General features: G+C 37.8%; 4 protein-coding genes across 6 annotated transcripts in view; 1 reads left to right on the forward strand and 3 right to left on the reverse strand.

The window, feature by feature from the left end:
* Positions 1-2565: 2565 nt before the first annotated feature.
* Positions 2566-31883, forward strand: stra6 (signaling receptor and transporter of retinol STRA6). 2 transcript variants are annotated; one of them, XM_082159459.1, is made up of 18 exons: positions 2566-2737; positions 8056-8144; positions 9607-9673; positions 11656-11738; positions 11825-11958; positions 15505-15671; positions 16177-16302; positions 18246-18316; positions 20947-21023; positions 21156-21217; positions 21359-21521; positions 23249-23324; positions 24317-24450; positions 25388-25505; positions 25709-25810; positions 26539-26702; positions 27599-27736; positions 30934-31883. In XM_082159459.1, the coding sequence occupies exons 2-18, from the start codon at positions 8065-8067 to the stop codon at positions 31203-31205; spliced, it is 2034 nt and encodes a 677-aa protein (XP_082015585.1). In that variant the 5' UTR covers positions 2566-2737; positions 8056-8064; the 3' UTR covers positions 31206-31883. The 2 variants fall into 2 exon arrangements, with proteins under 2 accessions (XP_082015585.1, XP_082015586.1); XM_082159460.1 differs by having other exon boundaries at positions 2566-2736; positions 8052-8144.
* A 758-nt stretch (positions 31884-32641) lies between these two features.
* islr2 (immunoglobulin superfamily containing leucine-rich repeat 2) lies at positions 32642-36867 on the reverse strand. The gene is made up of 2 exons (XM_082159589.1): positions 36598-36867; positions 32642-35903 (listed from the first exon to the last, which is right to left on the reverse strand). Exon 2 carries the CDS (start codon positions 35892-35894, stop codon positions 33762-33764), a length of 2133 nt encoding a protein of 710 aa, XP_082015715.1. The 5' UTR covers positions 35895-35903; positions 36598-36867; the 3' UTR covers positions 32642-33761.
* Positions 36868-45943: 9076 nt separating this feature from the next.
* Positions 45944-59888, reverse strand: LOC309490162 (immunoglobulin superfamily containing leucine-rich repeat protein 2-like). Of its 2 annotated transcripts, XR_014202612.1 has the most exons (3): positions 59788-59888; positions 46855-48096; positions 45944-46606 (listed from the first exon to the last, which is right to left on the reverse strand). XR_014202612.1 is itself a non-coding variant. In XM_082159177.1 (2 exons), exon 2 carries the CDS (start codon positions 48085-48087, stop codon positions 47029-47031), a length of 1059 nt encoding a protein of 352 aa, XP_082015303.1. In that variant the 5' UTR covers positions 48088-48096; positions 59788-59888; the 3' UTR covers positions 45944-47028. The 2 variants fall into 2 exon arrangements, 1 of the variants encoding a protein (XP_082015303.1); XM_082159177.1 differs by having other exon boundaries at positions 45944-48096.
* Positions 59889-67416: 7528 nt separating this feature from the next.
* Positions 67417-72089, reverse strand: part of lamb1a (laminin, beta 1a) — a 42473-nt gene continuing 37800 nt past the window's right edge. The window contains exons 27-33 of the mRNA XM_082159984.1: positions 71547-71753; positions 70855-70999; positions 70556-70763; positions 69210-69351; positions 68926-69102; positions 68677-68836; positions 67417-67944 (exon numbers count right to left, since the gene is read on the reverse strand). Of these exons, the coding sequence (XP_082016110.1) occupies positions 67805-67944; positions 68677-68836; positions 68926-69102; positions 69210-69351; positions 70556-70763; positions 70855-70999; positions 71547-71753 (1179 nt within the window). The 3' untranslated portion in view covers positions 67417-67804. The remainder of the gene's footprint in view (positions 67945-68676; positions 68837-68925; positions 69103-69209; positions 69352-70555; positions 70764-70854; positions 71000-71546; positions 71754-72089) is intronic.

Genomic DNA, 72089 nt, shown 5'->3' on the forward strand with positions numbered 1-72089 from the left:
CTGACTAAAATTGATGTTATGTCTAGTGACCATTTAAAAAAATCTAATCAGCCTTGGCTGTCAAGGCAGGTATATCATGTCTGAAAATCTCTCTATGCGCTGCTAACAGCGTGCGGTTTTACTGACACAAGCTTGAACATTAAGCTGTTTTATATATTCTCTGATGCATTTATCGGTCATATTTAAAAACAAAAAAGTAATATTACCACAGGTAAAGATTGTGGTAATACATAATGCAAAGTGGAGTGCTTAAAACTCCTTAAAACATTCTGCTTTTAATTGAATGGCATCAGCCATATCATAAAAGACACTAATTTACAATAAATGATTACACTTATTAATAATAATCACCCAAAATAATACTAAAACTATAAAAATAAAAAAAAATCATTACTTCTAATAAAATAAAGGTATAAAATATCTACATTTCTAATTTCATTTAGTTTAACTTAAATACAAAAAAAATCTAAAACTAAAAAAAAAAAAAAAAAAAAAACTATATACACGTGACAAAAACAAAATGACAAAAAACTAAATTACTAAATTAATGTAATACATTTTTAATACTACTACACTTTATAAATAGTATATTAATAGTCTACAGTTTGTGGTAGCTAATACTATATTCTATATTATTATATTATATTATATTAGTTAAGGTTATAAAACTAAAACTATTTTAAAAAAACCAATTTAATTACTTAAAATAAAATAAACTAACTGAAAAAAATAATAATAATTTCATTAATGCTTTATCATGGGCATTGTAATGTTTGAAGCAGATGTAGGTAGACCGGGAAAACGAGCGGTTCATTCATAAATCCGTCAGATTCATGTTTCATGCTGGAAATACAACCAGAAGACAGAACACAAGGAGCGCAGCATGAAAAGGGGCGGGGCTACAGAAGGTCTGTAAATAGTATATTAATGATACAAAAATAACATTGATATATTCTGTAAAATACCTAATCTGCAGATTTTGTACAGAAATAAATATTGTTGAATGTCTGTTATAAAAATAAAGATGTCTCTTATTACTCAAAACAGATTCCGAGAGGGGTGTATAAAACCTACAGCAGCTGCTTCAAGCTCTGTGTGTTACGCTTGTCGACAGTAATAATCTGCTCGGTCTCCTCCACTGAACAAGCGACTGACAATTTCACCAGCAACACGCTTCAATCCAATTAAGCCCTAATTGAGTGTTGCAAGGTCCATTGATTACAACTGCTGCAGAGTAATAGAATGAGCAAGCCTCAGGAATTAGGCACCCGACCCTGGAGGTTTCAGGGTGTCAGGTCGTAATGTTGGGGCCAATGAGGGTGAATCTGCTTTGGAAGCCCTGAGTGCAAGACTCCACAATCATTCAATGTCACATAGTGGCGTACCTTCAGAAACTAGATGTTCTGAAACTATATATTTATGCATTTATGAAAGAGGACAGAATGATACTTACATGTGAGTGTAAATGTGGCGGTGTGTCTTCAATTGGAAAGATTGGCTTGCCACTCAAAAAGGGGTCGGGAATGATCCCGGGTTGTTTTGTAGGCGAAAGAATTGCACTTTGAGGAGAAAGACGAAGGACTGTCATCGGATGTGTGCGATTCAACCTCAAGATCTTGATCTGGATTATCTGCGTTCACACAGTCCATATGGTCTGAATCCGGATTAACCAAGTCCACATTGTCCTTAAAAGACATAAAATAAATACTACAGTATATTATAAAATGGTTTATTGTATTTATTGAATCATTGAAAGTATAGTGACTTCCCTGAGACCTGGTCTGAAGGACTTATCATGCTTATATATAAAATATTGGACCCCAATAATTACCGTGGCGAAGCTTTTTTGCAATATAATAAATAGCCGATAGAGCCAAATTCCGTACAAAACACAAAATGACGTCATCTTCATAAATATTACGTGTTCGATCTACAGGCTCGTAGTGTTTAAACCTGATTAACCTTCACATTCACTCGCTCAAAAACTAAATCCAGCTCCTGGTATTCAATCTTGATCCATTCTCGCTGCATAATCAGAGAAGATAAAGAAAAACAATTGTGAAAAAAAAAGTTCACATTAATTAGAATACAATTATAGTGTTTTAGCTGGTTTACACTGCATATAGAACATGCAGTGCATATATAAGTTTTGTTCTGTTGCTATAGCTGAAGTCAGAAGGCCACTCTGCTTGATGTAAAGAAAGAGTAAACAGATGTTGCAAGGTTACTTGTTCCCTGATACAAAAGGGACTATAAAGCTTCATCCAATGGTCTTTACAATGTGTATGTGTTCAAATGCAATAAGATACAAATGTTTTGTATGGTTTGTAGTCCTGCACAAAAAAAACTTTGATCCAACTATCCAATACTATGCGAATGCAGAGCAAAGCATGTATCAATTTCCCTTGGTGATGTTTCGTATCAGTGATCAAAGGCCACTGCTTTGAACTTCAGCCAAGAGGTGTCCTATCTTACAACAGCACTTTCCTTGTGTCTTTTTTCTTCCCGAAGTTCGTTACCAAGATATTGTGGCCACTGCAAAAAAAGGGTCAAAGTCTGCAGAGAGGCATGCAGTGTTCAGACAAATCCTTATCCACTTTCAAAACATTGAACATAATGGTTATTGCAAAAGTTAAAGCAGGTAGGCCTACCCCAAGTGTGTGATACGCTTTGCTGAAGAAACTTACGGAATATACTGCATTCGGAGGAATTTTGCATTGCATCTCTTTGATTCAAGGTAAGAAGTGATTTTTTTTTATGTTTTAAAATGGAGTCAGTTTGATGGTTAAATTGTTTCTGTTTTTTAATAAAAAAAAATAAAAAAATTGTGTGTATTGTATTTAATTTTTTTACGAATTTGAGAAAGGAAAAGATTGGGAATTGGGAAACTATTGGAAAATGTAAATAAAAAAATTTACTTTCTCACAACAAAAAATTATAAATAAATGGATCTGTATATATTTAAAAATATATATGCGCAAAGTAAATATAAACATATTAGACACAAAGCACGGGAAAAAAATATATAAATGTTATTGAAACTGTTGCATAAATTATCGATTGTTTTGAGTATGAATGCACGTGGGCCAATATTGACCAAAGATGCACAATGTGATGATGGATCAGGTGTGCGTCTTCATCTGATGTCAAGAGATGGTAAATTATTAAAACAACTTGCTTTTCACACGCGCCATTGAAAAACACCCTAGTAAAAAACACTTTACTGCGTCATTCATTCATTCATAAAAAATCCGTTACTTATCTTTCGATGTTAATTAGCCTAACATTAAGCTAACCAATGCAATGCATGTAACATCCTCAAACACTCGTTAATAAACAAAAGCAATTGCATCATTTGGGCGTGTAACAAACCACTTGCACCTTGCATGCGCCTCAAGAAGAACCAACGTTAGTTTGTCGCGTTTAACTATTTCCAACATGCTGAACTTTGGCGTCGCACCGTGCTATAAACTTGAATGATGATTGAGATATTACACTTACTATTTTCGACGATGAAACGTTGAGAAAATCCCATGCATGGTGAAGGTGAGACGCCATTTCTCTCAATTTGAGGGTGGGCTTTTTTTTTTTTTTTTTTTTCTTGGGCCAGCTAACTTGAAAGAACACCTTAGCAACTGAGTAGCAACTTGCTAAAAGCCTCTCAGAACACCTTAGCAACACCCTGGTATTGTGGCAACAGGTAGATTAGCATTGGACAATTGCATTTTCACAAGAGACGAGTCCATAACAATACTATGATAGTTTGTAATTTATAACACACATATTTTGCACAGAAAATGGATTTTTTTTACATGCTATTTGAATGAAAAATGTAATGTGATTTGTCAGTTAAAGTCGTCAGTTTTATTTGTAGCCTATAGCTTTTCTCAATACACATTATGTTTCAGCTTTACAGAAAATTGTGCTGGTAAATAAAATCTTCATGCCTTATGGTCACGTTTAGCAGATAAGAGCTTAGGGATAGATAGTTTACATTTTGGAATGATATAAAGAATCAAGTAGTCAAGATTTGCTATATACTTGCTAAATATCCTTTAATCGCCTTAGGATGGGTTTGTTATTCCATTTCTAATGCACTGACTTTAAAATGACATTTTTCTTATTTTTTCATTTCATTGTATTTGATACATTTCCAAATAACAGAGTAATGATAGCAATTCATTTTTGATGCGCTTGATGTAAGCTAAAGCCTATTGGCTATTTTTAAAGGGGGAGGGGCATTCCTGTATTTACCACGCCCATATTTTCTGTTTAAGATAGCAAAAAAGGGTTCAAGTCCTCCTGGGAAGTTTGTATTTTTTATATTCCGATGTGCAATCGGAAATTTCCTAGTTCCCACTTTTGAAGTCGTGATCACGCGCTCATTGCATTCAAGTTCTTTGTTGTCAGGAAGAGCAGGAACCATATGAGGACACCAGGTTTAGTCTTGCCTATTTATTGGGAAAATCTTATTAAAGCCAAATTGATATTTATTTAGCGTCTCATTCATTGACAACCATATAAACATTCACTGCGCTATGTAGATACTCATCTTGCTGACAATTCTGGAATTTCGGTCAAATGCAGGCTATTTTCGCCATGTATAAAACATACAGTACGCCTCAAATGATTATTCATATATGTAAATATGCACTGCTTTAATGACAAGACAAGGCGATGTACAGTAGCTGTTGTGGGAAAAACTAGTAAAAAATAGCAGCAACAGTTCTCCCCTTCGCCATGTTTAAAGTTAATGGCCTGCCCAACTCAGGAACTTGTGTATTAAAATTATCCCGAGCTACCTAGTGGTAAATACGACTTGAGTTTTTTTAAATATGATCTTTCCAACATGACTTGAATGCACCATAAGTCAACACAGAAAGTCACTTCAAATAGGCCTATTGGTTGGTGAAAGCTATGTGGCCCCGTTTTATGATTTTGTTAAGAAAAACACTTAACAAATGTGAGGAATGATTGTGTTTAGATGTGCCATTTTCAGTTCTCATCATTCACGTTTCTTATACTTTTATCTTCATCAGCTCCAACAACAACTCTAATAGTTAGAAATGCGCTGTCAGCTAATGCAATGGCAGTCTCGGTTGTCGCCTGACCTTCATTATCCTCTAAAAGCTTTACTGTCAATGGCGCGGTCATGTTAGCACCATGGAGACAGTTTTCTCTGTAGGTTTTCCCCAGAGCCCTTGAGTGATGGTGGCTGATATGAAGTCATTACACGCAGCATCCATCTTGTGTTGTGTGCTCCGTGGTGTTGCCTTCTTAATCAGTTTCACCCTTGTTAAGAGCTCCTGTGGACACTGACAGGATCCCATTTAGGTTTAACCATGCCAGAATGAATCCTCTAAGCACACTACACCATTTCAAAGGCCACCCACAATGGCGGTCCATGATATTGTCGGGCTTTGCCGTGTAATACTGTCGGGGTCATTTGTTACAATAGCACTGGTCCAGTATGTAATATGGTGTGAATGGTGCAGTAGGAGAGATATTACACAGATCAAGCTTCTACATGTGTCAGCCTGACTCACTATGAAAATAAATATAGCTGTGAGATAACTTCATGTCTCCAGTGAATGGTGCACTATATCTTTTTTTGGAATAGCTATTGGGTTCTTTGAAATAGGAGAGGAAAGATAGGAAGTCTAGGAAAGGAATTAGCCTCATATCTCTAGGTAGATCAGGTAGGTTTCGGAATCCATTGTCAATGTTATTTGGAAACTACTGTAGATGCGTCAGAACCTTCCACACAAAGGTGTTTAATGGAAAATACTGTTGACCTTCTCCCAACAAGATATTTAAGCAAACTTTCAGGCACATTTCCATGATGTAATCAGAGCTCTTTAAAGCATTCTTTGTTCTGCAACTGTTATTAGTCAATCCTGCTTTGTTTTTCCTGATGGACGAATGTTGTTTGAGAAGTTCTCAGCATTGTTAGAAATGGATTTGTAAATTGCGTTTGACTGTAATCCCTGTATAATCAGTTTAATGTTCAGCTGAAGGGTCCCTCATGCTTGTGAAGGGGGCGTGGTCAGTTGGTGGGTGGGGCAATGGGCGTGGCTACACATCTTACATCATAGCAGAGCATTCATTCATAGAAGAGCTTAACTGTCTTGAAACAATTGCACAGTGAACTCTCTTTGTTGTGCTTTAATGGAAACATTTTATGATATAATTAAAAATGAAATGTGGATAATGTATCTAATCTGATGTTCAGTTTCATTTATATGGCTGGAGATCTTTGTATTGGATATAGGAGGAAACTAAATATTATATAATACATTTTGTGTGCTTGTTTAAATCTGACAAAGTGATCGGAGTTAGTACACTCAAAAAATATATTTTTGCCTCTTGTTCAGTTTAGGCTAATTAATTAAAATAAGCTAAAGTAACACGATTTTTTTAAAACATTTTTTCACAACTTAATTTAACTGTGTTCAATCAACCTAATATATTTAAAACTGACTTTCACTGTAAAAAAGGATTGCTGTGATTATTTATCACAACTTAAAATTCAGCATTAGAATAAGAAATAATGTGTTGTTTCTACTTAAAGTATGTGTATGTATGTGCTTGACTTAAAATATTAAGTTTAGTTAACTTTAATTTAATTAAGTTACCAAAGTTAATTAAGTTAACACATTTTAAGTTGGTATAACCAATTACAGCAACATTGTTTTTTATACAATGTTCATTTGTTTTAAAACTGCATGAATCATTTTTGTTGACAACTATCTGGGCAGTGGATCTGTAGTTCCCAGCATGCTTTGCAAGGGACTGCTTTAAAAGTAAATTTGGCGATTAAAGTATTATTTAATGTTTTTTTCTGTAAAGGGAAATATGTTGTTAGTTAATAAAAGTGTTAAATGTTCAGTTATGTTGTACATTTAGAGGAGTTTCTAAATTCAATTATACCTAGTTCGTCTAATGAGTTATTTTTATGATCTAAAAAATGACAACAGTGGATTTATCCATCTTAAAGAGTTAATTCACCTAAAAATAAAAGTCCCACTCTGACTTTCATTTATGTTCGAGATGCAAATTAAGACATTCTTAATGAAACTTGACCGATTTCTGACGCTCCATGCAACCAAAACATTGACGCTTCAACCAAAAGACTTTAGTAGAGTTAGTGCTTTAGTAGAATGGAAAATTAACGTTATATCATTTAAGAAAAAAAAACAATTATTTTCTTTTTTTTCAGTCCAGTAAAACCTAAAATGTTTCTAGCTTATTTTTTACAGTGAAGTTCTGGCAACCACAGCTGCTGTTATTTTACCGTAAATTTCACAGTTTTTTCAGAATGTGTAACGTTCTGCACCTGACTCGATTCTTCACGTGCCTGTCAATTCATCATGTGTGTGGTTAATGGAAATGATTTCCTTATACCTCCCACTTTGAGTCACCTCTGGGAATCTCCACAGCCTGATAACTGAAGCTCACACACATGAATTTCCCTGTTATCACTCTGGAATATGTCAGCATTCGGCCCCCACACACTTCCAGCCAGCTTTGGCTGAGTTTTATAAGTCCAGCGCTCATTCAACCTCTCAATACCAGCCACAGGACGGCCCTTGGAAGTCCTCCTAATCGCTCTGAACTACAGGTGGCAGGAGAGATCGGCCGCCCCATCTGGAAATCAGGAAAACTTCTCTCTGGATTGCTTTCACCCCCTCTCTCTCTCTTTCTCTCTCTCCACTGCTTTCCTCTCTCTCCTGGTTTCCAGTGAGGTGGTAATCCCCAATCTGAAAAGGAGATCCAAGCTGAAGTAAAGACGTTTTGGGTTGGCATGCTCCAGAAAGGAACCCGTCACATTGCTCCTCACAGCTCTCGGTCGCAGTGCACCTGAACAAGGGGGCTAAATTAGACTTTAGGAACAGAACACAAACCAGCAGTTTCCAGCTGCCAAACTTTGGAGGAAACTTTCTTTTTTTTCTTCCCCAAACCTGAGCGAATTTGTGTCCCGCAGGAGTGTGAAAAAGTGATTTCGGCTGCTCTCTAAGTTATTGGAGCTCTCTGAAACTTCTGTTTCATCTGTAGGTTGGCACCATGAGTGCTGAAACTGGGAAAGACTACTACGATTACTCAGAATGGTACGAAAATGCAGTGCCAACCAAACCTCCTGTCGAGTAAGTACTCTTAATTTGGTGTTTTATAGATGTTTCAATTTTAAATTCATTCATTCGAAGTGTTGTGATTCATTATATGTGAGAAAATTACAATTTGAATGTATTTCACTTACGTTTGTAATACATTTTTGCATCTTTATAACTGAACATGTAAAATGTATAATCTTTCAAAAAAAGAAATTCATACTTCTGTTCATCAAGGATGCATTAAATTGATCAAAAGTGACAGTAAAGACATCTATAATGTTACAAAAGATTTCTATTTCAAATAAATGCTGCTCTTTTGAACTTTGTAGTCATCAAAGAATCAAGTTTTTCGTGTTTCCACAAAAATATTAAGTAGCACAACTGTTTGCATCATTCATAATGATAATCAGAAATGTTTCTTGAGCAGCAAATCATCATATTAGAATGATTTCTGAAGGATCATGTGACACTGAAGACTGGAGTTATGATGCTGAAAATTTAGCTTTGACATCACGGGAATAAATTACATTTTAAAACATTCAAATAGAAAACAGATATTTCAAATTGTAATAATAATAATAAAAATGTACTGTATTTTTGATCAAATAAATGCAGCCTTGGAGAGCAGAAGAGACTTCTTTCAAAAACATTAAAGAAAATCTCACTGACCCTTTTCTTTTGTACGGTAGTGTATATGTAGTTATTCATTTTAAATATGATATATATTATTTTTATAATTTATACTAAATTACACATACATGTATTTTATGTTATTATAATTTCCATTTCTAAAATATATATTTGCATATATATATAAGGTGCATTCATAGGTCCGCTGGGTTTAGACATTAACTTAGTTTTGTGATTTTAGCTTGATAACATGGGTAACGTAATCAGATATTCATTAGATATTATCTTTATTGCTGCTTGTCATATAGTCTTGTTGCCATCCCATAATGCACTACCCAGAACATTTTTATGGTTCCAAGTCTACAGGTGTGCAAACACATCTGATTATATTTCTGCTGAAAGTGATATACACATCCATCACTGCGATTCATGCCGAGATTTTCTTTTTGATCTTTTCTTTTTGATTCTTTTCACATATGCAAGAGACTTTTCGGCAACAAGACACCAAACTGTGAAGATAGGGTTACTTCAATGCGTCACATATTAGCTTCGTCCAAGACTTCCTCTGTTGGTGAAATCAAATGAAATAAGGGCCTTTTCATTCATCTAGAGGTTTCCTAATTCCATCCCAGCATTCCAGTTTACTTGGAAGTGTGATCGGATCCGTGTGCTGGCGTTCCACGTCAAGTCACATTACCTACGACAATCGGTTTAAATGAATAATCTTCACTTGAAGAGGTTCAGCAAAAGTGCTCTTGTTAGTAATGGTCTGTTGCTTAGGAAAGGAGGGAGCGTGTGCAGGTTGAGTAATCGGCCTGGATCTCACCAGCTTATGATAAATACTCTGTGTTTGTGAAATTTTCAGAGTTATCCCACCATGTGACCCCACAGCTGAAGAAGGCCTCTTCCACATATGCATTGCTGCAATATCTGTGAGTTCCCTTCTGATGAGATGTACTTCTTTCTGCATATTCTCAATTTTCTCTTTTGGTTTTTTCCTTCTATTCTTTCTCTGTATTGGTCTGTCCAAAATTCAGTATCTTTGAGTACTTGGAATATTGCAATCAGTCAGTACCATGGTAAATATCAAAGTACTAGTGATAGACCAATATATATATTGGCCAGAATGATTAAACTGACAATATTTGGATAATCTGAGATGCACTTTTGTGTCAAAATCTAGCAATATCCTTGGAGGGGGTGCTTAGGTGTATGTGGGTTTCTTGAGTAAATAATTTGTAAAAGAATTATAGATCATTACATTTACCAATAAATGTTTTATAAATGTTTATTTATTTATTATTATATTAATATTTTATTTATTAATATCATAGAAATTTTGGGGTGGGCTCTTTTGAATTATGCTAATAAATAACCACCCAGAACACCCCAGCAACGTCTTAGCAACCATCCAGAACACTCTAGAAATGACTTAGCAACCACTCAGAACACCCCAGCAACGTCTTAGCAACTACTCAGAACACCCTAGAAACATCTTAGCAACCATCCAGAACACTCTAGAAACGTCTTAGCATCCACTCAAAACACCCTAGAAACGTCTTAGCAACCATCCAGAACACTCTAGAAAAACGTCTTAGCAACCACTCAGAACACCCTAGAAACGTCTTAGCAACCATCCAGAACACCCTAGAAACGTCTTAGCAACCATCCAGAACACTCTAGAAACGTCTTAGCATCCACTCAGAACACCCTAGAAACGTCTTAGCAACCATCCAGAACACTCTAGAAACAACATATTGACATTATATCGGCCATCCTAATCTTCACTGTTATTTTAGTATTATGTTTTTATTCTTATATTTTCTGTTTTTATTTTTGTTTTTGCGTTTTAGTTAAAATTTTATTAATTTACATAATTGTATTGTTTTCTTTTAAACATGAATAAATAGTTTTTATTAGTGCTGTCTAATCGATTAATCTCATCTGACATAAGTTTGTAAATATATAATATTAATGTGTGTGTGTGACTATCTATATATACAATGTGTGTGTATATATATGTGTGTGTGTGTGTGTGTGTGTGTGTGTGTGTGTGTGTGTGTGTGTGTGTGTGTGTGTGTGTGTGTGTGTGTGTGTGTGTGTGTGTGTGTGTGTGTGTGTGTGTGTGTGTGTGTGTGTGTGTGTGTGTGTGTGTGTGTGTGTGTGTGTGTGTGTCGCAATTAATCAATTTGAGAGTATTAGTTTTTATAAATTTTCCTTTCAGTTTTAGTACATCATTAAACTAAATGAAAATGAGAAATTTGCATTGGCTACTAGCTGAAATAAAATGAGTGTACCTTTTTTTGTTATTTCAGTTAAAGTTTATCTTATTTTAAGTAAGGAAAAGTATTTTATGCTTTTAGTTTTAGATATCTATAATAGCCCTGCTAATCCCTATATTTTGGTATGAGCATTTGCCATTGAATAGTCCATGTAAGTTGACCAATGGCAAAGTACCGTAGTATTTCCACCTGATACCATAGTACTGTCGTAGCACTTGTGTAAAGAAACCATTTAAAAGGAATGCAATGCATTTGTTGTCATTCATTTTGTAACTGCCAGACTTCCCACTGAGTTGCTAGCCTTTTGCTTTCTTTGATATGATACAAAAAGCCACATGCTAATTGACTATGATGAACCCATGTGGACTCAGACGTCACCTTAGGCCGTGACGCTTCCTAAAAGTGTTACAGGTCACTTCAGGTCACTGACCCCAGGCACTTACTCACACCAGAAACAGAGGCCGCTCCGCCCTTGTTTCATGGGGGTCTGGGCTTTCATTTGAACCAAGAAGCTGTGATGCAGAAGAGGTTAAGAAGAGGTGGACGGCACAGCAGCTCCAGTCTCTGGTGGGCCATTAGAGAAAGTCAGGGGGGTGTAAGACTGACAGATTGTCCTCTCTTTGTGTCCAAAGCTGGTGGTCATGCTGGTTCTTGCCATCCTGGCCAGACGACAGAAGTTGGGTGTCAATCAGAGGGGACTCACAGGTTTACTCAGGTCAGTTTGACATCTGCCATGGAAACAAACACCCTAGCAACACCCTGGCAACCACCAACATCATTTTTTTTCTGTTTTTATTTCAGCCCAGTAAACTTTTTAGACCACACACAACACAAGGGTCTTGCCGTAGCTGTGTATGGAGTTCTCTTCTGCAAGCTGGTCGGAATGGTCCTCAGTCACCAACCACTTCCTTTCACTAAAGACACCGTGTACAAAGGTACGACGGCCAGATCTCTTGCTTCATGAAGTGGTGAAATGCATTTAGTGTGAATATTTCATGAGTGTATATTGACTGTAGTGGCCAAAAGTGATTTCCGGTCTAGGAAAACTGACATCTTCACTCTTAATTCAAATATTTTTGACATGTGTTAAAGATTTTTGTAAAGCATATTGTAGTTGTGAATGTGAAAAATGAAACATGGCAAATTGCGTGGACATGATTTTTTTTGGTCATACAAAGAGATTATGAACATGCGAAAGCAAGAGAGAACCAATTAAATATTAATAACTGGTTATGTTGTAGTGAATGCATGCTTTTTCCTGTGAGCTTTTTGCATTTTTCATAGTAAAATAAAACCTGTAATTTTAATTTACCTTTTTTTTTGCCAAACAATTTTGTCAGATAAATACCTTAACCAAGTTTAGTGTTTAGTTCTCATATTACATTTTCCTCATATTTGGGAACTCTTTCCCCACCAGTTTTTTATTTTTTTAATTTTTTTAAATTGCCAGCCACCGCCTGGACTTTTGATCATTTTCACAAACATTTCATGGCCTCCAGAATATTTTGTTTTATGAATATCTGAATATGCAATACATCAAAAGAAAGAACAGAGCCTCTGCTTTAAAAAAACAAAAAAAAAACAACCCTGTTTTATTCTAGCTTCATGCATCCTTTTTTATCAACACTTGAATGTGTGTAAGTTTCTTTAAAAAAAAGCAACCTTTTTGTCAAAGACTACGTCTAGATCAGATTCAGAACGATGATCAAAACACAGATGGAGTAAATCGTGCCCCCAAAGCCTTACAGTCCTGTAGCTCGTCCTGGGTCGACATTTCATTCAGTAACATTAGGCAGTTTTGATTTAAATGCCGTTTAATGTTGATTATCGCGTTATTTTACATGTTTCTGCTTCTTTTTCGTCTGTGTTTTGATCAGGAGATTCGGTACTCTTTCAGAAGATGTCACAGCACCCCCGGCTACTGTTTAAAGCAGGGCTCAGTAGTTTCGGGATTTCTTCGCTGTATTCTCGCTTTTTGCTCGCAGGTTTCTCTCTAGAGCTCCCCCCACAGCTTCGGAATAGATATTTGACAACATTGTTGTAAAAACTCGTTGGCGATTCTCAGACACCAGAGGCTATAGATCAACGACATCAAAGCAGATGGGACATTCTTTAAAACGTCTTCTTCATTCGGGTTCGGACAGCGTGAGGGAGCGCAATAATGACAGCATTTTAGCAGATTTCTTTTGGCCGTAAAGCAATTGTTTACATCGCGAGACCTGATATCACGCGATACTTCCTGACGCAGCGGCCGGCGGCCCGCCGGCTCAAAGTTGCAAGTGCGGATTTTCCGCTCACGGGCACCAGGGGGGTGCGAAACGACCACCATTCAACCCGAAATAAGTAATATAACCATTCCAATGACTCCGAAGCTGTTCAGTTAAGGTAAAAAAAAAGTTACTTAGAGCACCTTTAACAGTGAAAACACAAAAAGCCGTACATTTACGTCAATGGTGGGGAAAGAGTTAAAGGCAAAATCACTACTACTGTGTATTATTTTATCATGTGGCCTAGTGGTTAAGGCTCACGACTGCCAAACTGAAGGTTGCTGGGTCGATTCCCACAAGGAGCTAACCTTGATCCGCCAACATTTAGGACTCAACTGTACTTTTTTAAAGATTCAAAAAGAAGAGATTCTTTTTTATCATAATGTAAATCAATGCTGTTAGAAAGATTTCAGGCCACCAAAGTGTTTGGGAAATTCACCGGTTAGCAGGGATATCTCATGGGGAATAGTGGCTCACCCTGCACCAGTGCTATCGAATTTACATTGAACACTCTCTCTATTCACAAGATGGCACCTATCCAAAGTAGGCTCAGTTCACACAAGAGGATGAAAAGTAGCACCCTACCTGATCTTTTTTCCCCCCTCTGTACTGCTAGTCCTTCTTAGTTGTGTTTTGTAATTGGATTATCGCCTGCATTTTTTGTTTCTTAATACTGCATTTGCATTATGTAACTATTTGGTGCTTTAATAGGTACATTTTGAGACATAAGTCTGTTAGTGTGGATGGGACACTATTGTTATTCTCCTCATTCTCAATCATATGACATGTTTTGCTGTTTCCGAAGTAAAAAAAATCATATGATCAAGCAAGTCATTTTACTCAAAGTAACTTGCAGTACACAATCCTCCTGGAGCAATCTGAGGTTAAAAGAATGATTCTGCCATCATTTACTCCATCCTCCCATTGTTCCTAATCTGAGTTTCCTTCTTGCGTTGAACACAAAAGAAGAAATGCCAAAGAATAATGAATGTAAATGTGGACTCAGAGCATCGTGCTCAAAAAAATTTGATAAAAGTACTGTAACAGTTGAACACTTAAAAAAAGACAGATATTGGTAGTTTTGACCAATATTTTATTGATATTCAGACTTTTAACAGTTCTTGGTTCTTTGAAAATGAGATGTTAAATGACTGGTACCATTTGGTATATGGTAAAAGAAAAGAAAAAAAAAGTTGCTGCCTTAAACATCCAAGTTGATTTTACTTAAAAATTTAAGTAATTTCAACTTAAGACATTAAACTGACTTTAAAAAATGAGTTGAATGTTGTATAACTTATAAAAAAGTTATACTTTTTTTTAAAACTTATTTTGATGAGTAAAAGCAATTTAAAAACATGTTATCATAACTTATTGATCATATCATTTTTTACAGTGTCGAACATCTAGATCACAATAAATAGCATAAATAACAAAAACAGTAATAATTTCTAATACGACTGTAACACAGTATTCAAAGTATCCTGAAGCAATGCAATAGTTTTGTATGAGGAACAGGACCCAAATTCAAGTCAATTGACACTAAAAATAAGTTTATATAACTCTCTTGCTCCAAGACACATTGGTGATCTCTCATAGATCGCACAGTAGTGGGTTTGAACTTACAACCTTTCAATATTAAATGACTTACATTTCGACATATTGCCTGTTTTGCTCTATTTCGCCAATGAAAATAGTTCCAAACAAAGCCACAGCAGAACTGTCTAGCATCTCTCAGCATCAAGCGATGTTTCATTACTGAATAAATCCATCTGTTTGAACGAATCGGCTGAATGAATGATTCAATGACTACTCAAAGTCGAATGTTTCATTCCTGAAATGATCAGCCGTTTGAACGAATCGGTTGAGATAATGACTCAATTATTCGCTCATTAACAGTGATTTGTCACTGCCTACTGGATGTTTAAGTTTCACATTTAAAGTATATTTTGAGTTTTAAAATCATTTCATATATCAACGTTTTATTTATAAATATCGTCTGATCATCGTTATCGACAAAATCCCATTTTACACCCATGGATGTGTATCATTATATTGGATCTGTGCATTCGGTCTTAAAGTGACAGCAGCCTATAAATACCTGCTGTTAAGTCATTAATGTTAATCAAACAACAAAACAATAGTGTTATTTTACATTTAGGTCTAATTATTACATGTCTGTACCTGAATCCACCATTTTGTTGTTTATTTCTGTAGAGTTCTGGATGATCCTGGCTCTTTTGTACTATCCCGCTTTATACTACCCTCTTCTGGCCTGTGGTACGCTGCATAACAAGGTTGGTTACGTTCTGGGAAGCCTGCTGTCGTGGACACACTTCGGAGTTCTGGTCTGGCAGAAGGTGGACTGTCCCAAAACGCCACAGGTACAAGTTATTATATGTATCTAAAACTTTGCCTATAGAGTATTTTCAGCACAGTTCTTAGTTTAGTTTGCCACTGTGTTTTTAGAGGATGTTGAATAAGACTCTCAGATAAGTTTATTAAGCTCAACCGGTTTTGTTCCCATTGTCCTCGTGTCTCCTAAATGAATGGTCAAACATCAAAACAATTTGTTCTGCTTCTTGGGATCTCACCACGGAGCTTTCCTTCAGTTAATCACTTTAGTTTCTGTCAGAACTAAAGAAAAAGTACCAGTAGCAAGAAAACAAAGGAAATACTGGCTGTCTGGGTTCATGCTGAAAGCCATTTAATTATTCACAATAAATAAAGACAGCCTTGTCTGAGTTGTAATATACATTTTCAGTACAATTTCATGATTGGTTTGCACAGAATATGTGTGGAAGATATTGTAGTATAGCCAAAGAAATGGCCCGTGAACATTTGATGTTATTTGAAATTGATTTGTCTGTTCTTTCTCCATGTCTGCAGTTCTATAAGTACTTTGCGCTGTTCAGCAGTCTTCCTCAGATTGCCTGTCTGGCCTTTCTTAGTTTCCAGTACCCACTACTTCTGTTCAAGGGCTTACAGAATACAGAGAAGTCCAATGCCTCTGAGGTAAGACTTTGTTGTTGCGAAGGGAAATGTCTGAAATGTCAGGATGATACAACTGTTCTCATATCATAATAAAGAAGAAAAAGCTATATTAAAAGGATACAATTTTATAGTAAAACATTACTTTATGAAGGCATAATCTTTTATTATTGTTTCATTTATATTTTTCATTATTGTACATTGTTTCTATAATACATATACATTTACAATATACAATTTTGTAAAATGCTATGTTGTCCAATTCACCCAAAATTAATGATTAATAATTAATAAGCATTATACATCTATTCTTATATCATAATAAAGAATAAACTATATATTAAAAGGATGAAATTCTTAATAAAACTTATTACGTTATGAAGGCATAATCTTTTATTATTGTTTCATATATATTTTTATTTTTATTTTATTATTGTACATTGTTTCTTAAGACATAATTTGACATAATGAAATTTTTAACATTACTCTAATTTAATTTAAACTGTAATATTTAAAATATTTTTAATAAAGCTGCTTAATATTTGAAAAATAAGGTTAGTTCATGTTGTAAAATCATAATAAAGAAGATAGATAGATAGATAGAGATAGATAGATAGATAGATAGATAGATAGATAGATAGATAGATAGATAGATAGATAGATAGATAGATAGATAGATAGATAGATAGATAGATAGATAGATAGATAGATAGATGGATGATGAAATTTAAAAAAAAACTTAAAATTAAGGCATAATCTTTTATTAATGTTTTCTTTAATTGCTTACAAGGTTAGTTCAGGTTGTAAAATGTTGTTGTTCAACTCCCTCATTTGATATGTGATATTTGAAATATGTGAAAATGTGATATTTATGAATTAATAATTTGATGATGTTTTTTTTTTTTTAAATATATACTTTTTACCTTTAAAAATATATTGAAACATTTTTTTAAATTACAATATGTGTACACTCACATGTACCCAAGATGTAAGGAAATATATACTCATTTTTTTGGTTACATCACATGACATTTTTAGAGTCATTAAATTGAAACTTATCTTGAACATGGTATGAGAACATGGAACAAAAAGTTTTCAAAACCACATGAAACCATTATGAAAACAAAGAATACATTTCTAAAAAAAAACTTGCCTCGTGTTTTGCCTCTAGGTTTTTAAAATACTTTCCTTTTCTTTATCATGGACACTCTTATTTGTCCTGGATCTATTTGTCACTGATCCATCATTTTTCCATGCTGTACTGCATGTGACCCTGTCAGAACAAACCTGTGACCCATTTTTGGGTCATGACCCGCCAGTTAAGCACCACTGCGTTAATTCATAATGAGGGACTTAGCAACATGGAAAGGCAAGAGGGGAGTTTGTAAACTCGGCACCTGCATTCCAGAGGTCTAATCATTGTAAGCAGCTCAATGGGATTGGGTTATGTTTGACTCACAGAGGACATTACACAAACAGCGTGCTGTTTTCCCACAGGAAACGCACAATGCCAGTGTTATTCAGCTATAATCGCAATGACGAATAAGTTTGGATGGAATAAGAGGAACAATTCCTTCGCAAAGTGTCTAAACTGGGAGTAAATGATTTGACAAATCTAAAACAATTTTCAGAATTACCAATTTGTCGGCAGCACTTTATTTTACAGTCCTGCTCCCCATGTAAATACTATGTACTTATTATAGTAATTCAAATAACTAGGTACTAACCCTGAACCTAACCTTAACCCATGTACTTACCTTGTATTACCCAGTACTTTCTTAGGTATACACTGTAAGTACACATACTATAATTTTTTTTTTTTACAGATGAAAAATTTTATAGAGACCATCATTCTGTATGAAATCTATCAAATCTAAAACAGTGTCTATCATACAGTTTGACGTGACCAATACTTTGCTTGCATTATGGACTAATCGGTTGCTCTTTTATTTGTTTTTGTTTTGCAGGACCTCAGTAGCAGTTATTACCGAGATTATGTAAAGAAGATTTTCAAGAAGAAAAAGCTCACCAAAATCAGGTGAGGCCCACATATGTGGACACCTTTATTTATTAACCCAAAGGTTCGAGAAGCTTAAAACAGCAGAAATGATACTAGTAACTCATGACAAGACTTTTACAGTGAGCTGAAGCTTTCCTTGAATATTGTCCCACATCATTATGAGGTTAACGTTTTCTGATGGTTCGACAACTTCTTGGACAGACCATTTGCTGAAGAAAAAAAATGACATTTTGACCTCAAGAAAAGTTTCTTAAGTATTCCAGGCCTTGTTCTGTTGCTTATTAATTGAAAGTGGCAGTTATAATACTGATGGCAGGTAAATTCATCGTGTGAATCTGTTTTGGGAATGGAATGGATTACAATTACAGGAAAGGAAAGGAAAGGAAAGGAAAGGAAAGGAAAGGAAAGGAAAGGAAAGGAAAGGAAAGGAAAGGAAAGGAAAGGAAAGGAAAGGAATTCGGAAAGGAAAGGAAAGGAAAGGAAAGGAAAGGAAAGGAAAGGAAAGGAATTCGGAAAGGAAAGGAAAGGAAAGGAAAGGAAAGGAAAGGAAAGGAAAGGAAAGGAAAGGAAAGGAAAGGAATTCGGAAAGGAAAGGAAAGGAAAGGAATTCGGAAAGGAAAGGAAAGGAATTCGGAAAGGTGAGTTTTTTTTCCCTATTATAGCAAGCAGCACTCTGTACAATAGCCATGCAGATGGGATATTGTACATGGACTACTTCCTCATTTCCATTGACAGATGTTGAATCACATCTATTGTATATTGACTTATGCAAAGAGTGGTAGATTGTGATCAGCCACTGTCTTGCAGTCTTTAGAGTCTGAATCGTGAGCTAAAGCCATTGAGTCTGTCTGTACGGCACAGATGCTGATCTTCTTCATGCAAAAACATTGAAAATTGTCCTGTGAGCCACGTGATCAAATGTTTCCTGTTCCATGGAAACTCCGGAGAGCATACGCTGCTTTGGGTGCCGCAGGATTCCCAATTTCGTTGGTTATGCCATTCCATGCTTGGCAGGCAATGGCAATATTCTTGGCGGTTGAGCCGCATATTCCTCGGATCTTCCTCAATGTGTTTGTTCCACGTCTTATTCGGTGTGGATCTTTGCACTGACCAGACAGCCAGTCGTTGCCACCAATGGAGCCGAAATCGTAGCCTGTGTGCATTCGACAGTAGAGATCGACCGATTGATCGGTTTTCCCGATTAATCGCCACAGATAACCGATTGCTGGAACAATCAGTTATCAGCAAAAATCCATACCGGTAGTTTTTCTGGATTGTGTCCATTGCTGGACCGGATGAGAAGGGTCCGCTGTCATTATACAGTACGAGAGCGGCCTCTAGAGGCAAAATAAAAACTATCACTGATGCCTCGTGGAGTTTGTTTTGACACGTGAGGCTGCGCGAGCGGGACACTTCAGATACGGATTTAAAACAGACAATGAAACTGTATGTTATACAGTACACTAACGTACATGTTTTCATTTCATTATAAAGTAATTTATTTGTTGACTAGATGCAGTTAGTGGAGAAAAAACAGTAGTATGTTTGCTTTCAAGGCTGAGAGGATGCTAACATTAGTAGTACCTCAAGTGGTTAAAACAATGTGACAAAAACACACACCCAAATGTTTAATGTCACGACTGTTACCATCTATTAGCATTAGTTTATATCCAGCTGTTTGCTTTTATGCAGTCATTATGCAGCAAAGTTGCATATATAAATATCGGTTGACTAATCGGTAAACGTGGGCCAACCTAGTTATTGTTATTGGTAAAATCCACTATCTTGGATTTTGGATAGACATGGCCAAACCACCCAAAGCAGATCTGTTCATAGAAGAACACCGATAGGTTCAGCCGCAAGCCTCACATTTAGAAAACCTCAAGTTTGTTCAGCTCTGGCTTGAACAAAGTCTACGTTTCTGATCCATATAGAAGAGGATGGGGAGGATCACCTTCCACATATTTTGGTTCTAATAGCGATATTGACCATAGGAAAGCAAATTGCATATAGTGAAGAGATCATTTCTTTTGATAAATATGGCAATTATGTGGAGGAAGGTATAGACTTTATGCACCAGAGAAACCTGTGTGCAGCCATCTTTAGAATATTGTTTTTGAACTTCCGTTTTTGCGGTAGCTCTTTACATTTCTATAGCATTGCTGGTGAAGAGTAATTAGCTGGTGAAGTGGATTTACTTATTGTAGAATTAACAAAAGTTATCATGGGCATTGTAATGGAGCGGATGTCATAACAAATGTCAGTTGACTGGGAAGATTTTAAAACATAAATCTGTAAGATCTTACCTTCCTGTTGTGGAAATACAAACCGGAAGACAGAACACAATGAGTGCAGTGTTGAAAGGGGCGGAGCTACATAAGATCTATAAGGTATATATCAACAAATTTCAGATATGCCTTAAATACCAAGAAGCCATGAGTTTGAAGATCAGGACTGGTTGTTCAAAGGTTGTAGGTTTGAATCCCATTAAAAGCCATTGTGCAAAGTAATACGTGTACTGTAAGTCACTTTAGATAAAAGCATTTACTAAATGTGCATTCGAAAGAATATGATGGGGTATTATTATAGAATTCTATTGAATTAAGTTTTGTTGTTGTTGTTTATGAACATTATCTCTTGTTTTTCAGTTCCAGCGCAACAAAACCAAAACTATTAGAAAGACTCCGAGATGCTGCCAAGTCTTACATCTACACTCCCGAGGATGGTAATTATTACATTTGAATGTTTTTAATAAACCTAATGTTGAAACCACATTTTTTGTCCAAAAAATATACACTATTATTCAAAAGTTTGGAGTCAGTAAGAGGGTTTTTTTTTTGTCTTTCTTTTCCATCAGTTTTTAGGTTCCCCTTGAAACTAGCGATCTCTTTGGTTGTGGCATTCATTGCACTTTATCAGGTAAACACTTTAAGAAACGAGCCCATTTTTGAGTTATTTCTGTCTAAAAGGAATAATTAATGCGCTTTTCTTTCATTTAACTTGGCAAAAGTAGCTTATTCCAACGCATTTTCCATTCTTTCGAATCTCCGAATCTCTTAGATGGCGCTCTTGCTGGTCTCAGGAGTGCTGCCCACCCTACACATCGTCCGTAGAGGAGTGGATGAAAACATTGCCTTCCTGTTGGCTGGTTTCAATATCATCTTGTCAGAGGACCGTCAGGAGGTGGTCAGGATTGTAGTGTACTATTTGTGGTGTGTTGAAAGTGAGTCAGTCCTTTTTATACTTCTTATACTTAGGCCTACACAGAATCTGTGCCCACAAATTCAAACAGAATTCAAACATCCGTTATTTATTAAATTCTACATAACTCCATCCCCTTGTATTAGCAAACTGGTTTATAAATGTATTACAATAATACAAACAAGTGTGCAGATTTCATGTTGTCCTAGCTATTACACTTTTTTCAATGTGGTATTCGTTTAAAGTGCCACTATTATGATTTTTCAGATATGACCTTTTCATGTAGTGTATAAAAGGTCTGCAATGTTTCAAACATCAAAGTGCTGATAAATGGAGTTATTGTCTCCCAAAAGAAAGAACCACTTCTGAACTGCCTGAAACGAGTGTTCAGTAATTCCAGTCTTAATTCCTCATCGAACCTGTGTAGGTTTGAAACAAATTTTCATAATGCCAGTCTATGGTCTCCAATGGCTGCCCGCGAACAACATGTACTTTGACCCTCAAACACTGGAGTTGTAGCTGAGACTTGAAGAGTTTGGTTCATGATGTTGTCATGTCGAGAAGATTCTGTTTCCATGCACTTCCAAAAGATGAGGACTTGAGCTCAAATTGATACGACAAAACCGACGCCTTCATTAATGTTTGTATCACTGTGTATCAAACGCTGAGGAAGATCCAGAGCCGAAATTCAGATATGATAATGGGTGTTTGGTTTCTAACATGCGCCCATCTGACCAATCAGAGCAGAGTAGACCAATCACAACAGACTGGGCCATCTGTCCAATCAGAGCAGAGTAGACCAATCATAACAGACTGGGCCATCTGTCCAATCAAAGCAGAGTAGACCAATCACAACATACCGGGCCATCTGACCAACCAGAGCAGAGTAGACCAATCACAACAGACTGGGCCATCTGACCAATCAGAGCAGGGTAGACCAATCACAACATACCGGGCCATCTGACCAATCAGAGCAGAGTAGACCAATCACAACAGACTGGGCCATCTGTCCAATCAGAGCAGAGTAGACAATCACAACAGACTGGGCCATCTGTCCAATCAGAGCACAGCAGACAATCACAACAGACTGGGCCATCTGACCAATCAGAGCAGAGTAGACCAATCACAACATACCGGGCCATCTGACCAATCAGAGCAGAGTAGACCAATTAGAGAGACAGAATCCTTTATCAAACTATTTCAGGCACTGTGAGAAAAGAGGTGATGCTGCAATGTAAATTATGAGAAATTAAATGTTTTTCACCTTGGGTGCATGTAAACCTAGTGTAGGAGTCCAAAACAAAATGAGGAACCTTCAAAATAGCATAATATTGGCACTTTAACAATTTAGATATACTAGAGGAATTGCAAAGCTGGAGTATTTTGGATCAGTGCAGTTGTCTAGAATGGGTTTAATGAGGATCTCTGATAAGCAAATATATGCCAACACAGTCATGCAAATGTGAGCTTTCTGATGAAGCGCTTGCATTGATCCAGACTGTTAGAGGTCTGCATGCATCAGTGCATTTAGTACATGCAGTCCGCTTGCATTCACTTTCACTCAGCTTTAAATACCTATATAAATCAACAGATGAATAATGAAGCAGTCAGCAAAGCCGACCGCTGAACTGTAGCACGACCCGTTTTCCCATCAGTCAGTGGGGAAAAAGTGCTGAGGTCGTGAGTGCGTACTTGTGCATCTGACATTGACTCTCCGGCTCATGTGATTCTGGTTTTGTTTTTTTCCAGTTTGCTATTTGTCAGCGGTGACCCTGGCCTGCCTGGTCAACCTGTTCATGCTCATGAGGTCCATGGTCTTGCACAGGTGATACTAAAAAATCTCACATCCTAATCTATCCCAGTTAACTATGCAGAAACAAATATATGCAAGTAAGCCAACTTCAGAAGTTTCTGTCGTCAAAATTAAGTTTATGATTGCTAATTGATTTACAGTATAAATCTTTTTATTTTTATATATATCATCAAACTACTCAATTCCAACTTTTTTACTTCAGCAACAAATTATCTAATTAAAATAGAATAAAATATTTGTTCAAAACTTCCTTTTAAATATATTAAATCAAATGTATTTTAGCAATAAAATACAAAACAATTGTAACTTATTTTTTATTTAATATTATAAATATTAATATAAATATATAAATATGAATGTGTGTGTGTATATATATATATATATATGTATATATATATATATATATATATATATATATATATATATATATATATATATATATATTAAATATTTAGTCATAAATATTTGTTTAATATTACATATTTGTGTATTTAACAATAAATATTTATGCATTTAATATGACATTTATGTATTAAACATTAAATATTTTTAAATGTTTTTTTTTTTACAATATTAGTTAATTTAATATGTGTATATATAAATGTATAACTCTAATATGAGTGCACCAGTTTACCCAATTTGACGCATTTCCTCTTCTTTATTTTTTTTTTATTGGTCATCATACACACATGTGAATGCACTGCTAATAATTTTCTCTTTATCATAACTGACTGCTTCTGTTATGAATAAGAGCTAGCTGGAGGTGAAACGGGGAGAAATCATTTACTAGGCTAATGAGAAAGAGGTAATTACAGTCAGGAATGCCAGATTAAAAATAATGACTTTTCAAATTGAGTTTCTAAATGTCATTAATGGCAGTTTGACTCCCTGACATGCAATTCCATCTCAGTTCCTTCTTGATGAAGAGACGTCCCCATTACATGCATTTCCACAGATCCTGCGTGTCTATTAAAGCTCTGAATGGTGTCTCTGTGTTGACTCAGGTCTAACCTGAAGGGCCTGTACAGAGGAGACATCTTTACTGTGTATAACTGCCACAGGAGTATCAGACCGTCTCGCCCCGCGCTGGTGTGCTGGATGGGCTTCACCAGTTACCAGGCTGCCTTCATTTGTCTCGGTGAGAACACATTTCTCCACTGTACTGAATGTGAGACGCGTCTGTTTGAGAAACTCCCTCATTCTTAAGGTATCAAAGTCTGAGAATAAATAGATTTGTAAGACAATATTTAATATCTTTTTTTTTAAGACTGGCAATAAAGCCTTTATTTACTTTATTATTATAAACTTAGTTTTTACCTGCTAAATTGAGCCTAAATTAGCAAACAAAACTTGGATTGGCAAATAAATTACCTTTTTCTGCATGTATGCATAATCAATATCCCATTATTGATTGCTTTTTTGTTGTATTTTTTATTAATTAATTTAAATTAATTTATTGGTATTTTTATATATTTTTTTTTTACTTTTCTGTTTATTTGTATTTATTTATTTCATTAATTAATTAATTAATTAATTAATTTGAATTATTTTATTCATGATGATGGAATATGAGATGGGAGGAAAAAATTAATTTAAATGCTTTTGTGTTCTCTCAAAAGAAAAAAATGCATTCCTCGCAGAAACTTTCCATTCCCTTGCAAAAATGTTTGTGGTCCCCAGAGAAACTTTGCATTCGCTCGCAAAGAACTTTGCAGGTGGAGGCAAAGATATTTAGGAAAACGCGAGGCATTTGTGAGGGAACGCAAAAGCATTGAAATATAATTTTTCCTCCCATCTCATATTTGTATCCACCAACATGTCCCTTTAGGGGCTCCATACTTCATTCATCAGGAAACCATAAAAATCCATCATACATGGAGAAAGTTTTGATTCAATCAAACATTCAATCAAAAGACCAGGAATGCTTATTAAGAAAGTAAAGAGAGTGGGTTTCATCTGCTTTTAAATAATCAATAATATACACTGTATAAATATAATATTATAAACATTTCGATTTTGTTTAAGTGCCGTCCGAACTGGTATCCTGTATGTCTGATGTGTGTCTTTGTGTCCAGGCATGGTGATCCAGACTCTGGTGTTCTTCATCTGCATTCTGTTCGGTGTCTTCCTCATCATCATCCCTATTCTCTATGGAACTAATCTCATGCTCTTCCATATCATCGGCCGCATGTGGTGAGTGGCCTTCACTCCGCTCACTTTAGATGATGACGGTGACCTTGAGAAACCTCTGTCCTGCTTGTGACTTCAGGGTCGTGACCCTGTGAGCCACGAATCTCTACTAACGCCTTCCTATCAGTCATCTCTCATCATAAGCTGAGCAATTAGATAAGTGCCTCTTTAAGATGCTTCTCACTTGCGTATTGTCTTTGCTAAAGGCCTTTCTGGTTGACGCTGCTCCTGGCTGCGCTGATCCAGCACGTGACTTCCAGGTTTTTGTTCATCAGGAAGGATGCAGGGACGAGAGATCTGAACAACAGGTGCGAATTCATTACCAACACAGCCAAAACATCTGGCTCTTTCTGGTTATTGCTTTTAATGTCATTGTACCGTCTACACACACCATCTGGCAGGCCATGGCTGACTGGTCAACAATAAAAACATCTACCTTTCTGTACATCGTTGATTATGAAACTTATATTGAGCAGCAGAAATTTCAGATACAAACGTTCAACGCAGTTTTATTTTTGCGACATCGTTGTTACTAATAACATTTAAATAATTACATATTCATGTGTGTATGTGTATTTTTATATATATATATATATATATATATATATATATATATATATATATATATAGTCAGTTGTTTATTACTTCCCTTTATTTTATTGTCTAAAATAAAATGATCAGTTATATATTATTATATATTACATTATATATTATTCATTTTATGACATATAGTATGTTTATTACTTATTTTATTATATAAAATAAAATTATCTGTTATGTTTACCAATTATGTTTATTATATTATGACTGAAAAATAATTAGAAGTAATATATATATATATATATTTAATTATACATAATCGCGATCATTAGATTTTTTTATAATACACAAGAAATAAACATAATTGGTGTGTATTTTATTTTTTTTCATAATTTTTGTATTACTTTATTACTTTATTATATAAAATCAAAAGAACAAATGTATATACAGTATATTTATTTTTATAATAAAAATGATATTTGGTGTTTCTCTGCAGAGGGAGTCTGTTTCTTCTCAGCTACATGTGTTTCCTGGTTAATGTCATGGTTGGTGTGGTAGTGGGCATTTGGAGGATAGTGATCACTGCCCTGTTCAACATAGTCCACTTAGGACGCCTGGACATCAGCCTTCTGAACCGCGGCGTGGAGGCGTTTGACCCAGGTACTGATGCATTCATGTTTGACCCAGGTACTGATGCATTCATTTACAGCTTTAACTATCTATAGAATAAAAGTAACTACATCATAGAAGACACCAATACATAATTATATTTTTAAATATCTTTTTATTTATTTTATAGAATAAAAAAAAATATTTTTTATTTAATTATATAAAGTATACATAATATAACACATATTATATTATATTATATTATATTATATTATATTATATTATATTATATTATATTAGTTTTATTTAAGCCTAACTTTGTCCCGTGTCCCCCAAGACGTAATCAGTGTCCCACATTTCCCTGAAATTGCAATATACCACAATAAGAAATATAATACAAAAAAAATCCGTTTACTGCTTCTAGACACGTACTGGATAACATCCTGATTAAACCTGCCAGATCCAATTAAACATTCAAGTTCAACATGCCCTGAATCCGGTAGAAACGCATTTATTGTTGGTGTAGTCTAATACAAGAAAATAAAGTAGTCGCTTCTTAAGGAAATGCAGTATATTTTAGTATAAAATGTGTTTTTTACCTGTACTAGCCTGTTATTCAGTTCATTATATAGGTCCTGTAGAGTAAATCACATGGTATCACTCGAACCTGGGCAAATTGAGTGCCAGTCACAGAGCCGGTCACAATTAACACAGCTTATTGACGATTTAAAATGTTAACATCCAATATTTACATAGTATAATGTCCCGGAAAATCACATCTACTGTCCTGCAACAGAGCAAGGTGGTCACCCTATTTAAGCCGGATTTGTAGTTATACCATATACTTGTACACTGAATATACACTGAAAGTCCGAGCTAGAACCCCCTCAGATGTTGGCAGTGAGTGTAATCTGGATGTTGATCTCCTCTTGGTGGTCTCTCTGCAGGATACCGCTGTTACGCTCATTACCTGAAGATTGAGGTCAGCCAGTCTCACCCCGTGATGAAGGCCTTCTGTGGACTCCTGCTGCAAACCACGGGCCAGGACAATCTCTCCGCACAGAGGATTCGAGATGCTGAAGAAGGTCTGTGGTTTGATTTCTTTATTACTTCAGTTCATGACTACGATACGATTACATATCATTCGCTTTGAGAGCAATATACCTGTTCCAGAGTCTGCTCTCAAACCAAAAACTTTCAGACTTATTTGTTTAGAACGGAGGATGTGGTTAGTGTTTTAAGGCTGTGCTGTTTTCTTTTAATTTAAGTTTTGACAGTGAACTACATTCCAGGCCACTTTACTTTTATGAGTCTTACTTAAAAAAAAAAAAAAAAAGCTAAGACGCATTGAGGTGATTTCAAATAGGTATGCAGATGTTTTTTGGCATTACATAATAACTCATAGTTATTTCATACTTTAAGTGATACCCAGTTCTATAGACACAATATGGTCAGCAGTTTTATTTTTGCACAACCACCTATTATTTATACTAATAACTACCACAATAATAAATTACATAATTTAATAATAATAATAATAAAAGGGAAATGTGTAACAGTACTTTAATTATCTTTTATATTTATTTAATATATTTAGATAGATAGATAGATAGATAGATAGATAGATAGATAGATAGATAGATAGATAGATAGATAGATAGATAGATAGATAGATAGATAGATAGATAGATAGATAAAATAGTTTTATAAAATAATATAGTTTTATTATATATTTACATACACACCAGTTTTATTTATGCACAACCACCTATTATTTATATTAATGTTTTCCATAAATATAAATGTAATTTATAAATCGATAAAATAAATTACATCAAATAAATAATAAAAAATAAAAATAAAACACTGCATATATATATATATATATATATATATATATATATATATATATATATATATTTATATATGTATAATATATATATATATATTTATATATGTATAATATATATATATATATTTATATATGTATAATATATATATATATATATATATATATATATATGTATTATACATACATACACACACACACACACACATACACACACACACACACACACACACACACACACACACACACACACACACACACACACACACACACACACACACACACACACACACACACACACACATATATATATATATATATATATATATATATATATACAGTATATATGTATGTATGTATGTATGTTTATGTGTTCATAAACTGACTATGCATACAAATTGTTTATTATATATACTATATGTAATCCACAAAAGGGATAATCTACAGCTAATTACCATGATATTTTTTTTTTTTATAAATATAAAATAAAAATAAAACTAATAACTTTTTACACTGTATCTGAAAATAATTTAATCATTAATAATATGTATTTATTTATATATTAAATCAGTTATTAGATCACTGCAACTGATTCTACTGCAGTTGTTGCAGACTATAACAGATTGACCTCCCAGTACCCGGTAGTGTTCAGACTAATACCGTCTTTAAAAGAACAAACTCATTTCATCTTTTCAATGCATTTCAAAACAGAAAGCAGTGAAAAATGATGTTAGATCATCTGTGTCAAATCTCTGACTGAATCCAAGATTTATATTGATCCATGTTTGATTTCTCCTGGGTGATTCATGTCTATATGCACAGACGGCTGGTTGGCCTTGTTTTTAGAATAATTGATTCATCATGTTGCCTCGCACGCAGCAGGCGAGCGTTCCCGCAATGATTAAATTTGTCAGGATAAATTGGGCCCTGATGTGCAATAACTCACCTCGGCCCTGCTACTGCTCAATCAGACCCGTCATAGACATAGAGTACACGCCTCGGTCTGCAGTGTGAACATTTACACTTCCTTTCATATAGCTGAGCGGAGATCCCATTAGAGCTTTATGTGTGTGTTATAAAGTCAAAGCTGTTCGAGCAGGACAGATCTGCCAGCTTTATGTTTCTGCAGGATGATAGGCAGCAGATGGTGGATATTCCACATTATAAACCCTGTCTTTTGTTGATTTTACACCTACAGATGTGATGCTTTTTGCGTACAAAAAACTGGAGGAATAATATTTGCATACAATAATTATTATCTGAGAAAAACTGGTCTGTTACACTGACTGAGCGCTGTAATTGACTGTTTCATGTGTGTGTGGCTCACAGTTCTTACACTCTCCATATGCTAAACGCACCTTGTATTTTCCAACTGTGAATTAGATGTACATTTCAGACCTCTTCGCTTTCATTCAATTTGCCAGCATTAGGGTTTTTTTATTAATTTTTTTTATTTTATTATTTAAATTAATTTATCTGTTATGTTTACCAATTATGTTTATAGTGTCAGGCAGTTTTTTAATATAAAATAATATAATTGTATTATATATTTACATACACACCAATTTTATTTTTGCACAAACACCTATTATTTATATTTATATATTTTACATTAAAATAATAAATTGATCAAATGAATTACATTAAATAAATAATATTAAATAAATGTAAAACACTACGAATATACAGTGTGTGTATGTATGTATATGTATGTATGTATGTATATGTATGTATATATATATGTGTGTATATGTATGTGTGTATATATATATATATATATATATATATATATATATATATATATAATGTATATGTGTATATGTGTGTGTGTTTATTTATTTATTTGTTTATTTATTTATTTGTTTATTTTTTTTGTTTATTATTATTATTATATATTTTTATTATATTATTGTTGTTATAATTTTTTTATTGTGTTATTGCTATTATGACATCTACAATTAAAATATGTAAATATTCATATACATTAAGTGATCGAATAATTGTACCTTTAATGTTGCCTTCTTACAACTATGTAGTGTGGTAAGATGGCCTCTTTAAATAATTTACATTTTGTTCCATAACAACTAAATTAGCAAATGTTTCTATTAATTTCCTATAATAATCATCCAGCACATGCTAAACTTATATCTAAATATATAACAATTTGAAAGTAATTGTAAGCATATTATTCTTAAGGGCAGCATCTATACTGTATACACATATCAACTGATTTGATAATACTGAGTTCTTGTGTGTGTGTGTGTGTGTGTGTGTGTGTGTGTGTGTGTATATATATATATATATATATATATATATATATATATATATATATATATATATATATATACAATAGTATTATCAGTAATCACTTAAAAGGACTTTTCATATGTTGACTTAACCTCTTTCATAATGTTATATATTCAACATTTAAAGGTATTCAACTGGTCCAGCAAGAGAAGAAACAGAACAAGGTGTCCAACGCCAAGCGGGCACGAGCGCACTGGCAGCTCCTCTTCACGCTGGTCAACAACCCGTCCTTGGTGGGCTCCCGAAAGCATTTCCAGTGCCAGAGTTCAGAAAGCTTCATCAACGGAGCGCTCAACCGGACCTCTAAGGAGGGCAGCAAAAAGGAAGGCGGCAGCAAAAAGGAAGGCAGCATCAAGGAGCCGAGCAAGGAGGCCGAAAGCGCCGCCACCAACAACTGAGGACTGGACATCACACTACGGAGAAGGAGATCCCCCACCCCACCCCCCCAGCCTCTCTTAATGGCTGCTGGCCAGATATTGATGATAGTATTATTTGCTTTGGTGTAGCAGAGAAGCACATGTGTTTTAGCTAAGTGCACTTACAGCTCAGTGCCTCAGGAAGAACTTCAAGCTGTTGTAGTTAACAGATTCTTTGCATGTGTGAATGGATGGACGGATGGATGGATTGTGTCTTTTGTTGCATGTCTGAGTGAGACTGTCTTTCCGTCTTGGACTTAGCATATCAGGAAATCTAGTCTGGCACTGAACTCCCATCTAACCGCTTGATGCGAGGTTAGTATGTGTGACTATTTATGAATGTACAGGTTCTGCTCTTTGGCAAAACTGACGAATTATTCATTTCCACTCATTTTTGCACTCATTGGTGTGACTTTTACCAGTGGTGAGAATGTTCTTATATTAAACAAACAGATGAAACCTATAATGTCCATTATGGGTTGAGCTGTATCTGTTCTTTTAAGACCACATCTACTGTAATTGCATTGCAATATTTTTTTCATCTCTGACTAAATATAAACACAACCTGTCTCACTGTTACATTTGACACTTAATTTTGATAGTCCCCTCTATTATGTCTTTTTCTGCTACCTATGGCATATTTGTGATTTATGAAATTAAATAAATATTAAAACTTAAGAAATCTGTTCATTGTGTTGAATTAAGGGAAATGGTGCCCTCTCCTGCGTCGCGTAAAATCAAACGCATGATTTCATGTTCAGTTAAAAAAAGAAAAATGAGAACCATTGGAATTATAATAGACTCTCACGAAATATTGTTATGCTTTATTTATTTTCCTTGCGGCAATTTTAAACATTGTAAAAATATTTTCGTTCGTTATTCAAACGTATGATTTATAGAGTTATTGAATATTTAAAATAAGGCAGAGGTGTGAGCAAAACACCGAAATCACATTATTCCTTTGTTCTGCCCTTCAGTTTTCTCAAGCAAGTGAATTCATTACAATATCCATGACGAAAAAAAGGCTTGTAAAATGGGATAAATTATTTCGTGGATTTAAATGTTTAATAGGATATAATGTCCTATAGGATGCAGGCTCATATATTTATTTTCAAATATTCGTTTCAGAAAAACAAAAAACTAAATGAACCATACTCGGGTACTTTGTTCATTTTGAGAATAAAAACAAAATATATATTTTTAAATCAGTGAGTGTTTTACCTGTTCCCCTTTCGCACGGCGTTTCACAGGACATTTCCTCCTCCAATATCCAGCAAGCACACTTCAAATTATTTATGATTTTACAGTCAGTTGGGTGGTTTGTGTCCACATTATAGGTTTTATATAGGCTATATGTAAAAAATAAATAATAATAAACACTTTTCTATGTTTGCAAATAATTTCCAATACATTTCGTTCGTTCAGTATTTTATTAAGGTCACGTACATAAAATCATATCAAAATCTTTAAAAGGTTTGAGTATTTTTACAACATCATTGGACAGCTGGACAAGAAACAAGCCACTATGCGTCAATTTACTGGACACTCGATGTCGTGTTGACATGGTAAAAACGGACCATTTATATTTATAAAAAAAAGAGAGAACATTTTCTCAGATTACTTGGCTTACATCACAAATCGACATTTAATATCTACAGTCTATAGTACCCTAATAAAACACACTTGAAAATACTTTTGTGTGACATGCCACGAATAAAGGCTATCTCAAATCGAAGAAAGGACACGTTCAGTCAATTCGTAAAGGCGAGAGATATTTTAAAGCACCCGGTCGCAAAGATATTAAAAATCACACATGTTGGGATCCCACATTACACTTAGCAAACTTTTTTTTTTTTTTTCAAGGTGACCTGGTTCGTTTTCCAGACACACACATGCTGTGAAAAGAGTAACAGGGTGACATTTCCCTCAGAAGCGCTCGATGTCTGTCCACTATATCGATGTCTTAAAATGGATGCTACTTGACAATGAAAGTGACAAGACTCACGAAAAGTGAATTGTAGCTATTATAAGGTCTTTTTTTTTTTTTTGAAGATAGATTTGTCTGTTACGTCCAGTCAACTGGATACATCTCAAAACCCTATTTGTAATAATGAACACTCATCGTATGCACTTACTGCTAACTTGCTGAGGTAATAAAAGGAGTGCGAGTCTGTAGGCTATAGACCTTATTCACAGCGGCGCCATCTTCGATTTTTAACGGAAATCCAAGCGAGGCTGTGAGGGATAGACCGATCTCTTCAGTTGGTTGTATATTTCTTTAATGTGTGTTTTATTGTTCTGCAGACGAAAAACTGCAAAGTTCAAATATTTGCAAGAAATTCAAGTAGACAAAAAAACTGAGCTGCTGAAAATTAAAAAAAAAGTGATCTAGGAGCTTTATGCAGCTTTTTACAGCGCGGTAAGTCTATCTCTCACTGCCTGCCATGGCGCTGCTCTGAATAAAGTCTATTACGTGAGATGACAGTCCGTATTCACCTGGTTTGTATTGTGTTTCAGAGCAAATGAAGAATAAACATCTCAACAGGGTTGTTTGTAATTACCGTTGATCTCCGCAGATATGTTTACCGCTTCAGCCCCAAGCGGCAACCGATCGCTGTACTCGGATCCAGCTTCAAAATCCTCCTGCGTTTTGGATTGTGACTCAGGAATGGACTCAGTCACCACGCTGCCCTCGATGTCCTCACCTTCTCCGTCCTCGCCATCAGCCTCGCCTTCAGCCTCCCCCAGCTCACTCGGGTCAAAGTTCTTCTCAGATCCCACAAAAGACGCCCTGGGGTCGAAATCTGTCGCTATGTGCTTTTCCATCTGATCTGGGTTTTGTGTCTTCATAATCAACTTGTAGGTCTTGCCTTGGTACTTGTAGAGCAGATGGCAGCAGGTGGCTCCCAGCAGGGGCACGGTTGCCAAAGCTAGCAAAAAAATGCTAACGACCACTATAATCAGCAAAGATGGGATTTTCTTCCGGGTTGTAAAGACCACTTGGACTTGACAGTCCTGGCCTCCATAGGTGAGGCACAGGGTGTAATTAGTGCCTGGCTTGAGGCCCTGAAAGCGATAGGCATTGACGCCCTCCTCTATCTTGGACCACTGCACCACTGAATGTCCATTACCAGTACTGATGCAAAGGTACAACATGTCCAGGGGTGACTTTTTGGTGGATGTCTGGAAAAGGCTAAAAGGTTCCTTATTTACAGTTTGGAGGTCTTCTTGTTGACTGAGGTGAATGTTTGACTTTGCGTTGGCCATCTGGAAAGGGTTCAGCTGAACTTTGGCCTCAGTCTCTGAAACCTCCAGAGCGATCACCCCAAAATCAAACGTGTACTGTTTGAGTTCGTCCAAGCTGAGGTTGAAAGCATGGTTGGAGATGTACTGTGTACCATCATTTATTCCGCATTTGCCAACAAATGGCAAACTATCGGCTCCTCCTTCCACTCGCTCTCTATCCCTCGCAATGAGAGATGTTCCGGTTGGAAGGCTCTTTGTTTTCTCCTCAGATTTGGACCACATGCTAATAACGCTGTTTTTGGAGCCTTTTGAACCAAGTTTGTCTTCTGGTAAATGGCTAGGTGCTTTTGTGTCGAGCATCGAATTTATGGCATGCTTTTTGGTTCCTGCGACAACAAGTCTCACCGAGCCTTCGGCTTTTCCCATGTCGTTGACAGCAGAGCAGGTGTAGTTGCCTTCTTCTTTCTTGCTCATGCGAGGGATGATCAAGGTGCCATTTTGAAACACAAGGAACCTGGTGTTCGTAGGCGGCCCATTAACCGGAATCTCAATTTTTTCGACAATGGCTGGTAAAGGGAATGTAATTAGCTGGTTTCCAGCGTATATCTCCCATGTGACATCAGGTTTAGGGGTTCCTTTTGTTTCACAGTATAGCATGACCAAATATCCCTCATAGAGTTCGGTTTTTTCGATGTTTGGCTGATATGTGATGGACACGGACGGAGCCTTGCAATCCAGTGTGGGCATGCTAGTGACCTGAGTACCTTTGAGGTGGGAAGGAGCTTCGCAGACAATGTTGTTTTGGTCAGGGATTGAGATTGAGGATTTGGAGATCCAGTCCCTAAGCCACTCTAGGTTGCAGGAGCAGGTGAAGGGGTTGTGATAGATTTGGAGGTGGGACATGGCAGTCAAAGCATCAAATGTTCCCTGCACGATGGTGGTAAACTTGTTATTGTTAATACGAACCGAACGCAGGTCCTTGAGGTTGGAAAAAGCGTTCTTGGGGATGCTGACCATCTCATTATTGTTCATCTTTAACAACTGCAGGGCAGTGAGATTGGCCAAGTCCTCCCATGGAAAATGCACAATTTTGTTGTGGCTAATATCCAAATTTTTCAGCTGAATCATCGGAGCCAAGGTGTCCCTCTCGACGGTGACGATTTCATTGTGAGCCAGCCAAAGAGAGGTCGCCTGGATCACATTTATAAAGCTTTTGGATTTCAGCACTTTAATCTTGTTAGCTGTAAGACTCAGGGTGGTCACATTGGACGGCAAGCCCTCAGGTACTTCCAGAAGTTCTTTGTTGGCACAATCTGTTAACTGGCGGTTATATTTATCAGAGCAGGTACACTGTTCAGGGCAACAGTGCGCACTGCCAATCACTGCAGTCCCCAAGGCAATAAGCATCAGGTATTTGGTTGCCATTTTCAGCTCCTGCCAAGCACACATGAAGGTGCAGATTAGTACAAATTATTTATATATTTTTCACACTCAAAGAACAAATGTGAATGAAATAAGTCATTTAAAGTGAACTACTGCAAACTATTTTGATGTTAATAAAAAGCACTTGATGCTATCATAGTGTCAAACAAATATATTTTGAAAAGTTACCAAAAACCAAATGCTTTTATTATTATTATTGATTACACTTTATTTGTTAACAATTTATTTTTGTGTCATTGTTACATATGTTACATGAACTTACTCTAGTAATAACTATACATTTTGCATAATTACATGTTTAATTCTCTCTTTATTTTATTTCAAGTTCTTTTGGACTAATTGAGAGATGTCTGATGTCTTTTTTTTTTGTTTCTTTTCATTCCTCTCGACATCCTCGAGCGTTTTGCTGTTACCGGACGACTGAGCAGCGAAGGCTTGAGAACGGGACGCTTGGACCGTGTTCGCTGTCCAGCGTGCTGAAAACGCGCTTCAATTTATATAATACAACTTATTTGTGTTGCGAATGTCTTGAAAATCTCGAGATATGTAGCGACTGCTTAACCATAAAAACCTTACAATCTTTCGCTGAAAGTTTAAATAAGAAACACTTCGACAGTTTATTTGCTATTGTTTCTGTCTACATTCTGGAAAATTGTTGCTTAAAAACTTTCTCATAGTGCCTTACCTGTAAGTGATATATTCCTAACGCTCGCGCGGATTTCAGTCACCACGACACTTGATGAGATTTAAAAATAATATTTAATGCTCAGATGTCAAATTATTCCAAAACATGATGTAGCCTTTTATATCCCGCTGGAAATCTCTGCTGTTTTTGTTAGCAGACGGCAGATGATACATTTTAGTGTCCGTGAGATGCTGAGCAGTCCAGAGGCTGTTTTCTCATGATCGCGCTCGAGTTTGGACAGAATTCACTGCGCGCTCCCGCCTCCACGGTGTAAGGGGTGGGATTGTGAACGCGCAGCCTCTCCCTTCAATTCCGCATTAATGCCACAGGGACTTTGCCGTCCAGATGAAGGTTATTCATAATTTAGATACAGTTGATAATTTATATCACATGACCTATGCCCCTTGTCTTTTCGATGTGATTATTACCAATAGCCAGCTAATTATTATTTCATATATAAACTATAAAAAGTAGTTTTAAAAGATTGTACATACAATCACAAACACATTTATATATTTACATTTGCTTGTGTCCGAATGAATTTTACAGGTTAGTAATTTTCTTAGAGATAAAGTCGCCTACCATAAAATACTGTATGGTTGTTAAAATCATAAAATCACCAATTAAGAAAACCGATGAGAAAGACAAAAAGGGGAAGTCCATAGTCTTGTCTAGTGACTATCTGTCAAAGAGGAACAGAAAAACATGCAAAATTATATTTGCAATTATGTTATTTTTTAATGTAGAATATATTTAGTCAATGCCTACAGTTAGAATAAAAGTGCTACATTTTCCCTGAGCTGATTTTTGCAAACACTTTGCTGCTGTTAGCGAACCAGATATTAAAAAACAAGTGAACTGAGCTGCAGAAACAATGACTGCGTCATCAAGCTCATGAAAGGCTGTAAATTCTGTTTGTAATTGCGGTGACTTTCGTGAAAGTTGCTTAATTTGTTGACAAGTCTTCTCAGGGGCGAACTCCTTCTCAAGAAACGACACTAAATACAACAATAATGTGAACGCACTTGGCTTTGAGGGACATATCTTGTTTATGTCTGTTCATTGCCTTTTATTTTGTTGCGGTTTGCGGTGGTGACGCCCGAACCCTTTCACATGCTGACATCTAGTGGTCATTTTATACACACTCGTTGTTGCTGTTGCTCGTTCATTTTAGTAGTCTAGATCTTTTATCAGATTTGTTTGTTTATTTTTAAAACATGGGAAGAAAAAAAACTAATGCATTGTGGGAAATTAAAGGCCAATTTTTTTAATTAATCAAATGTGCAGTTGTTTTTTTATAAACTTGACCTTTGATTTTTTTTCTTTCTACTCTCAAGTCCACAAATTGGTCTATTTTAAACACACTCCGGTATGTGTCTTTTACATCATCGTAACTAAACAACTTTATCTAACAGTTTTCCCCATATTGCAACTCTACTAGAATTATGTATCAGCATCAATGATATTATTATATTTATTTATTTAGAAGTGTTTACTGTGATGAAACGCAACAAGTCATAAAACTACAGCATATGCACTCAGTAAGTTTCTATGTTGTGCTGGCTTATACTGACACCTGCTGGTGTGGGTGCAGCTTCAGACAAAAGCTTAACTTTTCTGTTAATTTCATTGTCAGGTTTAGTTGCAGAACCGCAGCCACAGAACGGATGTGAGGAGCTCATACAGTCTTAATTGAGTTGCGTTATTTTCTTTTATTAGATATAAGCTATTTTCACATGGGTTTTGATTGGATCAATATCTAGAATATTGAACGACAATACTTTTAAATAGGGTCACTTTTCAATTCCTACATGCCTTATGTACAAAGATCATTATTTTAGCCCATTAATCATGTAAAATGAGAGCTTTCTGTCGCTCGATTGACAGCTACACAAATACCACTTTGATGCTTCAAAAAGTTCATAAAGACACAGAGGGCCCTATTGTAACGATCTGAAACGCAAGCATCAAACGCGAAACGCAAGTAACTTTGTGGGCGGGTCTCGGGCGCTGTTGCTATTATACCGGCGGGATAAATGACTCTTGCGCCCGACGCAAATCTAAAATAGGTTGGTCTGAAGTTGCTTCATTACTCATAGGTGTGGTTTGGGCGTAACGTGAAATAAACCAATCAGAGCGTCATCTCACATTCCCTTTAAGAGCAGGCGTGCTTGTTCCATGGCGGATTGCTATTATAATGGCAGATTTGCCAGGCACACGCCAGGAGCGGTTCACAGCCGAGGAGACCGTCATTCTCGTCAGGGCCGTAAAAGACAGAGAAGTGTATGGGGATGGGAGAAACCCACCCAAATTAGCTTCGGTTAAACAGGAGTTTAATAATTTGGGTAAATGTGTAAGCTACATTTATGCCTATTTATGCGTTTTATTGTTGCGTTTGGAATTGTTTTCTGGAACTGCAAAATAGCATCAGGGAACATTTGCGCTGGAACACGCCTCCTCTTTTCACTGAACCGCTCCGGGAGTGCAAGTTCATTCCCTAATTTACTGACTTGCGTCTGTGGAGGGAAAAGTCCGCTGTGCGTCGGGTGCAAAATAGGAATGATACATGCGTCGTGTACAAAGTCAATTGCGTTGTTTGCAAGATAGGGCCCCATAAATCTAATCCAAAAGAATGGAGCAGATTAGTAAATTTTCTGAAGAAACGCGATCGCTTTATATGATGAACTGATTGAATTTAGGCTTTTATATAAACATTCATCAACGCACAAATCAGTTGTGCTTCTGTTTATGTTCGCTGATCAATGTTTATATGTGAATAAAAGCCTAAATTAAATCTGTTCCTCATATAAAGCAATTGAGTCTCTTCAGAAATTTTTGACTAAACCGCTCAATTCATATGGATTAGTTTTACGATCTCTTCATGAACTTTTTGAAGTGTCAAAGTGGTAGTTGTGTAGCTGTCAATTGAGGGACAGAAATCTCTCAGATTTCATTAAAAATATCTTCATTTGTGTTCCGAAGATGAGCGAAAGTCTTACGGGTTTGGAACGACATTAGGGTGAGTAAATGATGACAGAATGTTCAGTTTTGGGAGAACTATCCCTTTAACAAAGACATTTTTATCATCCATAACTTCTGGAGAAGTATACTTTCTTTTTTCTTTGAAGTAGTATACTAATAGCACACGTGGGATGACAGATCAATAACTTCCAGCTTCACCAGCAACAACACAAAAAGATTCAGTTCTTTTGAATTGTTTGTGGTTTTCACACACCCTGTCTAAAGTAAGTTTTTACTCTAAATAACAGGTTCGTTTTTTTTTTTTTAAATAGGACTATAAAGTGTGTGGGTGATTAGAAGGATATTTATATCAGTTTTGGATATATGTATGTGTTTCTTTTTGTAAGCCTACAATTCTCACAATTAGTGAATGGCTTTAGTAACCATTCTATTCGGATTATGTTGATTTTTATTTTTCAAATGAATGTCATTCACAGTGGCGTAGCATCTGGGCATGCACGTGCAAATGGGCCCGAGTCAGTAGGGGGCCCGCCCATGGGGAACTTTTAATTAAAACGAGGGAATTTATTTTTAATTCGTTGCCACAATAAATATGTTTTGTATGCATGTCATGTGTAGTAATTTCTTGTTTCTCCGTAATGTCTGATTTCTCCATCATTTCTTGTGTGCGTTTATTATTTTTTGCACCCCGCGGCCGCCGTAGAACTACGCCGTCATTTTTTATATGAAGCTGCATCTCCGTGCCAAATGAAAAAAAGAAAACACAGTGTGAGAGGTTATCGGCTAGCTAACTGAACATTAAAGGATGGACAAATACAAACATAAAAGTGGGGCCTTAAAGAGAAAAGAGAAGATGGAGAAGTTAGTCTAGACACAAAAACTACCCAAAACAGAACGTTTTTTGTGCCGAGCCGACCTAGTGCGAATGACAACGATGTCGACGGTGAGAGGGAAGTTTTGTCAGCTAATATTAGCAGTTGCACGTCTTTGGATGAGAACAACAATGTAGCTGACAGCTTGATGAGGTGCCAAGAGTCTGGGGGGAGCGAAGAAGCAGTCGCAGACAAGCCAAAAGCTGAATATTCGGTGGGAAATATGTCAGCAGGTTACCCAACAGATAAAGGAAACCATCCAGACACACTAACAGATGGGCAAGTAAAGCATTTTAGGAGCTGCTCAGTCGCCCTGCGGGTTCCGTTAAGTATCTCAGCCCAGAAATCCAAAATGAACTGATTGGTATAATCTCTGAGTCTGTCCAGAAAGAAATTATCAGTAAAATTAAAGGCACACTATGTAGAAATTGTGTTTTTGTCAAACAGCGACCCCTAGAGTCGCTGTGGAATACTTGCACTGTCGTAAATATCGAAAGCTAGCTAGACATATGTGGAAATTATTGGACTTGTCTCATTATCAACAATGGATGAATGAACAGCATCGTAAAAAAATGACATTCTACAAGCAAGCGCAACAACATACAACATAGAACGCAAACAAGTTTACGAATAAGAGATTTATTTACTGGCCACTTCATGCGTTTTCTCAGATCGGATAGCTATCTGATTTATCAAAACGATTCCATTTACACCTGGTCACATAAATGTGCTTTTGCGAAACGGATTTAAATCCGATCTTCAATTCCCGCACTATATGCAGATTTAATGGAGTGCACGTCACCGAAAGCAACAGATATGAACTGCCTTTTATTGATCATCAGCTAAAATTTCAAAATCAAAGACCGCAATAAGAGAGAGCAGTAACAGCCCTGGTAAGATCATTTCATTTCTTTACTTTTAATGATGATGATTGTGTTGTAAGCGTCTGCGACTTACTTTCACTTTGATTTGCACGTTGGCTTGATGAATATGCTCAGCTGCTCATCTGCGGTGATGCGTGTTCCAGTAGCGTCGTCATATCTGGCTAAAACATATAGCCTATAACACGCCAGGCCTGGGGGGACGCCCTTAGAGGGGGGGATTCTGTCACGATTTTGGGTTTGTGCTTGTCATGTTTCTGTGTCATGTCTTGTTTCCTTGTCTGTCATGTGACCCTTGTAAGTCATGTGATCCTGCCATGTGTCCCCTTGTCTGTGTCATGTTGTCATTGGTTCATTGTTTTATTGTTCACAGGTGTCCCTTGTCTAGTCATTAGTCTTGTGTGTATTTAAGCCCTCTTGTTTGCCATGTCTTTGTCAAGTATTGTTTCCTGTTGTCTGCTGTTGTCTGTGTTTTTTGCACAAAGTATAAAGAGGTGGAATGTTGTCACGATTTTGGGTTTGTTCTTGTCATGTTTCTGTGTCATGTCTTGTTTCCTTGTCTGTCATGTGACCCTTGTAAGTCATGTGATCCTGCCATGTGTTCCCTTGTCTGTGTCATCAGAGCCCGTCTACGGAGAGCCTGTCCACTCCCTATTAAGCCCTATTGTACCGAATTTTGGTTGTAGTACCACCAGAGTTCCACTGGGGGCGCTCGCCATGAGTGCAAAATGAATGGGAGTCAATGGGGCTAGACGGCTAAATTTGTCTCTTTCACCCGATTGCCGTTGAGAAATCTCAGATGTGATTGTAGATTTTGCAAGTTCAACATGGGTTTTAGGTCGAAAGTTGAATGAACGAGTACTTATGTCGTTTTGATTTCTTACAGGTTGAGTTGTTGTTGCCCATAACACGCTAGCATTCTGCTAATGACGTCAGCATTCTGACGTCATTGACATTTTTAAAGACTTTTTTAAATCAAATAAGTGACTCTAAAAAATCTAACACCCAGCAATGTGTAATTTCTTTGCATCTCCTTTCGAATACAACATTCAAATTACTAGACAAAAAATTATATCCTGAGAAAAGTGGATTTTGAGGGGTATACCGCCATTGACCTCCATTCATTCTGCACTCGTCCTGTGAGCGCCCTCATATGGAATCAGAGTGGAACTGCAACCAGTTCAGAAGCCGGAAGTGTAGTGAGAGTGAAACTTCTCGCCATATTAGACATTCTCTGGTGTCATGTTGTCTTTGGTTCATTGTTTTATTGTTCACAGGTGTCCCTTGTCTAGTCATTAGTCTTGTGTGTATTTAATCCCTCTTGTTTGCCATGTCTTTGTCAAGTATTGTTTCCTGTAGTCTGCTGTTGTACAAGTTCATGCTTTGGTTTTTGTTTTTTGTTTTCATGACACGCCATGTTTTTGTTTCATGTTTTGTTTTAGTTATAATAAACTGCACTTGGGTTCTCATCTCTCAACTTGCCTCCAGTGGATCCTTATTACAGAATACTTGACCTCCACCAATGAACCCAGCAGTTGCCCTCCTAGACGTACGCCAGGGGAATCGTCCCCTTGAAAAATATGTGGAGGAATTTTGTGGACTCAGTCACCAGGTAAAATTTAATGATGTGGCTCTTAAGGACATTTTTCGGTTTGGGCTGAACGATCCGGTGCGGTCCCAATTGCCCAGTATATTGACTATGCCCTTTTGTTAAGCGGTTCCTCATTTACTGTGGGTTTTACTGATGAGGAACACCGCAAACCCACAGTATCATCTCAGCCTGAGCCACTTCATGTCATGCCTGCTAAGCCTGAATCTCTTCACGTCATGTCTGCCAAGTCTGAGTCTGTTCAAGCCAGTGTCTCCTGACAAGATGGCCGCCGCCGAGCCAGTGTCTCCTGACAAGATGGCCGCCGCCGAGCCAGTGTCTCCTGACAAGATGGCCGCCGCCGAGTCTGTGTCTCCTGACAAGATGGCCGCCGCCACGCCTGAACCTGAGCCCTCAGCAGAGATGGCCGCCGCCACACCTGAACTTGAGCCCTCGGCAAAGATGGCTGCCACTAATCTTGAGCCCTCAGTGACTGCTACACTAACCATTATGGCCACAGCCATATGGTGTGTGTGGTGTGGACAGATCATGTCTGTATATAACGTCCGTCAGTTCAGACCCACTTATGTATGTCTGGACATGCAAAACAGGTTAAAAATCTGAACGTCTGATTAGGAGCCCCTATGGACGTCAGTGGACGTGCGAAACTGGTTCAATAACGTCTGACTAGGACCCCCTATGGACGTCAGTGGACGTACGAAACTGGTTCAATATCTGGACGTCTGACTAGGACCCCCTTTGGACGTCTGTGGTCGTGCGAAATTGGTTCAATGTCTGGACGTCTGACTAAGACCCCCTATGGACGTCAGTGGACGTGCAAAACTGGTTCAATATCTGGACATCTGACTAGGACCCCCTATGGACGTCAGTGGACGTGTGAAACTGGTTCAATATCTGAACGTCTGACTAGGACCCCCTATGGATGTCTGTGGACGTGTGAAACTGGTTCAATATCTGGACGTCTGACTAGGACCCCCTATGGACATCAGTGGACGTGTGAAACTGGTTCAATATCTGAAAGTCTGACTAGGACCCCCTATGGATGTCTGTGGACGTGCGAAACTGGTTCAATATCTGGACGTCTGACTAGGACTGCCTATGGACGTCAGTGGACGTGCGAAACTGGTTCAATATCTGAACGTCTGACTAGGAACTATTTTTGACGTCTGTGGACGTGCGAAACTGGTTCAATATCTGAACATCTGACTAGGGACTCCTTTGGACGTCTTTGGACGTGCAAAACTGGTTCAATATCCGAACATCTGACTGGGGAACCCTTTGGACGTCTGTAGATGTGCGAAACTGGTTCAATATCTGAACGTCTGAATAGGGACCCCTTTGGACGTCTGTGGACGTACGAATCTGGTTCAATATCCGAAGGTCTGACTAGGGACCCTTACTGTGGACTCCTTTAGGATAGAAGACTATTTCAGTATCTGAACCAATCTGAAATGTGTCATTGTTTTTTGACAAATAGTCATACGAAGTACTGTTAAATAAATAAATAAAAATAATCACATTATTATGAAAATGGCAAGTGATATTACATATTAAATTGATATTATGCAATCATTGCAAAATTTAAATGTATTTAATATATGGATTAAGAAATGGAAACTTTCTGGGAAATGTCTGAAAAATTTGTATTTTAGAAATTTTGCCCAATTTAAATTGCAAAAGTGCAAACTTGCACATTCAGTGCATGTACATTTCCAGAATGAATAGCAATTCAGTACAATTACAATCAAGCGGTGCAGAGCACACTTCATGATTCTCTGGATCTTGCACACAGGGATATTGGGGATATTTTGGGGATATTTAATTTAATTTTATTAATTTAATTTTATCAATCAATAAATTCCTCTTGAAACAAACTTTGTTGTATTATTTTAATTTAATACTGTGAAGCTGCTTTGATACAATCTGTATTGTGAAAAGCGCTATACAAATAAACTTGACTTGACTTGACTTGACACAGGGTTGAGCCCACAATGGGCCTAAAATTGTACAGATTTTTGGAATGAGATCATATGTGCATTTTTTTTTTTATTCAATGCTTAGCACATATCTCACCACACTGCAATTATTAATATTATTAGTTTGACCATGTCATTGGAGGACATGGAAGTCGTACTGATGAACAAACATAGCAAATACATGTTTATATGAAATTTGGGTTAGGGTTCGGCTAACCCTAACCCTAGCACAAAATATTTCATTATACAGCAAAGTTATACAGCAAGTAGGAAAATCAGAGGCTAAATCGATAATAAAGAAAGAAGTTATGAGAATGTGGCATGAACATTGGAATAGAGGAAAGGGAAGGGAACTATTTTATAAACTCTCAGGTTGGGGTATAAGGGGGTGTGCAGAAAGGAGGAAACCATCATTGCAAGATTACGGTTAGGACACACTGCAAACTCTGCATCTACTAGGCAAGCATGTAATATACAGTATGTAATAATTGTAATGTACCTGATCAGCAGAGCATGTTGTTATGATGTGCAATAAATATGATAGCAGTAGTTAAGAGGAAAATTGAGGACATGGGAGAGACTTGCATATTGCAATATGCACAAACAATTATTTAAAATATACTGTCTTTGTTGTTTCTACATTACAGTGGAAATTGAGTCTCACATTATTTAAATTTTATTTATACACAAAACATTAATGGCTAACATTTTTGACTTTATAAAATGATTCTCTAAAGTCTTGGCGATCGGCCCCTATTAAACAATAAAGAAAGTAAGACATCTTTTTCTTATACATAGTTTAGTAGCCTACTATTCTTTTTGGCAGAACTTATCATTATAATCACATTATGACTTTGTATCACCATAGTCCCTAAATGTATGTAAAGGCATGAAATGGGAACATTTTCCCCCCACTCCACCCACTCAGGATCGTGCACAGACCTTTTGAGGGGCATGTGTTGAAACTGTTGAGATTAAGATTATTTAGTAAGCCTCCATAAAAGGAAGAAATGGTCACATCTTCATGACAAATTCAATAACACAAAATAATAGTCTCAAAAGCTTTAGATTTATTCACTATTAACAACAACCATAATAATAATATATAGATAATATACAGGGTTTCAGGGCTTCTTTAGCCCTAAAGCCCTAAAAAAAAAAAAAAACATGTTTTACTACATGTACACATGTGAAGACAAGCGGAGAGTATAGAATACTAGAGATTCAAAAATGAGCTAGATAGCGAATACGTGCATATTAACAGCCTTGAATTAACCAGAATTTAATAGTATTACCCTAACATGATTAAATGTTAATAAATTAAGTGTATCAGCAATCATAATTCAAAGAAGAGATTTCTTAGAAATAGATGTTACTTACAGTAGGTGATGAGGATCAATCAGGTGCTTTGTGTAAGTTCCAGTATGAAACAGTGCGGGGGCGCACACGTGCTTATGATTTTCCGATGGTAAAAAGAAATTATATGTTGTTGTATTACTTATCAATATATCGTTAACATTTTACAAAAGTCAAACTCAAATGCAGTTACGGGGTTTTTGACCAGTGACTGTGTGCTAATGTGCATTTTGTCCGTCATTAAAACGGTGCCAGCGGCATCACATTACATTTTCATAGTTTCAAAAGGTTACAAACTAGTTTGTTGTAGCAATGGGCGCTCAGTTTTTAGTACTTATTCAAACAAGATCTTTGTTTGTACCCTTGCAAAACTTCATTCAGCTGCTGTCTGCAGTGCGGCTGCTGCAGAACTTCAAGATAGAGGGGCCGGAGTTATCAGGTTTACTGACAGTTTGAGGATCGAACAAGATTTATACAAGCTCTTTTTAAGAACTTTCATTGGCTAATTATTTGTAAACAGACAGACAGACGTAAAGGGTGACCAATAGCATTGATTTATTGAAGAAGAAGAAAAAAAACACCACCACCAAAAAAAGGTCACTTCGGGCAAAAGGGCAAAAAGGGCATGTGCTCTGCACAGGTTGAGCCCTACCTGTGCACGTGCTTGCCCCCACTTCTCAAACCAAAGTTACACCCTAAAGACCACTTGGACTTGACAGTCCTGGCCTCCATACACCCTGAGGCACAGGGTGTAATTAGTGCCAGGCTTGAGGCCCTGCGACAACAAGTCTCACCGAGCCTTCGGCTTTTCCCATGTCGTTGACAGCAGAGCAGGTGTAGTTGCCTTCTTCTTTCTTGCTCATGCGAGGGATGATCAAGGTGCCATTTTGAAACACAAGGAACCTGGTGTTCGTAGGCGGCCCATTAACCGGAATCTCAATTTTTTCGACAATGGCTGGTAAAGGGAATGTAATTAGTTGGTTTCCAGCGTATATCTCCCATGTGACGTCAGGTTTAGGGGTTCCTTTTGTTTCGCAGTATAGCATGACCAAATATCCCTCATAGAGTTCGGTTTTTTCAATGTTTGGCTGATATGTGATGGACACGGACGGAGCCTTGCAATCCAGTGTGGGCATGCTAGTGACCTGAGTACCTTTGAGGTGGGAAGGAGCTTCGCAGACAATGTTGTTTTGGTCAGGGATTGAGATTAAGGATTTGGAGATCCAGTCCCTAAGCCACTCTAGGTTGCAGGAGCAGGTGAAGGGGTTGTGGAAGATTTGGAGGTGGGAAATGGCAGTCAAAGCATCAAATGTTCCCTGCACGATGGTGGTAAACTTGTTATTGTTAATACGAACCGAACGCAGGTCCTTGAGGTTGGAAAAAGCGTTCTTGGGGATGCTGACCATCTCATTATTGTTCATCTTTAACAACTGCAGGGCAGTGAGATTGGCCAAGTCCTCCCATGGAAAATGCACGATTTTATTGTGGCTAATATCCAAATATTTCAGCTGAATCATCGGAGCCAAGGTGTCCCTCTCGACGGTGACGATTTCATTGCGAGCCAGCCAAAGAGAGGTCGCCTGGGTCGCATTTATAAAGCTTTTGGATTTCAGCACTTTAATCTTGTTAGCTGTAAGACTCAGGGTGGTCACATTGGACGGCAAGCCCTCAGGTACTTCCAGAAGTTCTTTGTTGGCACAATCTGTTAAATGGCCTTTATATTTATCAGAGCAGGTACACTGTTCAGGGCAACAGTGCGCACTGCCAATCACTGCAGTCCCCAAGGCAATAAGCATCAGGTATTTGGTTGCCATTTTCAGCTCCTGCCAAGCACACATGAAGGTGCAAATTAGTACAAATTATTTATGTATTTTTCACACTCAAAGAACAAATGTGAATGAAAGAAGTCATTTAATGTTAACTATTGCAAACTATTATGATGATAAGCCTAAACCAAACCAAACCCTAATGCTAACCCTATAGTAAGTATATGTAGTTAGTTAATATTATTCAGTACTTAATTGTATAATTACAGTGTAACAAATACATAATAAAATACAGTGTAACCCTTTATTTTAAGGTGACGTAGTTACATTGTACTGAGTAATATTAATTAACTACATGTAATAACTATAGGGTTAGTATTAGGGTTTGGTTTAGGCTTAGTGGCATGTAATTATGAATAATTTACTGTTATTACTATAGTAAGTACATGTAGTAATGTGTAACTGTCACCAACATCTCGAGATATGTAGCGACTGCTTCTTAACCATAAAAACCTTACAATCTTTCGCTGAAAGTTTAAATAAGAAACACTTGATTACACTTTATTTTAAGGTGTCATTGTTACGATGTATTTATACATTTAAGTACAGAGTAATAATAATTAACTACATGTACTTACTATAGGGTTAGGGTTGGAAAAAGGGGTTTGGTTTAGGGTTAGTTGCATGTAATTGTAAAGTGATCCACTGGGGTAACTAGTGCATGTGATTTAAAGACATAAATGAATCAAATCTGTTCTGTCACTTGTCGTCAGCTATTTGATGCAAGGAGGATTTGTCATTTATGTATTTTATTTTGTGTTTGTATTTTCAAAAGAATTGGGTCTTTAAAAACACACCTGTGGAGGGTACATCCAAAGACTGGCATTAAGGAGAATGCCACATTTTCTTGTGAACATATGTGATTTTAAGGACATCTGCTCTCAATCCACATTTCTTCAACATTTAAGACGACATCATGAGCTCAAAGTACCTCTTGTGAGAATACAAAAATTCAAGTTACACTGAACATTTGAAGTAACCCTCTCCAGTTACTTGCATGTTATGGTGTTTTTGACCTTTTTGCACTTTAGCAAATATTTGTAGATGTTTAATGTTTAAACTGTTAAGCTGCAGTTTCATGAACTCAAAAGTACCTAAATACTAAAATGTAAGTGACATTTCTCTAAACACTGGGTGAAGTACACTCCCCAGATACTTACATTTTATGGTATTTTTTTATGTTTTTGCAGATAATTGATTTTTTTTTTCAGATAATTGTGTTTTGTTAATGTAAGGTGCAATGCATCAGCTTTGTCTCATCAGAATCCTGAATTTAAATGCATGATTTTTAAGGTCTACTGTGCAGAACATTTCAATGTATTTACCATTTTAAGGTATTTTCACAATACTGTTGTAGATTTAATAAAATGTATTACAGTTTTTCTCAATCGCTAAAACACAATTTCTGAAACCTTGCTCCATTTTCTGAAAACATTAAACACAAAACCTCATCTTCAAGCACTATTTACAAAACCTCTGACTCCTCTCGCAAAATGAAACTTTCGCCTCAAAACAGTTTTACCCATGTTCAAAATCAAACACTGCTCTCAAATCCTAAACAAAGTGATCAAAATGATATACACTATCAAGCAGTCAGTAAACAATACACCAAAAAATAGAAAACACATTGTTCGAAACATATAGTTCTCAGGGAGAAGTCCATTTTTAATCTCAAAACAAATTTCATATTTTTCTGTCATTGTCTTTTGATGAACGGAAACATGTTCTATCATAGTAGCTCAAAATTGATCAGAAATTACTACTCTGCTTTGCTCTTTGCAAATTTTTTTTTGTTCTTCCTCCTCCTTGTACCCCTATTTTTACAGTACTGTACCCTGCATCTCACAAACTTGTCCTTTGTCTCTGTGATACTGTAATTCTTGTTCTTTGTTGATATGAACCTGCAACCATTTAAAATCTATTGAGCAGTCAGTACTGTTAACAAATGGAAAGCACAATGTTCATTGTACAGTATACAGCCTACAATGCACTGTACTACAGTTTACAAAACTAAAAGGGACAAAAATCAAAGGAGTAAACATGTGATCAATGTGCTTCTTCTTGTCTTTGGGCTGGGTCAGGCCAGGCCAGAGCACTTCGTCGATATCACAAGCAATTTTGTCCCTCCTCCTTTCTTGCCCTCCTCCTCTTCCTCTTCCTCCTCTTCCTCTTTCTTGTCCTCCTCCTCCTCCTCTTCCTCTTTCTTGCCCTCCTCCTCCTCCTCTTCCTCTTTCTTGTCCTCCTCCTCCTCCTCCTCCCTCTCCTCCACCTCCTCTTCCTTGTCCTCCTCCTCTTCCTCTTTCTTGCCCTCCTCCTCCTCCTCCTCTTCCTCTTTCTTGTCCTCCTCCTGCTCCTCCTCTTTCTTGCCCTCCTCCTCCTCCTCCTCCTCCTCCTCCTCCTCCTCCTCCTCCCTCTCCTCCACCTCCTCTTCCTCTTTCTTGTCCTCCTCCTCCTCCTCCTCCTCCTCCTCCTCTTCGCCCACCTCGCATACTCTCACATTAGCCGTTTCTCAATACCAAGTACGCAAAGTTCGGACTTGAGTCCTTGGTAGTTCGGACTTGACAAGTTCGACTCAGGAGAACGAACTCCCGAGGACGGGAGGACGCAAGTCCGGTTAATCTGCAAATGGAACAGCGGCGTACTTGATAACGTCACTCAGCTCGCTCTGGCTACTCCGGTTATCTCTTTATGTATATTTAGGCTACAAATAAAACAAAATATGTTATAAACCACCACTCTGCCTCTTTTCATTTTCATTTAAAAAAATCTTAAACATAATGGCCACACAAATGTGGTTCAGGCAACGCAATTGATTATCTTCACTGCATATTTATAACACCGAAGTATAAAACACAACCCTGACTCTTTTTGTTTTCATTTAAAAAATATGATAAATAAAAAACATTATAATATTGATCATTAAAACTAACATTTAGCAAAAAGAGACAGGGTTGTGTCATTTTATTTTATTATATATGTACATACAGTGAAGAGAATGCAGGCAACATGTATAATAAAATATTTTATATGTTTTAAATATATAAAATAAAATGCCATAACCTTTTTTGTTAAATGTCAGTTTTAATGATCAATAATAGCCATTATAAAAGTATAAGTTGCCTAAAAGGTATAAGAAGCTATACAATAATAAAGCAAACGATTCAGTCAAACATAAGTCAGCTCTCTAGGCTACAACGTTAAAGTTAAATAGACTAAATAAAGCTATAAACTTCACTTTGCCCTCAGCTTAACGTTTTGCCAGGGAACAAATTATAGATTAATGAGACAAATAAAATAAATAAATAAATAAATAAATCGTCCGTTAGATATACACAAGACGATTTATATCTCATGTTAAACCACTAGTCTAGATACATCCGAGCCAGCGACAAACGTCAGCAGCGCTAGCCGAGGAATGGCTGTTCTCGGCGGGGTACATGAGCGCTGAGCGTCCGATTGTCTGGTTCTCACAACTCCGAAAACGTCAGATCAAATTTTCAAATAGGCGCTATCTTTATAAAAAAAACAAATATTTGAGCTTTAAACAACTACATTCTCGCCTGAAATACTCTTAAAACTACATTTCATGACACAATTACAGCAGTATTTTTAAATTAAGTGGGGTTTCTCCTCTGCTATTGACACTTGCTGGTTGGTGTGAGATGCATTCTGGGATACCTGGCTGTCTCAAGTCCGCACAAGTCACCTCTCGATGCATCCTCGGTAAAAGGGGCGGATCAAGAACACATCCCGGGATTTGAACTGGACTTGGCTAGATGTGAACTTTGAATTGGAACAGTACTTGGGCAGCGGCTGATGACGTTTCACAAGTTCACAAGAACACAAGTACAGACAAGAACGCATATTGAGAAACGGCTACTGTTTCTTCTATCATTCTCAGACTTTCTCCTCACCATCTATAACAACCTGTTTGCTCTTTGAACTGGCCTATATTGGTTGTGTCATATCTTTTGAAACAGGTTAAATCAATTTTGAGCGGTTGTGTTCAATCAATGACGTGTTCTCTATTTGTATTTGATTGTTGCCTCTTGTGTTTACCAGTATGGATGACATGTGCATTAAACTGCAGAATGTGTTTTGAGTTTTGCTGAAAAGTCTAAGTGAGATCTGCAAATTGTGTTTTACCATGTGAAATGGTTTAAGGTATAATTGACAACAGACTAGCTAAATGAGTTCAGGCAACTGAGAACTTTGTTCAGCCAATGGGTTTTAGTGTTTTAGCAATTGAGAAAAACTGTAAATAAACTATTATATTATTAAATAAACTGGCAGAATGACTTGAGTGTATAATATATAATGATGTAATACATTATTTTATTTTCATTTGCTTTTCGGGCAACGGAGAATAGACAATACAGTAAAGTTGCTTTACTAATATAAATTTACCAATATACATTTTTAGTTTAGGTAAAACAAAAAAAGAATGCTACTACAATTTAAAATATATAATTTGGCAAATAACATGGTTAGGTAAACTTTTTTTTTTTTTCAATTGGTTCAACGTATTATTTCTCACTGATCCAATGTTAGCAGACTATTGCAACAATTTTAAGTTAAGTTGCTTATTAACATGCATATTAGGGTATCGGCTGTTTATTATAAATGCAGGGTTTTATAATCACTGAGGTCCCAAATGTGAGGCAATTCTAAAAATGTAGATTTTTTTGATCTTCATATGTGCATTTTAAGATGTTTTGAAGGCAAAAAAAAAAAAATGGATACCAATAGCTTTAAAACCATGTCAGTGGGCAATAGATTAGTTTTCTCTCCTCATCTCCAGCACTCTCTTTTTATCTTTGTTTTTCTCTTGCCCTGGTTCTTCCCCTCCTAGAGCTGAGTTTTGACTGATATAGGCTTTTCATTTTTGTATGTGTCAGAGAAGAAAGTAGGCTAAACATAGGGTCTCAGACACGTTAATTTACTGAAGGCTACCAGGAAAGTAGGTAACTTAGTTTATTAAATTAATTCACAATTAATCTTATGTTTAATACAGGGCAGTAGGTAGGGCTTTATAATCACTGAGGTCCTAAATTTGAGGTTGTTAGAGGGTTAACATTTTTCCTATACATTTGTACATTTCAAGACGTCTGAAGGCCAAAAAAGGATAAGAAATGGCTTTAAAACGTACTCGGTTACCTAACGTAACCTCGGTTCTCTCTAGAAGAGGGAACGAGTATTGCGTAAGTTGCTTACGCTACGGTAAAGTTGTCTTTTCTCGAGATCTGAAGCCAAAAATTATCCTTAATTTTGTATTTATTGTCAACGCAGTGGGGCAGCCGTGCGCGCCGTGCATCCACTGCATGAGTCCCAGGGAGCCCGGGGAACATAACATGCGGGAACAGGCAGCCAGCAACGTGGGCCAACACGTCATAAGCACTTCATATGAATACAGAGCGGCTCTGCCGGTCTATGTATAAGCATGTGGAGAATGCGGCCAGCAGCGCGGGCCAGCACAGTACATAAGCACATCATAGGGAGAATATAGAGCGGCTCCGCCGGTCTGTATATAGAGAATCTCATCCCTTAGTGCAGCTCACCAGAAAAGCTAGTAGTAAACTAAAGTAGTCTGCATATGAACGACTGGGCAGAACATACATATCACTTGAACTGATAACAGTTTAGCCTGCAAGGCGGGAACTTCCAGGTTATAAAATCTCACGAATTTAGAGGGGGAGGCCCAGCCTGCCGCCATACAAATGTCGTGAATAGAAATCCCGCTGGACCAAGCCAACGATGAGGCCATGCCTCTAGTGGAATGGGCTCTGATACCCATAGGGCACTGCAGGTGTTTGGACGCATAAGCTGCTGCAATCGCGTCCACTATCCATCTGGACAGGCTCTGTTTCGAGGCGGCGAGACCCTTGGTGCGCCCACCAAACGAAACAAAGAGCTGCTCAGAACGCCTAACGGCGGCGGAGCGTGTAATGTAAACTCTCAGCGCCCTGACAGGGCATAAGAGGTTATCACTGTCCTCGCTATCGGATGCTGGCAGAGCCGACAGGGAGATGATCTGCGCCCTAAAGGGAGTGCCAATCGCTTTGGGGACATAACCGTGTCTCGGTTTGAGGATGACTTTGGAGTCATTTTGTCCGAACTCGAGACATTCGGGGCTAACAGACAGTGCGTGTAGATCCCCCACGCGTTTTACTGACGACAGAGCTGTCAGAAAAACGGTTTTGAGCGAGAGGTATTTTAGATCCACGGATTCTAACGGTTCAAAGGGATCCCAAATAGGAACCGAGGGGGGCCGCGGGGGGTTCATCCTCCTGGCTCGTCTAAGGAAGCGGTTGATAAGCTCGTTTCTTCCTATTGCGCGGCTGCGCGTCGTCTCCGCGAACGCTGCAATAGCCGCAACGTACAGTACACTTTGAGCGTGGAGGGGGACCTGCCCTTGTCCAACAGCTCTTGTAGGAAGGAGAGCACCCGTGAAACCCCACACGTGCGTGGATCCAGGCTCTTAGTAGCGCACCATTTAGAGAACACTGACCATTTAGACGCATAGAGCCTTCTCGTGGAAGGAGCTCTGGACTGCGTGATCGTGTTTACGACCCCTTCTGGCAAATCAACGGGTATCCATTGATTATCCACGCATGCAGAGACCAGTGCTCTGGATGGGGATGCCAGATTGATCCACCAGCTTGAGAGAGAAGATCTTTCCTCACCGGGATCGGCCATGGGGCTGAGTGCGACAGCCTCACTAGCTCTGGGTACCAGATTTGGTTCTCCCATCGCGGGGCTATGAGGAGCACTGAGTGACGCGTTTCCCTGATCCTCTTGATTACCTGTGGTAACAGCGAGATCGGAGGGAAAGCATACAGCGGGCGGCTGGGCCAGGTTTGGGCCAGCGCGTCCTCGCTCTTTGAGAAAAAAGTCGGCAATGAGCGTTGTCTTTTGACGCAAAAAGGTCGACTTCCGCCCTGCCGAACAGGCGCCACAGTAGCTGGACTGTCTGGGGGTGCAGGGACCATTCTCCCGGGGTAATGGGCACGTGCGCGGCTCTCAGCGAGCGCAGCGAGTGGTGAGCCCACACGAGAAGGCGTTCTGTCAGTTTGCAGAGATTCCTGGATCTGACACCGCCCTGTCGGTTCACGTAGGACACCACGGACATGTTGTCCGAGCGGACTAGCACATGGTGGTCCCGTATATGTGGGAGGAAGCGCTTGAGCGCGTTCTCGACCGCTATCATCTCCAAACAGTTTATATGGAGGCATTTCTCCTGGTCTGACCACAGGCCAAAGACCGGTTTGCCCTCGAAAAGAGCGCCCCAACCTAAGTTGGATGCGTCCGTCGAGATAACTTTTCGGTGGGAGACGGCTCCCATTGTCACTCCCCGCTGGTACCAGTCGGCCGCTAACCAGGGTCTCAGTGCTGAAACGCAGCTCTGAGTCACTCTGATTCGTATTCCGCCGGACGCCCAGGCTCGGTGAGGTACTCGAGCGTTCAACCAGCGTTGTAGCGGGCACATACGTAGTAGACCCAGCTGAAGCACTGCTGCAGCTGATGCCATACAACCCAGCATCCTCTGAAATGTTTTTAGAGGTGCGGCGCTGCCCAACTGGAAAGACGCGGCCAGGCGTTGGATGCGGCGCGCGCGCTGTGTCGACAGCCGGGCCGTCATTGCCACAGAGTCCAGTTCCAAACCCAGAAAAGAGGTTGACTGACTGGGCAGTAATGAGCTCTTGGTCCAGTTGACCGTGAGACCCAGGCTTTCCAGGTGGCTGAGAAGCACTGTTCTGTGAGAGATAAGTTCTTCCTCTGACTGCTAGAATCAGCCAATCGTCCAAATAGTTCAAAATTCGCATGCCCTGACCTCTCAGGGGAGCGAGAGCCGTGTCCATGCACTTCATGAATGTATGGGGTGCTAAAGACAGGCCGACCGGCAGGACGGTGTACTGATATACCCGACCGTCGAAGGCGAATCTCAAGAATGGCCTGTGACGGGGTATTATCTGGATCGGAAATAAACCAGTCCCTCAGGCGAATCTGCGCGAGGATCTGTCTGGTTGTGAGCAATTTGAACAGTCTTTTCATAAGAGCTTTGTTCAAATATCTCAGATCTAAAAACGGTCTGAGAGCTCCGTCCTTTTTGGGCACGAGGAAGTAACGGCTGGAAAAGCCTGACTCGCTCAGAGAAGGGGGTAGCCGCTCTATAGCCCCTTTGCACAGAAGTTTCGCTATTTCTGCACGAAGTAGGTGTGCTACTTCCCCATTCACTCTCGTCTCGGTTCGTGCTCGAAAGCGCGGGGGACGGCGAGCGAACTGCAATGAATAGCCCTCTCTTACTGTGCTCAGCACCCATTCTGACGCGCCTGAAATAGCTTCCCACGCTTTCGCATGTACGGCTAGGGGCAGAATGGCCTCCGGGCTCTGATTGCCGCGTTCCGCGGACTCGAGAACCTGATTCTCGAGAACACTTCGCGCGCGCTCTCGGTGCTTGAATACGGCGGCTCGCATACAGCAATGGCTGGCCGTTTTACACACAATGTCCCGGTGGCATTGTTTACCGCTGGTTTACCTCGCTGGTCGCGAGGACGGCGTGCGGCTAATCTCGAGCGTCGAGGCAGGAAAAGGTTCATAGCCTGCGTGGTTTTCTGTACCTCCGAGAAGCGGTCCACGATCCCGTTAACCGCTGGGCCGAATTTCTCTGGGTTGCCGTAGAAACGGTGTTTGGGTGCAGGCGAGCGGGTTGTACAACGCGCTCGTTGGCTGCAAAAAACACATCTGCAGTCGCCTTCTTAAGGGGACTGACAGAGCGAAATGCTTTGAAGGCTCATATGTTTAGACGCTCATAAATACTCGAGCACCATCCTGAGAGTGGGAGGGTGCGAGAGGCGGGTTCGCATTCTGTATGTAAGAAGCTGGCCGCGAGCTTGGAGAAGCAAACAGCATAATTTTATCTGCCGCCAGAGCCAGGAATCGAACACGGGTCTCTGGCGTGAAAGCCTAAGATTTCACCACTGAGCCACAGGGGGAAAACACATAAGCTTTCAGTTAACGCGAGGATATAACGGAGGGTCATGTTCTGTGTCGGCGTTTGTTTGCAGGCGTGCATGTATTATAACAGGCTCGTTTACTGCAATATTGATATTTCCAGTCGCCTGAACTTGAGAGGGGACTGAGAAATGTGTGAGAAATGGAGGTTGGTCCGGCCTCGGCGGGATTAACACTCTCTTTCCTCCTTTCACCGGTGAGTGACGCACGCGAACGGGGTCATCATGTTTGCGTCGGCGTTTGTTTGCAGGCGTGCGTGTAATATAACAGGCTCGTTTACTGCAATATTGATATTTCCAGCAACGCGCGAGGGGGGGGTAGCTTTCTTGTATCGTAAAGAAAGCTAGCCCGGTGACCGTTATCTTCTGACATCCCTTGCGAACGGCGCAGTTTGCGCGGCTCGAACAGAGGGAGAGAGAGCGGGAAGAGAGCGTCATCATGTTTTGCGTCGGCGTTTGTTTGCAGGCGTCAATGGCGATTCTAGGGGGTGGCCTGGGGTGGCCGGGGCCACCCCTGAAAGCTCATTGGCCACCCCTGTGGCCACCCCAGATCTGATAGGTAGGTCAAGTTCGTCAACACAAGAAACGAGAAATGTTGTCAATCAGTGATGACAGCTGATCAACTGATTTAGGGCCAGTTTCACATTTTTAACTAACACAGTAACGGTCGTACTGAGACTGTGAGAGCTGATTTCTGCTCAGCGGACGTTTGGCCATGCAGGTCAGATGACCCATGAGATAAGAGCACGCGCGCTGCACGGTGCACCTGCTGCTGCTGGTCCGTGAAACAAGAGGACGTCACACAGTTGCAACAATACAACAACGATAAAAACGCTGGAATCAGTCGATTGAGAGGTATGGTCGGGACCCAACGCAACAGAGTGCTGCACAGGAATATAGATCTGATGGCCGAGTGCGGGCGCGGGCGGTAATGCACTCGTGTGTCGATTCGCGGGAGTCGGGACTCCCGCAAAATAGAATTATCTATAAATTGAACAAATAAAAACGAATAAATTGTCATTCATCTGTTGCACAAAAGCAACAAGAACAACTAAAACAAAATAGAAACGATTTACAGGCCAGAGTCTCTATTTATAACATGTTTGCAGCGTTGAACAATGTAGCCAATCACAGACATATGTGTTGATTTCTTGAACGCAATGGCCAATCAGATGCATTTAAGATAGAATCCCCTCACCACTCAAAATGGACTTTTTGTTCAGTGCTGAATTCTGCATACTGGCAAATCATCTATTATATCAAACAAAGTGTAGATAATATGAAAGATTAATTATGCAGCCAGTTTCATTGATAATAACAGAGATTTGTGAGATGGCGATGAACTGAGATGTCAGCTTTTTAGGAATTATTAAGTGAGAAATCCGTCCTGCGCAGGTCTCTAATGTAGACTTTAAAAACAAACCACTAACATTATATTTACATTAACAGTAGCCTAGGCTGCAATCTAGTGTATGTAAACCTTTTTGCAGATAAACACAAATGCATTTTCGGACAAGTTAATGGCCAAGTTAATTGAGTAAATCATATCCCCCACTATGGCAATTAATAACAGACTATAGTAAACACATTTCCTAAATAGGCCTGTGACTGTATCTTACATTTTATGAAATAGTACCATTATTTAAAAATAAAGTTTGCACTTTGTTACTATTATTAAAATCCTCTATTGTTCATAAGAGTTTAAAGGTTTACATAACATTATTTTATGGCCACCCCACTCTAGTTTTGTGTCCCATCTTGGCCACCCCAGTAAAAATGTCCTGGATACGCCACTGGCAGGCGTGCATGTATTGTAACTTACGCAATACGAGAGAACCTCTCGTAAGAGAACCATTTCAGCGGGCAGTAGATTATTTGTCAATACCTGCTCTCTCCTCATCTCCATCACTCTTTCTTTTTCTCTTGGTATCCTTATCTTGCCCTGTCTCTTCCCTTCCTAAAGCTGGTCTTTTATAATTTACTGAAGGCTACAAATTATATTATAATATTAATTCTCAATATGTAGGCTACACATTCATATTAACCTTGTGCCTGATATGATGAAAACGACTTCGTTAAAGTTTTTTGTCCCCTCCCCCTCAAAATTAGGAATGGGCATTTTTCAAAAATATTGCATTGGAATATTCGGTCTCATAAAAATCGAATATTCGAATATTCATTTAAATGACAATGAACGAAAAGACGTTATTTTTTAAGTTTAAGTTTTTTTTTAAAGTTTGTGTCACCATTTCTGAACAAGCTTACGATTAAGGCAATATACACAACAAGCTTACAATATGTTAAAGGTTTTTTTTTTTTTTTGAAAACATTAAACAGTAGGCCTATGTGTAAACAAAAAATATAAAGAACAAAAGCATTTAAGCTCAAGCAGCGCGAAAGGGGAAAAAAACGCCTAATAAATCAGACTGCGCCAGATATCGTACAGAACATAGGCCTATACACTCGAGTCAGCAGCATATGATTATCGTGTTTATAGCCTATTGTTTCACGTTTATGTTGAGAAAAATAATAATATCCACATGCAGAATATCGACAGATTTAAAAAAAAAAAAAGGCTAAATTAGACAAAGTTTAATAGTTTGCCTGATTATTTCTGTCAGTCTAACATTTATGACATAAAAACAGCTGCCAAATATGAAATGTTTAGTATACTTACTTCTTATCTCGCACTTGAGCATAAACTGAAGCGTCGTCTGACTGGAGAACCGTTGAGCCACAGTTTTACCCCAACAACAGTTTTGCCCCACAGCTTTTTTGTCCGCGCATGCGCATTTTCGTCGTGAGAATTTTAATTTTTTTGCTGAACTTACACATAACTACAAGCTCAGGGAAGTGAAGCAAGGTTGTATCTCTTACAATGAACAAACAATGATACACAATGGAAAACATAAATATTCTGGATTTGCATACATCAAATTATGTAATTATACATACACAAAAAAAGAAAAGCATAATAATAAGGTTAAGTCATATCTTTGAATAAATCATCATAATGCATCAAAAATTTTGCACTTTTTTTTGTTATTTATAAGTCTAAGGGACGAAATAAAAGAGTTAAATTCAGCAAGAAAAAGAGGGAAGCTTAAAGGAGACTTCAGCCATTTTCGCTTGTGGATGAAGAATTTTGCATTCAAGATAAGGAAATTAACAACATATTCAAGGGACATCAGCTTTGAGTTTTCATAATAAAAGATAACCTCTTTGAGAATGAAGGTGTGGGTCACACTTGTAGGGCTAAAAACAAAAGAACTTAATTCAGCCCAAAATCTATTGGTTACATTACAATCACAAAATAAATTGGCGGCTCACTGTAAAAAAAAATTACATCCCCAAGTCAAAAATTTCAAGTGACCGATAACATCTAAATTTTTCAATTAGTCTGACGTATTATTTCTCATTGAGCCAATGTTAACAGACTATTGCAACAAGAATTGCACTTGGGCCAATTGAAAAATTTAGATGTTATCGGTCACTTGAAATTTTTGATTTGGGAGGGTTAGAAATTTTTTACAGTGCTGTTTCTTCAACAAAATCACAAAAAGAGCAAGTTTCATCAATATCAGAATATTTAGAGATGGATAAGTTAACAGAATATATTTTATGAAGGGTTTTATAATGAATTTCCTTAACTTTGTTGGATACACAAAATTTACTAGGCAAAAGCCAGGCCTTTCTCCAATTTAAGTTTGTTACAAGGGATCCCCAATAGAATTTACCCCTTGGAGTAATCTTTCTCTTCATTTGAAAAAAAATTGTTGAAGATATTATTAGGAATGAAAATCCATAACGACACTGGGTTCACAAGGCATCTTTTCAGCCAGTTTACTTTAAAGGTGTTTATCAGCAAAGTCCAAAAAGTCAAGGCCACCTTCACCTCTGGAATTAGAGAGTACTTCTTATCATTTTATCAGAAAAGTTCAAATGATGTCTGGTAACTGGATTTTTAGTGATATGAGTACCTAGATATTTTACACTGTTTTTTAACTGGGATACCTTCCAATGATGTCTCATCTATATCATGAATTGAGATCATTTCACATTTCGAAATATTGAGTTTTAGACCCGAGGCACATGAAAATTGTTCCACCAATTCCAGAGCATTAGACAACTGTTTTTTATCCTCCAAGAATAGTGTGGTGTGGTCGGCTAGCTGTGCAATTTTAAACTCCCTATCAAATATAGAAATTCCTATCAAACTTTCATTTTGGTTAATCCTTAGACAACGTAATTCTGTGGCTAAAAGAAATAAAAACGGGGAGATTGGACAGCCCTGTCTGACTCCACGATGGATGTCAAACCTTTTGGACGTATCAAAGTTAGCGATCACTGAACTGTTAATATCTCTAAAACATGGTTACAGTATCAATAAATGATTTACCAAATCCAAATAACTCTAGAGTGCGTAAAAGAAATTTGTTTTCTATGAAATCAAAAGCTTTGTGAAAGTCAAGAAAAAGTATGAGACCATATGAATGAATTAGATTTGAATAATCCAGCACATCTAATACTAACCTTATATTATATGTGACAGCCTTTCATGAATCCTGACTGAGATTCTGAAATAATGTGATCTAGACCAGTACTTAATCTTTTAGCATAAACAAAGGCTAATATTTTATAATGTAATGTTAACGGAGTAATAGGCCGCCAATTGTCAATTACAGTTTTTCTCGATTGATTACAGTAATAAAGGGTCCTTGCTTGACTTGGGTATAAGGGATATAACTCCCTGTTTCATAGAGGTCATTTCTCCCTGACTGATGCATTCCTTATACATATGAAATAAAGGCAATTTAATAAACTCCCAAAAGTGGAGACAGAATTATACTGAAAGCCCGTTGTGATAGAAATATTTTATGTAATGGGTATTTTCAACATTAAATGTACAGAGAAATGCAGACTAAGGATGCTCAGGTCAAAGGCCATATACTTAACCAAAAAGTGCTTAACACAGTAGAACTAACAGTCATATGACTAGCTTAGATCATTACAAACCAATGACCAGAACAAATCACAGTGAAGAAGACTTGAGTGACATTGATTTTTACTCAACTGTATGATATAAATGTACATGTATCTTTCTATTCAGTAGTGTATAAAAATATCTTAATTTGTGTTCCGAAGATGAGCGAAAGTGTTACGGGTTTGGAACAACATTAGGGTGAGTAAATGATGACAGAATTTTCAGTTTTGGGAGAACTATCCCTTTAAAAAAGACATTTTTATCATCCATAACTGGAGAAGTATACTTTTTTTTTTTTTTTTTAAGTAGTATACTAATAGCACACGTGGGATAACAGATTAATAACTTCCAGCTTCACCAGCAACAACAAAAAAGAATCAGGTCTCTTGAATTTTTTGTGGTTTTCACACACCCTGTCTAAAGTTTTTACTCTAAATAACAGGTTATGTTTGCACCGGTTTTTTTTTTTGTTGTTTTTTTTTAAATAGGACTATAAAGTGTGTGGGTGATTAGAAGGATATTTATATTAGTTTTGGATAATTATGTGTTTCTTTTTGTAGGCCTACAATTCTCACTATTAGTGAGTGAATTGAGTCGAGTGGCTTTAGTAACCGTAATATTCGGATTATGTTGATTTAGATTTTTACCTGTTTTTACTGCTATTTATGCTTCAAATATCCACTGTTAGTAAGAAACATTTTCAGATCACTTCTCCTCAATTCAAAAGGTTTGTTGCTTGTGATCTTACATGGCTGGACCATTTGAAATATAGCCTGGGAAAACCCAGACAAACTTCCGGCAAATTTAGATTTGCTCTGCATGTAGTCTGGCAAAGAGCCCATTCAAGCCGATTTCTAATCTGTCCAAATCGAGGCACCAATCAGAAACGTTGAGGCGGGCTTTACACGATGACGATCGCTCTGATTGGTTTTAGGTCTATCCAATTACGCCCAGAGGCATTTGAGCGACGTCCGTTGGTGAAGCGCATCAACTTTTAAATGCATTATTATATTCAAATTGCAAACACATGAGGACAGTCTCCATGAAAGACCCACTGGCAGATGAACGTACTACTACATTTCTCTCCGAAACGGTAGGAAATTAAATTCGATTTAATAGAGGATTTTAACTGTGACAAGATGATTGACAGGGCAGTTTACGTGACAGGATGCAGGCGACAGATCCGTCCGATAAAGATGACGAAGTAGTATGTCCCAAAGCTTGCCTACTTTTTTGCTACACATTCAAAAGTAAATACCTTTTCTTCACAAAAAGAGTACATACTTTTATGGGGTAGTGTAACTTAGGCGAATTGGGACACAGCATATGGCTTTACACGATGACGATCGCTCTGATTGGTTTTAGGTCTATCCAATTGCGCCCAGAGGCATTTGAGCGACGTCCGTTGGTGACGCCCCTTTGGAAATTAGTTATTAATTAAGTTTTGCCAGACCATAACTCAGTTACTACTGAGAATGGTCTGGTTTTAACCAGGCTAATTGAAATACATATCGGTTGAAGTTTGCAGTATGATTGTGCAGACACAAGGTCTTGCCACTAACAGTACACAGTAACCAAACAAATACAGTTTTTGGTTCCTTAGTGTTAATAAAAGCAATTTTCATATTTTTATATAATTTTTATAATTTTATTTAGTATTTTATCTCTTACTTATAAATATGTGTTGCTAAAGTCATTAATATATTCATATAGTCATTTTCATTATTTTACATAATGCATTTTTGCATTGTAAGTTAAATATTATTTTATGCCCAACAAATCCAGTTGATTTTACCTCCACTATCTAAAATCAACATAGTAAATTATGGTTGTAGTTGTATGGCTGCTGAAATCATTAAGGACCGTAGTGCCCTAAAAAGGCAATGTAGTAACTTGATTTTTGTCATTCAGCATCAGAGCCTGATAGACCCTCAACACTTCCTCAAGCTTTCATTTTTTGCTTAGTTTTCTCACATTTTCCATACACTGCGCTGCATATGACAGGAAGTTGCCACTGAGGCTAAATGCAGAAGCAGCCTTGCATAAAGTTCATTGCCCTACATTCCACACTTTCTTTTTTCAGTTTGCATTATCCGGGTACTTGAAGTGCACTTCTTGTTGGAATTTTCAGTGCGAACACATTACTCATAGTATTTATATTACAAAATGGCAGAGTAGTGCGTAAGCAAGTTGGGATGCACCTCCTCTCACGGGCACTAGTCCTAAGGTTCCTGTTCCAAACTAAGCTCTTTGAGGTTTTTGTCACAGCCAAGCCCAAGCCTAGACACTTTTATTAAAATCAACTTAGATTGCATTTAAGATTGCAAACCCAGTGTGAGGCAAACCCAGGCAGTCCTCAGTGCAGCGCTCACAGCCAAGGCCTCCATTTGTGCCACAGCAGACCAAAGGACCATCTCAATGCCATGACCACAGTACAGGTACATTCAGGGCCCTATTTTAACGATCTGAAACGCAAGTATCAAACTCGAAACACAAGTAACTTTGTGGGCGGATCTCACAAATCTAAAATGGGTTGGTCTGAAGTAGCTACATTACTCATAGGTGTGGTTTGGGCGTAACGTGAAATAAACCAATCAGAGCGACATCTCACATTCCCTTTAAGAGCAGGCGTGCTTGTTCCATGGCGGGTTGCTATTATAACGGCAGATTTGCCAGGCTCGCGCCAGGAGCGGTTCACAGCCGAGGAGACCAACGTTCTCGTCAGGGCCGTAAAAGACAGAGAAGTTACATTGTATGGGGATGGGAGAAACCCACCCAAATTAGCTTCGGTTAAACAGGCGTATAATAATTTTGGTAAATGTGTAAGCTAGATTTATGCCTATTTTTTCACATCTTCATGGACACCACAATGATTTCCCTCATGTGGAATATTTTTCCTTGTAATTATGTATGGATTGCAAAAATGGCAACTGCTGGTTCTGTGTGTAGATGAGAGAAGCAAAGTGTATGCGCGTTGTGCACACACCACATTATGGCCAAGCATGCGCCCTTAAAATAGCATCTGAACGCGCCACTGAAAACGCGCCACAGTGACTTTAGACTAGGTTTTTCCTGGTCTGTGGCGGAATTGTTTTCTGGAACTGCAAAATAGCATCAGGGAACATTTGCGCCGGAACACACCTCCTCTTTTCACTGAACGCAAGTTCATTCCCTAATTTACCGACGTGCGTCTGCCGAGGGAAAAGTCAGCTGTGCGTCGGGTGCAAAATAGGAATGATACATGCGTCGTGTACAAAGTCAATTGCGCTGGGTGCAAGATAGAGCCCTCAGGGTCGTCGCTGACTAGGGCTGAGTGGGGTAAGATGGGGATGCAATTTTGACAAATAGGGAACCTTGTAGTGTACAGGTAAATCTGGTAGAATAGAAGAGTTGTAGAGTACAGAGAGAGTTGTAATGTACAGTTAAATGTTGTAATGTACAAGTAAGAGTTGTAGAGAAAATGTTAGTGTTGTAATGTACAGGTAAGACTTGTAGAGTGCAGGTAAGAGTCGTAGAGTACAGGTAAGTGTTGTAATGTACAGGTAAAAGTTGTAGAGTACAGGTAAGAGTTGTAGAGTACAGGTAAGTGTTGTAATGTCCAGGTAAGAGTTGTAGAGTACAGGTAAGAGTTGTGATGTACAGGTAAGTGTTGTAATGTACAGGTAAGAATCGTAGAGTACAGGTAAGAGTCGTAGAGTACAGGTAAGAGTCGTAGAGTACAGGTAAGAGTTGTAGAGTACAGGTAAGTGTTGTAATGTCCAGGTAAGAGTTGTAGAGTACAGGTAAGAGTTGTGATGTACAGGTAAGTGTTGTAATGTACAAGTAAGAGTTGTAATGTACAGGTAAGAGTCGTAATGTACAGCTAAGTGTTGTAATTTACAAGTAAGAGTTGTAGAGTACAGGTAAGAGTTGTGATGTACAGGTAAGAGTTGTAATGTACAGGTAAGAGTCGTAGAGAATAGGTAAGTGTTGTAATGTACAGGTAAGAGTCGTAGAGTACATGTAAGTGTTGTATTGTACAGGTAAAAGTTGTAGAGTACAGGTAAGTGTTGTAATGTACAAGTAAGAGTTGTAGAGTACAGGTAAGAGTTGTGATGTACAGGTAAGAGTTGTAATGTACAGGTAAGAGTCGTAGAGAATAGGTAAGTGTTGTAATGTACAAGTAAGAGTTGTAGAGAAAATGTAAGTGTTGTAATGTACAGGTAAGTGTTGTAGAGAACATGTAAGAGTTGTAGAGTACAGGTAAGAGTTGTAGAGTACATGTAAGTGTTGTAATGTACAGGTAAAAGTTCTAGAGAACATGTAAGAGTTGAAGAGTACAGGTAAATGTTGTAATGTACAGCTAAGAGTTGTAATGTACAGCTAAGAGTTGTAATGTACAGGTAAGTGTTGTAATGTACATGTAAGAGTTGTAATGTACATGTAAGAGTTGTAGAGTACAGGTAGAAGTTGTAGGGAACATGTAAGAGTTGTAGAGTACAGGTAAGAGTTGTAGAGAACATATAAGAGTTGCAATGTAGTTGTTTGTACGTTTAAATTTAGAATTGGGTTGATATTTTGTTAATTATCATCAAGCCATAAATAGTATAAATCAAATATGCAGTATTTTTTAAATGTGTCGGCCAGAGGAGGATGGGTCCCCCCTGCTGAGTCTTGGTTTCTCCCTACATTAAATTGGCCACCGTCACCTTTGGCTTGCTCACTGTGGGTATTAAGGCACAATTTAACTAGTGTTGTGAATGAGACTATAAATTGAATGTAGCGGTATAAAAGATGAAATAATGGCTTGAAAACGTGTCTTTAAATTGTCTCGCGGTCGCCTGTAGTCTCAGTTATTGGTTATTTGAATGCATTGTTCAAAAACAAAGCAAAAAACTAAACAAAAAATACTCGTTTAAAACAGTCTGATGAATCCTTGAATTAAATATATCAGTTCAGCGCAATGACTTAAGCGCAATATAGCGAACAAGCAAATGACTCTGAGCTGGTTCTTTATACTGATTAAAAAATGAGGTCTGATTCACGGACAAATGACTCTAATGATCTGGTTATTTTAATGACATTGATGATTCTCCACATCGCCACAGTACAGGTCCACCTCCGCTCTACGGCCATGACCCAGGTCCACCATACCACTATTACAGAAATAGCATAAACCAAGTTTAAAAAAAAAAAATGGATTAAGGAGTGATTCTTCCACAATACATAAGTCTCGGCTGTTATTTCCATCTTATAAAGTTTAATTAGAATGCCCAGAATGTATTTTATACACTCAAGGATGTGTTGAGGGAGTGAAAACAACGACACAATTTCACACTGTAGTATTAATAAACTTGAGTTTATTCTGATTTCTTTTTCATGGCATTTATAAATTGATCCAGATATCTGTGACAGAAAAGTAGAAAATTTGAGGCATATTTACATTATTTTACTTCTTATTTCAACAACTTTTATCCTAAATCAAAACAATGAGGTCATTGAAATTGCAGTCTCATAGTTATGTTGGGCATATCTTACATTCACTCTTTGATCTTTTATACATTTTCAAATCCAAATTACATTCTCTTGTGGTCGCAAAAGTGTCTAACACCCTTCCATACAGTGACAAAAGATAAATGTGTGGGTATTGGGTAAAGTTGTAGCTGCAAAAGTTTTAAAACTCACAAAAAAGTTAATATAATTTATTTTCCTAATGCAGCCAGTAGTAGCGTTAAAACAGACAGGTGCTGTAGACGGTCACTTTGTGACTGATCTCCTGAAGCAGTTCTTTCACAGCCTTCTCCAGATCCACCAGCTCATTGGCCTTATCCTCCAGCAGCTTCTGATTTTCATCGTAGCTCTTCTCAAGATCTGCAAAACAACAGAAGTTTAGCTCTTCCTAATTGAGAACACTAAAATCTAAATTGAAAACAGTTGTATGATAGTTCTCTTTAAACTAGTGATTTTGCCAACCGAAATAATTTTGACCGAAACAGTGACGTTTAATTAGCATGCTGCGTTTTGACCGTGTTCAGCGTCTGTTTTGTTCACACAATTTAAATAAGCTTTGTGCTTTGTCACTTTTAATAGTAATAGTTTAATAGTCTCAACTTTTAAATTATGTGGATTTTATCACGAAATTCAAACAATAAATGTCGTTTTGTCATTCTTTTGTATCCGCTCAATTAGTGTTTTGATGCACTGAATTACATATTCATTATATTTTTACTGTTAGTAATGTCTTCATTAGAAGAAACATAATTCTATTATTAAAAGTTGATATAAAAACGGCCTAATGTGTGATTTAAATGTTTATACAACTTTTTTTTTATTTGAGTGTTGATTATTAAATGAATGACTAATTATTTGATTATCAAATAAGCTTTCGGTTTTCGCCCAAGTGCATCCTGAATTTTAAGTTTTATTTTTCAGTGCATCACTACTTTAAAGTGATTTCTGGGTTAAAACTTTTTAAACATTGAGGTTTATAGTCGCAGCTCTGTTACCCAGTGAAATGTGTGAAAGCTGATGTTGCAGTTGCGCTTATTTCATGCATATATGTGTAATATTTTCTTCGCCATTAGAAATGCACTATCGACTTACTTTTCAGAAGCTGAAGTTTCTCGCTGGCCTGTAGCAACAGATTTTTGGCTTCCTGTTGGAGTTTCTCTGCTCTTTTCTTGGCTTCTGTCACTCCTTCAGCCTTCTGTGTGATCAGCTCTTCAACAGTACTGTACTTGTCTTTCAGCTCTGAATCCAGATCCTGCATAAACGGTCAACCACAACATAAGAGGTTACAAACGCAAAACAGTTAATACCAAAAATGACGTAACGTCCATATATTACAGGCACCTTTTTGAGCTGCTTGGCCAGTGCGTTGATGCTATCAGCCTCTTTCTCTGTGCTGTTGGCGCTTGTGGAGGTGTTGAGAGCCTTTTCTTTCAGCAGAGCTACATCGCTTTCCAGCTTCAGGAGCCTTCGGGTGGCGTTACTCAGTTTTAGCTCTGAGTCGGATGTCTCTGACTCCACCTTTTGTACAAAAGCGTCACTTAGATTCAGTCAAAAGCAGCAAAATATGCATGTCCAAAACAATTCTAGAACAAATGACTGGTGATTATAAACCAGTGTAGACTTACAGAGACCAACAGGTCTTGTGTTCCCTTGATGTCAGCAGTGGCCTGTTTCAAGGCCTCGGTTACAGAACTCTGAGCGCGTTCAGCCTGCTGCAAGGCCTCCTTCACCATCTCAGCTGTGTCTTTGACATCTGACGCCTCCTTCCTGTGAAAAATAGAGAACAAACAAACGTGTTGTTCAATGAATGGCCAGTAGGTGGCAATACTGCCACATTCCACGGATATGGTACACATTGATGCACTGGTTCTAGATCAGGGGCCCACTAGGGGGCCTCAACAAACACTCAAAGGAGTCGCATGATAACCTAAATGTATTGAAATGAACAAATTGTTATTAATATATCTAAATACTAAAAAACAAACAGTATTTCTTTTTCCCCATTCAATGATTATTGGTTTTATTGAAGAACATACAGAAACATCTGGAATCAAGTCGAGTCAAATTGATTTACATCGCTCTTTTCACAACACAGAGTGTTTCAAAGCAGCTTTACTGACAATCATGTTGTTAATGATTATAATATCTTAATATCAACATGCTTTATAGTCGCATTTAGCAGATTAGAGATTAGTGATAATATAGTTTACGCTTTGCAAAGATACAATCATTCATGTAGTTCAGATTTGCAATATAGTAGGCTATACTGCTTTGCGTGAGTGTGCTGTATGTATGCGGATGAAGTTCGATATAATAAATTCAACTTTATATACAGAGCTGGGCGACAATCTAGTTAAAATTTTGCAACGATATAAATAACCAAGCAGTCGAGATTCTATATAGCAGAATCTTTTACATGAATATACTGTATGTACGCAGGCAAAAGTAGGTTGTTCTATATAAACTAACTTACATTTTTTGCTGATATAACAATCAACCAGTTGAGATTTGCTATCTAGTACACACTGCTTAGCGTGAGTGTACTGAATGTATTCGAGTAAGGTTGGATATACTTATAGTATTTGTATAAATCGAAATCAAAAAATGAATTTAAAATGCCAATATCCCAGTTTTCGAATGAAAAATTTTAGGAAAGGGGAGAGAGCCTTGAAAATTATGTTGGACAATGAAGTGCCTTCGAGTCAAAAAAAGTTGAGAACCTCTGCTTTAGTGTCCCATTACTTTTTAAAGCACTAAGGCACAAATCCATTTTTTTTTGATATAAGAACTATTAAAATCGACAAAAAATAACCTAGCATGCAAAATGGCAAATATTGATAATCAGGTTGCAAAAATGGCAAACCTCATAGAAAAGTAGTGGAAGAATAAAAGGTTTTTGTGTAGCTGATTTGTGACCGGTGCCTGTTCAAACTCTATCAATCTGTTCTCAGGAATTGAATATATCTCAGACCTGGCCTTGCGGGCTTGTTCCAGCAAGCTTTCTGCTCTCATGATGTCATTGGCGCTCTGGTTAAGGATGTCCTCAACATCTGTCAAGCTGCCCACGCGCTCCCTGATCTCCGCTGTCAGGTTCTGCAGCTGGGCTGGTGTGGTGGGCATCTGCATCTGCAGAACTTCATTGGCCACAGCCTCGATGCTTTCCAGGTCCGCTCCATCTTCTGCAGAAACAGACACAGTGGGAGTCAAATTCAAGCCACTTTTCACCATCCGAGCAACTTAGCTCAAGGAAACTTGCTAAGTGTGTCTTACGAGTGAGGAAGTCTCGGATCTGTTTGATGAGTTGGCGTAGCTCCTCGTTGCTGCCGTCCACGCGCTTTTTGGTCTCATTGGTCTTCGCCAGCACCTCCTGAGCATTTAACTTTGCTTCGTCGGCTTTCACCTTTGCCTCTGACACCTGAACAAATATATTAAGGACTCTTTACATGGATGTGATTTTTGCATATTTATCCCACCATCTGCAGGACACTACTAGCATGTAGCCAGGGAAGTGCCAAACAAGAGTAAAATTTGCCACTGTTACTGTTACTCACCAGTTGCCGGAAACTTTTTTTTATTAATTTTGAAAACGCATGGTGGTGAGAATGTGAAATGGCTTAAGTGCGATCATCAAAATGTTAATAAATCATATATGGTCTGACGCGTTGCATGTTTCAGAGAAAAGCCCAGCACTGTGTTCATTTTCGTGGTCAGGTTTTCCTTTTTCTTTGTCTTTAGCTGATCACATGCCTGTCTTTAAAGAAAGGATCCTTAAAGAAGAAATCCTTGCAAATCGTACAATAAAATTAATTTTTCAATGTCTTTAATGTCTTCAAAATGGCATTCAGGAGTTGTCAAGTGAAAAGATCCAAATAGAGAACGAAAATGCAGATCATCTCTAGAAAATAATTGTAAAATCCTTTATCATACCAATAGCAGATACAGTGTCTGCTGAGAAACCTCACCATTTTGGACAGCTTGTCCACTTCCTCCATGGCGCTGATAATCTCCAGGTCAAAGTCCTTGGCTTTCTGCCAGGCATTGTGGGCCAGCGTGGCGAGGCCATCACATCCCTCTCCTCCGCACTTCCTGTTCCCTTCCCCGTCCACACAGCTCAGGCCTCCACAGGGAGAGTCGGCACAGTTCTCAGAGCCAGCTGGACTACCACATGTCTGTATCCGAGGAGAGATCACAACGGTAAAACTAGGTTTTAAATGAGCAAAACTCACTGGCATGATGCTAGAGTGTTCTGGGTGGTTACAAATGTATGCGTTTGTTTATTGGCCCAAGCAAAAAACAGAAAATTCTATCACTTTTTTAATGTAATTGTACACCTTGGGAAGTATAATACAAAGTTTAAGATTTTGTGTGATCAGGAACAAAAGTCTAAGGATATCTAGGCAATTTTAAAGTGATGTCAAAATAGTTTTTCTTGCACTTGATTTGTTTCTGAAAACTAAACTTTTGCTAATTGAAACTTCAGTGCTGTCAAGTCACTAGATAAGCTC

This window comes from Leuciscus leuciscus, assembly GCF_965113295.1.
Source record: "Leuciscus leuciscus genome assembly, chromosome: 25".
Lineage (NCBI taxonomy): Eukaryota > Metazoa > Chordata > Actinopteri > Cypriniformes > Leuciscidae > Leuciscus > Leuciscus leuciscus.

Coding starts and splice junctions, on each gene's coding strand:
- stra6 (XM_082159459.1), top strand. CDS start 8,065: ATGAGTGCTGAAACTGGGAAAGACTACTACGATTACTCAGAATGGTAC. Junction 21,024..21,155: donor CATCTACACTCCCGAGGATG/GTAATTATTACA, acceptor CTTTTCCATCAG/TTTTTAGGTTCCCCTTGAAA. Junction 25,506..25,708: donor CATATCATCGGCCGCATGTG/GTGAGTGGCCTT, acceptor TCTTTGCTAAAG/GCCTTTCTGGTTGACGCTGC.
- islr2 (XM_082159589.1), bottom strand. CDS start 35,894: ATGGCAACCAAATACCTGATGCTTATTGCCTTGGGGACTGCAGTGATT.
- LOC309490162 (XM_082159177.1), bottom strand. CDS start 48,087: ATGGCAACCAAATACCTGATGCTTATTGCCTTGGGGACTGCAGTGATT.